At 40.5% G+C, this 70847-nt stretch overlaps 7 protein-coding genes and 1 non-coding gene across 11 annotated transcripts; 5 read left to right on the forward strand and 3 right to left on the reverse strand.

Moving 5' to 3' along the window:
• Positions 1-470: 470 nt before the first annotated feature.
• Positions 471-590, forward strand: LOC112939454 (U5 spliceosomal RNA). Its single transcript, XR_003243168.1, has one exon. It is a non-coding gene; the product is annotated as a U5 spliceosomal RNA (small nuclear RNA).
• Positions 591-1339: 749 nt separating this feature from the next.
• LOC4341835 (patatin-like protein 3) lies at positions 1340-3645 on the reverse strand. Its single transcript, XM_015786981.3, has 3 exons — positions 2642-3645; positions 2486-2548; positions 1340-2161 (listed from the first exon to the last, which is right to left on the reverse strand). The coding sequence occupies exons 1-3, from the start codon at positions 3509-3511 to the stop codon at positions 1880-1882; spliced, it is 1215 nt and encodes a 404-aa protein (XP_015642467.3). The 5' UTR covers positions 3512-3645; the 3' UTR covers positions 1340-1879.
• A 23007-nt stretch (positions 3646-26652) lies between these two features.
• Positions 26653-30889, forward strand: LOC4341836 (uncharacterized). Its single transcript, XM_015788822.3, has 9 exons — positions 26653-26779; positions 27801-28253; positions 28428-28602; positions 28698-28992; positions 29155-29227; positions 29331-29421; positions 29782-29861; positions 29955-30199; positions 30323-30889. Exons 1-8 carry the CDS (start codon positions 26732-26734, stop codon positions 30189-30191), a joined length of 1452 nt encoding a protein of 483 aa, XP_015644308.1. The 5' UTR covers positions 26653-26731; the 3' UTR covers positions 30192-30199; positions 30323-30889.
• Positions 30890-31962: 1073 nt separating this feature from the next.
• Positions 31963-35324, forward strand: LOC9268115 (probable 3-hydroxyisobutyrate dehydrogenase, mitochondrial). 4 transcript variants are annotated; one of them, XM_066311451.1, is made up of 11 exons: positions 31963-32053; positions 32332-32492; positions 32555-32778; positions 32946-33060; positions 33324-33474; positions 33660-33742; positions 33865-33960; positions 34056-34198; positions 34299-34383; positions 34599-34678; positions 34776-35324. In XM_066311451.1, the coding sequence occupies exons 3-11, from the start codon at positions 32717-32719 to the stop codon at positions 34861-34863; spliced, it is 903 nt and encodes a 300-aa protein (XP_066167548.1). In that variant the 5' UTR covers positions 31963-32053; positions 32332-32492; positions 32555-32716; the 3' UTR covers positions 34864-35324. The 4 variants fall into 4 exon arrangements, with proteins under 4 accessions (XP_066167548.1, XP_015641275.1, XP_015641276.1 ...); XM_015785789.3 differs by having other exon boundaries at positions 32690-32778; XM_015785790.3 differs by having other exon boundaries at positions 32697-32778.
• Positions 35325-36695: 1371 nt separating this feature from the next.
• Positions 36696-41120, forward strand: LOC4341838 (geranylgeranyl transferase type-2 subunit alpha 1). The gene is made up of 8 exons (XM_015788696.3): positions 36696-36968; positions 37292-37451; positions 37724-37890; positions 37966-38070; positions 38538-39305; positions 39383-39572; positions 40204-40381; positions 40547-41120. The coding sequence occupies exons 1-8, from the start codon at positions 36853-36855 to the stop codon at positions 40936-40938; spliced, it is 2076 nt and encodes a 691-aa protein (XP_015644182.1). The 5' UTR covers positions 36696-36852; the 3' UTR covers positions 40939-41120.
• A 606-nt stretch (positions 41121-41726) lies between these two features.
• On the reverse strand, positions 41727-42577 carry LOC4341839 (uncharacterized). Its single transcript, NM_001421708.1, has 2 exons — positions 42501-42577; positions 41727-42418 (listed from the first exon to the last, which is right to left on the reverse strand). Exon 2 carries the CDS (start codon positions 42402-42404, stop codon positions 42054-42056), a length of 351 nt encoding a protein of 116 aa, NP_001408637.1. The 5' UTR covers positions 42405-42418; positions 42501-42577; the 3' UTR covers positions 41727-42053.
• A 1546-nt stretch (positions 42578-44123) lies between these two features.
• On the forward strand, positions 44124-49572 carry LOC4341840 (zinc finger CCCH domain-containing protein 45-like). Its single transcript, NM_001421707.1, is given in 7 exon segments — positions 44124-44506; positions 45053-45475; positions 46454-46616; positions 46712-46822; positions 47336-47404; positions 47558-47644; positions 48408-49572. Coding segments are annotated over 7 exon segments (1998 nt in total). The 5' UTR covers positions 44124-44147; the 3' UTR covers positions 49194-49572.
• A 1731-nt stretch (positions 49573-51303) lies between these two features.
• Positions 51304-57345, reverse strand: LOC4341841 (auxin response factor 17-like). The gene is given in 14 exon segments (NM_001421709.1): positions 51304-51774; positions 51855-52045; positions 52348-53540; positions 53647-53794; positions 53975-54050; positions 54137-54259; positions 54327-54491; positions 54610-54700; positions 55021-55105; positions 55186-55341; positions 55433-55489; positions 55579-55677; positions 55822-55940; positions 56586-57345. Coding segments are annotated over 14 exon segments (2754 nt in total). The 5' UTR covers positions 56644-57345; the 3' UTR covers positions 51304-51581.
• Positions 57346-70847: the final 13502 nt, after the last annotated feature.

Below are 70847 nucleotides of genomic sequence, written 5' to 3' on the forward strand. Positions count from 1 at the left end.
AGAAAAAGAGAGAGAATGTGCTGACGTGGCATCCTAACATGTGGGGCCCACGCTGACTCAGCTGCCACGTCGGATAAAACCGGGATCAAAACCATCGAAGGACTTAAAGTGAACGGTTTTATAAGTTGAGAATGTCATATATCTAGTTTTGTGGTTGGGGGATGATTTTGTAACTCGAGGACAAGTTGAGGGACCGAAGTACTTTTTCCTAGTAGCAACCAAAAAAGAAAAGTGATGATGCGGTTCACTTGCGGCCCATTCTAGTTGGGCCATGAACTGAACAGTGCCGGACGTCGTTGCAGGCCGGGCCGGCCGGTTTCTCTTTTCATACATACCAAGGCCCACGCGACGTGAGAAGAGGATGTTGCGAAGCAAACCAGAATGTTTAGTACCATACCGCTTGTTTTGGTGGAGGTGAGCTAGCCATTCGGGTATTTAAAGGGCGGTAGCTGCTCGGTGAAAACTCAAGCAGCTGCGTGGTGAGCACAAAGCGAACTATTCTTTCGCCTTTTACTAAAGAATACCGTGTGCGCGCCACAAATAGCAGCATACTCTTATTTTTGGAGGGTGTTTTCTCTTTTTGAGAAAACGCTCTACAAATCATATTTCAAATATTGTTCATATCAAATTTCAAATATTGTTAAACTGAATGTATATAATACAACAGGGATCGAATTTGAAATAGGGTGTTTTCTCTTTTTGAGAAAATGCTCTACAAATCAAATTTCAAGTATTGTTCAAATCAAATTTAAATATTGTTGAGCTGAATTAATATAATACAACAGGGATCGAATTTGAAATATTGTCGAACTGAATGAATATAATAGAACAGGGATCAAATCGAAGCTCAAGATTTCTCTAAATAGTCATATTTCAAAGCTCAAAAGTTCTTTGCCACCATGGATTTTGGTACACATTCCAGCTGTTCTTTTATCTGGGAAGCCAAATTACCTCTGAAGATTAGAATCTTTTCCTTGGTCCCTGTTCCATAATGTGTTCTTGACTAAAAGATGTGTTGATGAAAAGAAACTGGGATGGAGAATTGGAGATCCTTCATGTTCTTGTTTGGTACATGGCTCATGAACTAGATTCTAGTGACGCATCATGTTCCTTAATTTCCTCCTGTTTTCCAGTGAACCTTCGTCTCTCTTTTCAAAGGCCTGAAAACATACCACTGTCCACTGTTCATTCATCTGGGAAGCCAAATTACCTAGTATTCAGAATCTTGTCCAGGTTCCTGTTCGAATATCACCTTTTACAAGGGAAAAAAAATGACCAGGTTGCTCTGAAATCTAAACTGAAGACAACAACGAGGTCGTTCTGAAATCTGAACTGAAGATGGCCAGATTGTTCTGAAATTTTCTGAAATCTCAACTGATCCCTGGCAAATTTGCACGGACAGTTACAAATTTACATCAGCAAAACGCCCACACTGATCGCATTACATTGCAAGCAACCCACCTACAGTAGCCAGTACAATTGTACATACACACGCTGTAAAGCTTCAGCTGCAGTGGCACACGTCACTCTTGCCACGTCACGCGGCATTCTTCTTCTTCTTCTTTCCTAACTTAGCTAGACAAGCCTCTCCTGACAATCTCACTCGGCCACTCTCCTCTTTCTTCCCGGCCGCCGGCGACGCCCGCGGCGGCGGCGCGGGCCGGGAGCGCGAGCGCCCGGCGGCGCCGGCAGGCAACCAAAACCCGATGTGCCGGCGCCGCTCGCGCTAAAACTAAAAAAGAAAAAGAAAGCAAAGCCAACTACTAGCCAAGCAAACAGATGAACTCAGCATCCAAAAAAAATTTAAATAAAAAATAAATAAAAACCCAAAGCTAGTAGTTAATTTTGGCGCGAAGTTTGATGGTGGTGTAGAGTTCTCTCATGGCGACTCGGACGAGGCGTTGGTGGAGACGGTGATGAGCGTGGACGCCGACGACGACGACGTCCGCGGCGTCGCCGACGGCTTGATGAGCACCACCGGCGCCTTGCTCTCCATCCTCCGGTGGTGCTCCCTCACCAGCTGCTCCGCCACGCCGTCCAGCCGCTCGCCGTTCGTCTGCGCCATCACCTTCTTCCCCCTGAACAGCACCGACTCCACGCTCCTCTCCGTCATCGCCGCCTCCGCCGTCGCCGCCGCCGCTCCGGCCACAATGCCATTGCCCTGAAGATGAAAACGAAGCAGAGAGAGGAGTTAGCCCTTGCAGTTCTTGCCTCGTACTTTACTCTCTAATTACAAGTCGTTTTAATTCTTTTCTTACTACAACCTCTTTTGGTTTAACTGAATTTATAGAAAAATTCAGCAATATCTGTAATACCAAATTAGTTTTATTAAATATAATATTAAATATATTTTTACAATATATTTGTTTTATGTTAAAAATATTGTTATATTTTTCAATAAATTTGGTTAAATTTAGCCCTTGCAGTTCTTGGCTGGTAGTAATAAGTAGGTGTAGAATTGTAAGATTTTTTTTTATGTTTTTACCTGGATACGGATGTAGTTGGTTGCCCTGCACTCGCCGAACGCCATTGATACAGCTTGGTCCACCTGAAAAGGCGCAGACACCGTCGGGTAAGCGACGCGACGCGGGGTACAATTAATTGTCCTTGCAGAGGGAAATGCACGAGAATTATGGCGTACCATGTCGGCCTGGCAAGCTCCGGCGATGCGCAGGAGGCTCGACGACGACGCGCGGGGGCCGGCGGCGGCGTTGTTCCCGCCGAGGGACAGCACGACGAGGTCGCCGGCGCCGGCGGCGAAGGGGAACTCGCGCTTGTTGTGGAGCACGTGGGTGACGGCCACCGCGGCCGGGTTGGACACGGCGCCGCCGCCGCCCGTGGCCGCCGCGGCGCGGAGCCTGGTCCGGCCGTCGAGGGAGGCGACCTCGGCGGGGCCCACGCCGCACGCCGCGGCGCAGACCTGCCACAGCGGGAAGTCGAACGCGTCGGCCTCGACGGCGTCGGCGCGGGAGAAGACGAACGGCGCCGCCGTCGCCATGTCGTAGCAGGGTATCAGCAGCGGCTTGGCGGCGTCCCTCACCGTCAGGTCGCCGAACACCTTCTTGAACACCGACTCCGGCCTCCAGAACAGGCCACCCCCCCGCCCACGGCGGCCGGAGAACACCTTCCGGTTCCTGGCAACGACGTCGCGCGCCGCCTCCGCCGGCATCCGGCATGCGAACAACGCGGCGGCGAGGAACCCGCCGGCGCCGGAGCCGGCCGCCAGGTCAAAGTAGTCGGCGACGCGGGCATCGGGGTTCCCGGAGAGCTCCTTAAGCCGGCGCTCGAGGCGGACCAGCGCGGCCGCGGCGAGCGCGCCGCCGTCGGCGCCGCCATCAATCGAGAGCACGCGGACGCGGCCAACGGAGGAGTAGTAACCTGCAGGCCCCTCCGGCGGCGGCGCGCCGAAGAGGAAGTTGGACTCGAGGATGGAGAAGATCTCCTGGCTGAGGCGGTCGGAGCCGCCGCCGCCGGCGAACAGCGGCAGCGCGAGCGAGGAGGTTGTCGCCATTAGCAAACGCGACGTAGAGCTGAGCCGTTTGGTTCTTGGCTTTTCCGAGATGCTTTTCTGTAGCGAAGCGAAGCTGAAGCTGAGAAGCTGAGGTGGGTGCTCCGGCTTGGTCGTCTTCTTCCTCGCTCGCGGCGCCATATTTATACTGGAGCTCACAGCTCGCCGCGCGCGTGCGCTTTGTCGCTGTCGCGCCGCGTGTCCTGGGGTTGTTTTTGGGGTCGTGGGTTTGTGGCAAAAATAATAATAATAATAAACCGGTTGGTGATGTATATGTTGCCAAAGTATTTTCCAGTGATAAAACTAAGACTCCCTGTGTTAGTTTCTCATCGCTGATATCCTTAGCCCTAGTATGGCCATGTTGTTGTTTGTTACTGTTTCCGTTCCATTTTAAGCATGGCCATGAGTTTCATTTTAAGCGCGGCCACGAGTTTCTGTGTTCAATTTTGATCGTTCGTTTTATTTGTAATTTTATATGTGATCTATGTTTTATTTTTTTTAAAAAAAACAAATAAAATGGACGATTAAAGTTGGATATGAAAACTCATAATTGAGTTTAAAATGGGATGGAGAGAGTAATTCGCTTCTTTCTATTGAGGCTTCGCTTGATAATCTTGCTACCTATTCCTTGCGTCTTAAAATATAAAAGGACTTTAGATTGATGGGATACATCATATTACTACATCTAACTAAATATAATTCGTATTCATATTCGTAGTAGAATATGTTCCATTAACCTAAAATCTCTTTTATTCTGTAACGACGGAAGTATCTTCTAAGGATGTATCACTCTGTTATATGTTGTCTCTTACATTCGTATGCGTGCGTGGTTTGTGTGCATAGTTGGTTGTGTGTGCGCGTTTTTCGTGTGCCTGAAAGAAAATTAAGTGTTGTGCATCAATTACCTAAATGTAATTTTCTTTTACAAATAACTCGATCAGCATTCCATCTATAGACAGAAATTCTTTTTAGAAACGAATTATATATTCATCCACTTTCCTTATCCACTGGAGTGTATATGCTCAATACCTCGCACATTATGTCAACAAAATCAAGGTACAATTAAGAAAAACATCAATAGGCTGTTAATTATTGAATAAAAATATAGATGGCCCTCAACTTTGGCAAGCTTGAATAAAATGCACATGTTAGGGCCAATATAAATATGAATACCATCTGCCTTTTCCATGTTGAAGTACTGCTCTTATCAGCTCACTCGATTAGCTAGGATCATTTGGGTGAAACTTTAAGGAGAAGAATGTGCGCACTTTCCCCTGATCATCCATCGATGTCAATTGATTAATTCCACATCATCCAAAAGTAGCATTGGCCCCTGAAGTATAGTACACACAAAACATCTATCCCCCTAAAGAAAAAGAAGAAAATAAATTCCATGCATCAACTCATTGCATGTCTTAATTAAGCTGAAAGAGCATCATTCTAGCCTTGTTTCTTTTGCAATCACAAAGCCAACCAAAAAAAAAAAAAAGAAGTGAACATCTCCCCAATGATTTCCATCTTTCTAGCAACCAGCAACCTATCTATCTCTGCATCTACCTCCACTCTCTCTGGCCTTAACCCTGTTCATCTGGCTCCACACTGATTCATTTTTCTTTGTTTTTTGTTGTTTCTTTCACCTTAAGCTTCACTCAATCTAAGCTAGCTATTAGCTAACTACCAACCGCTACTACTACGTGTATACGTTGCCATCACTCTGATTATTGCCGTGATGACCGGCCTTGTTGCTAAGCTACAGCCATATCCGCGCGATTTAGTGGCCAATGACCCATGATTCGTGCGTGACCACGCTCAAATCATTTGCAATGGATCAGCCCCACTGTTACTGATGAGAGAAAGAAACCAATGGATGGATGCATGAATTTCAGTTAGGTGCTTGGCATCAGTGGCAGCTAGCTACAGTACTAGTTAATTAATTAGCCAATGCAAGCAAGCAATGGTCCGTGTTTGATTTCTCCGTCAACATTCCAATTGTTTTCTATATGTGTGTGTAGTATCTCAATTGCTCATGATTAAGTTAATAACTAATCATTGCATGTATTAGTTTTATTGGTCTTGTTGCTTGTGCTTTGGCCTGATCACAACCATCTTTCTTGTGAGATTAATAGATAGGGAGTTGAGGGGATTAGTTAAAGAACCCTTCAGTAGTTCAGTGTCCCTTTGTTGTAAGGTAGGCACAAGACAAGGTCAGATTTTTAAACAAGGAACTTAATTGATGCATGCTAACCACAATATTCTTTGTTGCCTTTCATCTTCAATACACTAGTCACACTATCTTTTGGAGATTACTGGACGACAAGGTCTTGGATATATCCTATCTCTTGTCGCCCTAGAGAATGAGTAGTAGCATGCTATTCCTGAAGAATCTACTAGGATTTTCAGTTCAGCAAAAGAAGCTACTAGGATTTTCACCTGCCACTTTCAAACAGATTTCACCTAAAAACTATCAACTTCTATAATCACCAAAAAATACTAGCTACCAGTTGAAATCATCACATTATTTTCAGCTACTTCACTAGAGTACTCCCACGAATTATTCGATTCAAGCATTCAAAGATGTGTTTTCTAAAAAATCTTTTTCTACTGCAGTGTTTATAAAATATTTATTCTAAGTTATTCAGTATGATCATTTTTATAAAATATTTAATTTATCTCTGTAATCAAGTAAATGACTAATATATAAAAAAAATCTAAAAACCAACTGTCAGATGAATAATCCATAAAAAAACAAGAAAAAAGAAACAAGATATTATGTCGAGATGAATCACATACCAACAGAATGCTACAGTCAGATGGACCCCTAACAACTGTCAGACATCTGATTGCAATGTCGATAGAAAAAAAAAAAAAGCACACGCACTGCAGCATGGACAACCAGGACGTTTGGCGTCAGTTGAGCCATCACCCCCGTACGCATTAATAACAAGAAGAAAAAGATAATTAGAAAAAAATCTCCTAATCTAAAACGATTCTTGTCGATTTGCCTGTCTCGTCGTCTGCATCTCATCGGTTGTCTGCTTGCTCTTTCCATGAACCCTCCTGCTGCTTCAGATCACAATTGATAGAAATAATTAAGGAGTAGTACCTGATTACTGAATCCTCCTCTGTTTCTTGGTGCTGATCTCTGTTCCCCTTTACCAAGGTAACGTGCTACATGTGTGCAAATTGCAATTATCAGGTGCTAACTCTGAATGCTTTGCCCTTAAAAAGTGACAATACACGTATACAATGTGCTTTCTGCTTCACATCTGCATGAGTATTTACGCGTTACATGAATATATATTTGAGATTTCATCTCCTGATCTCCATGCGCACGAAGTGTGCATAAAAAACTGCAAATTTCAACTACTGATGAAGTTGTCAAACCTTATTAATTCGACTACTATTCATGATGTCTGCACTCTGCATGCATGGATGGTTCTGAAAGTGTTAAATTTTTCCCCCAAATATATAAATCTGAAGGTTCGCACATTTGCTATGAATATGACATTTTGCACGAAAGGGATATGCACATGACTTGATCATTAGCTAGGAAAATGATGGAAAATGACCCTTGGTGAAACAAATATGTACTTGAACATTCTGCTGGCAAGCTCGAACTACTTTAACAAAATGAACAAAAAAATTATGTTATCATCGTGGCCATATATATTATATTACAAAATATATATTTAATCTGCATCGAACTAACAGGAAAACGACTAGGTGGATGGAGAAGTTTGATAATCGGTGAGGAGCTAGAGCTTTCACGGCATAATCAAAGTCCTATTCACATCAAAATTTTCTAACTCTAGTAGCAAACCAATCTGTCTCCTAGATTATCAGCTTAATTAGCACACTGCACACAATAGATGCTTGCCTTCCTCTTGTGGGTCTCTAGAACATTCTCCTTGTTTGTAAATTCATCTGTAAAACTAATTGGCCAGATTTTGCAAATAATTTAACCAATCAGTAGTATGTTTTCACTTTTCTGTCTTTTCAAATTAAGGACCACTACTACTACTACTACTTCACCTTAAAACAGACGCATCTTAATTAATCATCAATTCGAGAACCATAAAGTCACACACACTTGCCCCTGCAAATGCAAAAGCCATGGCCCCCGGATCACATGTACAACGTGCAGTATAAAATCTCTCTCTCTCGTTGAAATCAATCAATTAGCGTACAGGCATTTGCTGCTTACAACTACAGTACTGCTACTGTCCGACACAAAATAATGGAGTAAATCCTTCGTTTTTTTTCCCCTTAGCCACATCTGTCGGGAATCTTCTTGCATGCTAGTAGTAGTATCCTTTTCTTCTTGGATTTAGGCAGGAACATGTTCGGTTTATAGTTATAGAAGTTAAATTTTTAATGAGACTTGATTTTATTTTGGATGGATGGAGTAGATCGATGGACACATTATTTCTTGTGTTTAACAATGTAGCATGGAAGTTTAACTGACGAAATGATGAGGGGATCTTTGCTGACGGTACACATTTAACTAACTACTGTAACTGTAACGTGTGTGTATATCAGCTGCACTTTCAATTTAAAGGTATAGCTTAACCGGCCTATGTATCCTGAGTACTATTTATTTGGACATTATATATATATATATATATATATATATATATATATATATATATATATATATATATATATATATATATATATATATATATATATATATATATATATATATATATATATATATATATATATGACACTCATATGGGGCACCATGGTGTCCGGGCACCATGGTATCTAATGCACAAAATTACTCAAAATTTTCAAAATTTTCAAATTGTGAGTATATACCTAGTTATAATAATTTGATTCATACCTATACTTATCAACAAAACAACTCAAATTTAACTTTATTTCACAATCCATGATTACATACCTAACTAATTATATGTATGGATGCTATATACCTAGAATCAAAATCTAACAAAAACAAGTTCAAATTCAGTTCAAACTTGCTTTAAACTAGTTAGTAAAGTAGTTAATGTTAATACCTAAGTAATTGAAAAAGTTTCATACTCATTTGAATTGGGTATATACTCAATTTCAACAATGGTGCCCGGGCACCATGGAGCACCAAACAAATTTATATATATATATATATATATATATATATATATATATATATATATATATATATATATATATATATATATATATATATATATATATATATATATATATATATATATATATATATATATATATATATATATTCAAATATTAATTTACGCCATACCATAGTACTCTCTCTGTCAAAAAAAAAGTTTGAATTTTGTCCCACACAAACCATCTTCTATCATTCTACCTACCCTTAATATGTAAAACGATAAATTTTATCTCTTCAATACCCCTTACCTACCTATCACTCTTACTATTTTTTTTAATCATTAAAGGCATTTTAGTCATTCTCCATCTCCACTAATTCCACCTCGAGATGTTAGGAGTTAATTTTTTTGGGACGGAGATGGAGCAGTTGCTATATTTTGAAATGAACTGAGCAACCATGTGTTTACATACGGTAATTAATAATTGATTATGCTGCTGCTGCAGCAGCAGCATTATTATCTGACGCGGCTGCATGGCGACCTACCTGGCTTGCAGGCCACCTGCACACACACGAATGCACCATGCATTGCAAGTGTATACATATGACAAAGAGCTGGAGTATACATGAATCGATCCCTGACACCGTGACACGAGCCATGCTTAATTTGGACGGACACATATTATTCTGCATTTCGGAGAGGAGACAAGCAATGTAAATGGTGACGGATCACGGCCAGGTACGTACTAGCTAGTGATAAGTATGTACGTACGCAGCACAGTAATTACGGGCATCGATCGGTCAGGCTAGCTGGCCTCCGAAGCATCCAAAGACTGATATCGAATTAACTCCATCCATGAATACTCCCTCCTTCTCAAAATATTTGACGCCGTTGACTTTTTTAATTATATTTGACCGTTCGTCTTATTCAAAAAATTTAAGTAATTATTAATTCTTTTCCTATTATTTGATTCATTGCTAAATATGCTTTTATGTATACATATAGTTTTATATATTTCATAAAAGTTTTTAAATAAGACGAATGGTTAAACATATTTTAAAAAATCAACGGCATCAAACATTTTGGGACGGAGGGAGTACATGCATCGCTCGTAGTAAAGGTTAAATCCGTAATCAAAGTCGCCGCGAGAGAATAACTCGTAATTTACAGCACAGAATCCAAGGCGTACGTACTGTACATATACGTTTGCATCAAACCCGCGTCTTGGTCCCAATTGTTTTTCTTAATTTCTTCTTTCTTTTGAGTGGTTTGATTTTGTGAACCCGGCACAGTGCTGCTGTGCGTGCGTGTGCAGTGCAGGGTCGGTGTGGCGATGATGAGCTAGCTGATGATCGAGGTCCCCGTGCGTGCGCTGTTGTTGCGACGTCGGCTGCACAGCCCACGCCCACACAGACAGCTGACGACGCCGACGCCGACGCCGACGCCCCGACGCCGACGCCGACGCGCTCCGATCGCCTCGCTTTCGCACGGCCGCGCCCGGGGCACCACACCTGACGTCGTACGCCGGCCGGCCGGCGTCGGCGCGCGGCAAAGCTAGCTAGCTCTCCTGGAAAGATCGATCCATGAACAAATTAAGGGTTGGTTTGATTTGTGGCCTAAATAGTTCTTACCAAATTTTGATAAGTTTTGGTATGACTAATTTTGGTAAGGGAAAGTTGTGTTTGGATTGAAGCCAAAATAACCTAAGTTCACTATTGAAATGGTATATTTTCTTAGCCAAAATAACCTAAGTTCACTATTGAAATGGTATATTTTCTTAGGCGTACCAAAATTTAGCTTCAAACCAAATAGACACTAAACCCTATTGAAATTACTAAATATTGGTAAACCTAATTTAGACCTCAAATCAAACCAGCCCTAACCGGCCGTCCTCACCGACGGCGACGAACCTTCCAAGCAGCAGCTGATCATAGCTGCAGCTGCTTCTGGAATTCGATCAATCTGGTTGCTGTGCCTGTGCATGCATGTGCAGTTTAATTCAACTAGCATTTGTGTAATGCATATGATATGCTGCTGGTCGGTCGATCGATCGATGGACGAAACTATGCCGTAGTACGATGTTGGTTAGCGCGTGGAAACGCACGCACGCACGGTGAACAGGACAAGGGATTCGATCGATCCATCTCTTTGATCTTCTTCTCATAATCATACATACATGATCAGGATATCACAAGTAGTACTATGGAGTATGGCCCAATCGAATCGGGAGATTGAATGCGGCGGATGGATCGGATATTATGTATGGATCGAAATCGATCGATCGACACAAGGCCGTGATGCCTCATGTACTCGTCCTTGCAATGCAATGCAAATGCAAAACTCGATCGATCCCCCAACCGTCGCCATTGAAAACGGTCGACGCCTATGTACACCGGCCCGTACGTACCATATATTGGAACTGCTACTCCATTGCTTTCAATTGGCCGTACACTTCATCGAGATCGACCTCACTACAGTAGTGCACGTACTCTGCAGCCACTCTAGCTATACATGTACAGTGATCGATGCAGTGCAGGCAATCACTACTGCTACTGTAGCCTGTAGGGGGATCAACCGGATACTACTTCGATATAAGTATAAATTAATTTGCATGCATGGATATGATATAATGGATCATGGATGATGTTGTACTGTTAATTAATTGTACGTATCTAGCTATACAAGTACTACTCTTATCTAACAAATTTGTTCAGGGCCTCTTTAATCTCACCTCAAAATTTTACATCCTATCACATCGAATGTTTGAACATCTGCACGAATTAGTATTAAATATAGGCTAAAAAATAACTAATTGCACAAATTGCGACTACTTTGCGAGACGAATCTTTTAAGCCTAATTACTCTATGATTTGACAATGTGGTGCTATAATAAATATGTAATAATGACGGATTAATTAATCTTAATAAATTCATCTCGCGGTTTACTGATGGATACTTAATTAGTTTTTTTATTAGTGTTAAAACACATCATACGATATCATATATAATACCCGATGCGACACGACAAAACTTTACTCCCCTAGATCTAAACACCCCTCAGTGAAGGGTCAACTCCTTGGAGTATAGGCTTGGCTGGCGTGTTCATTAGTTCGAGAGCAAAGCTGCAATTTGCATGTCATGTCTCGCAAATTCCTGCGAGTTGATCTGCGACGACGGTGCCGGCCTGCTGCCTGCAGCCGTACGTGCAGATGGTTTACTTGGTTAGTCGATCGATCGATCATCAGCTAGTAACCGATCGATCTACACGTACACACAGATTAGCTGATTAATTAGGTGCTGTGATCAATCGACCAATTGATGATCAATGATTAAACGGTGGTTGCAACTTGAAACAACGGGACGGCTGTGTTCTGGCCCCTCTCCCGTGATTGATGCCATATTTTTGAGACTGTTCCAATGGGGTCCTTGGGCCTTTTGATCGACACCGTTTGTTCATCTCCATCAGAATCAGTGTACGACCAGTTCTGTTATAAAGGCTGCAGTTTTTGCTTGCCACTGCACGATCGGGTTGGATTTCTGACCGCCTGCCTACCATACGATTAAAAAACTCAGCTAGCATAAGTAAAGTGAGGTAATTATTCAGACACTGAAATTTTGCCTGCCTGTCCATGCATCATTGCATGGCAAAAAAAAAAACGAAAAAGATGGTCTCTGTTCATCACCTCCTCACCCCTGGGAATTCAGTGATGGATCGATGTTGCCATCAACAATTAAAATAACTGTACATGCGCATCAATCAGCAGCCCAATCACCGGCCATCACCGGCAAGCAAGAAAAAGACACAAGTAGGAGTAAAACAGTATGCAATGCAATGCATCACAGAGCGATTAAGATTGTGTTTAGTTCAGCGCAAAGTTTAGATTTTAGTTGAAATTGGAGATGATGTGACTGAAAAGTTATGTGTGTATGACAGGTTGATGTGATGAAAAAAGACTGAAGTTTAGATTTAAACACAGCCTAAATGCAAGGCTCTCTTTCCTCTGAAAAAAAGGAGAGATGGAATCGATCGAATTGACCATGGCTGTGTTTAGATCCAAAGTTTGGATCCAAACTTCAGTCATTTCCCATCACATCAACCTGTCATACACACACAACTTTTCAGTCACATCATCTCAAATTTTAACCAAAATCTAAACTTTGCGCTGAGCTAAACACAGCCCATATCTGAAAGGAGCTTGTCTATGGACTAGACAGATGTGGCTCCACTATTGCCAGCAAGCTAGGGCCTCTATACCTCTCTACCTCCAGCTAGCTCTGCAGGTGTGCATTGATCGCGCAATTTCGTGGAGAAAAATGGAGTGTCGATCGAACAACTGATGCCCGAGATCCAGCGGCAACAAAAATTCGGAGATCAATTTCATCAGATTCTGCCAGTTTGTGATAGAACGATAGCTAGGACGCACTCCGTTGAAAGCTGCTGCTACTACTACTACTAGCCGGGACCCCGCGCGTTGCCGCGGACATAATAAATATAAATATATATATATATATATTAAAAAAATATGAGGTAAGCGGAAAATGTTCCTCTGATTCATATTAAGCTTCAACCTTTCAAAATATTTGCATCAAACTTTATACTGAATAACATAATTGAATACCATAACAAAGTTTTTGGCCATAGCTAATTTACCAAACTTTTAAACGATTACATCATATGTTGATGGACGGCCGGATGGAACCGAGACGGCGAGATCACACGGTGCATGCATCCGCTGGTACTGTTACCCTGTAGCAAAGGCTAGCTGCCCTGTGGTTCACCGGTAGTGGGTTACGAAAACTAAGGATTTAATATGGTACCCGGTGCTGTACATGGCGGTGGGTGAATGTTGAACCATAGTTTTTAGTGAGTTTCCTTCAAGAATCTAGCTAGGGCCCTGTTTGGTTTATGTACTACTCATGTTTCTTTTTTTCCTTTTTAAGAACTTGTTTATGTACTACTATCTTGTCTCATTTTAAGTGTAGTTGTGGGTTTGTGTATCCAAAATTTGACCTTTCCTTTTATTTTGAAAATTTTATAAAAAAATATTTAAAAAATAGTCACTCATAAAGTACTATTCATATTTTATCATCTAATAACAACAAAAATAGTAATCATACAATCTTTTAAAATAAGACGGACGGTCAAACTTTGGACATAAACCGTGCAAAACTGCGATCTTTTTGGGACGGAGGCAATAAAGCTTGTCAATAGTTACCAGCGTGGCACAACCTTTGCCATATTTTTTTAATTAAATTGGATCAAAGTGTAAGGAAAGGAAATTATCACAAGTATGACAACGAACCAAATTTATCAAACTTGCATGAAGTGTGGCACGAATCAAATTTGTCAAACTTGCTTGAAGTGTGACAAATTAATTTAGGATGGAGAAAACTCAAAGCTTGTGGCTCACATCAGTTTGAACTTGTAGTCATAATGAGTCGAATCGAACTAGCTAGGCTGGTACTTTCTCGGTTCATTTAACTTTCTAATATATACCTCCTCTATTTTAAAATAAGATATCAATATATCTTCGTATACTCCCTCCGTCTCAAAATAAGATCATCTTTATCACATCTTGTTTCTCCCAAAATAGGGACAAACATTGGTACTAGATGTAGAAAATAATTACATTGAGGTTTGATAAAGTGAATGGCATTATAGTCATTTGCTTTTGTATTGGTGTCTGTGGAACGAGTGAAAATAAAATAATTTTGGGCTGAGGTAGTACTTAAATAGTATATTTAAATTGTTTATATGCAACGGGTTGTTTACTGCTTCATCCATCCCAAAATATATCTATATTTAGCTATGATTCATGACAAGTCACTAAATTAGCTATATTTTAGGACAAAGTAAGTATTTACTAGTATTTGTTATTATGTTAGGGCAGCCATAATGTGGCAATAAGGAGGATCATAAGACTTAAAATATTACTTGTGGCTTGCTATATACATTTTTCTCAATAGACCATGAGACAATAAATACAAAGAGTAACCTTAAGCTTATGGCTCAAATATAAGTAATAAAATAATACAGAGAAATAGTTACACATACTGAAAATGGAACAAAATAAGAAGAGAGAAGCAGCCACAGTGATTGTCACAAACTATTTTTTGTATCACCATGGGTACTACCTTAATGGTTGCACTAGCCGTAAGTATTGTGAAATGTTTTAGACCATTTCTTTAAGCAAGTGGGTCCTAGCTTAAGAATGGGCACCTTAGTTTTGTACGCATTGAAAATGCCATTAATATAAAACAAAATGGTAAATTTAAAATTATAAATATGATATAAATTGATAGAGCTTGTTAACGAGTCTAACGAATCAGCGTGTGAGAGCTGAGCCGATGTAGGCTTTTAACTTGTAAAAGGTAACGAGCCAAGCTATCTCATGAAGATAATGAGCTAAAACGCTCGAGACTAGTCTTAACGAGCCGAGCTATGAAATAGAAATCTCTAGCATTTTATAGATGGCACGAGCTATATACTGGTACTTACTACCTCTGTCGAAAATAACTTTTGTTTTTCACATCCCCACACATACTAATAAAAAGCAAAAAGATAACAATACTCATATTTTATCAAATGCCAATACAATTATCTCCTATTTTTCTCTACGTCCAATGTACTTATCTTCTACTTCCAAAAAAGCAATGATCATTAAAGATAGTCTTATTTTAAGACAACCGAAAAAGTCAAAAATAATTTTATTTTAGAATAGGGTGAGTACTTTGCACTCGTGTGGGTGGGGAGGGGAAAACATCGTTGTTGAAACACGTATATATTCTGCGTTGTCTCGAACTCTAGGACAGGACACTATAATTACATATTTCCTTCGTTTTAAAATAAACAAATTTAGTTCGTCCTTGTGGAATGGAGGGAGCATGTTGGATAGTCGGGCCTGGTTTAGATCCTAATTTTTTCTTCAAACTTTCAACTTTTCTATCACATCAAAACTTTACTACACACATACTTTCAACTTTTCCGTCAACATGAACTAAATACACCCTCGGTACGTTTGCTAGCTAGGATGGCAGGCCTAGCTTGGAGATGGCGGTAGGCGAGTTTACCCGCCGAGATGTGAGAGCGCACGTACGGCCGCACCAAGGCAGAAGAAGCAGGACGAGCTCGCTCGTCGGCCGGAATCTCAAGCTAGCGTGGATGTTGTTGTTCATGCGAGCTACTCGATCCACCTCCCGTTCCCATTCAATTCCCCAATAAAATCCACTCATACACGGTCATGGACATGGCCCAGCCGGCCGCGAGATGGGGCCCCACGCTGGCTGTGAAATTGATGCGTGGTAGTACGTGCACGCAGGACGGACGTACGTCGTACGGCCGGCCGGCCGTGGTGGGAGAGAGAGTCTGAGGCTAGCTACATTAATTAGCTGGGCGCCTGGGCCATTGCCATATCCTGCGCCCTCCACCGATGATGATTCAACGCACGCTAAGCTGGCTCCCGGCTCCACCCCCTCCCTCCCAACCGCGTCGGCGCACGCACGCACGGGGGGCGCCGGCCATTCACTCGCGCCCATCTCCACCGCCGCGCGCGACGACCCTCACTCTTCGGCTCGCGCGTCCACCATGTGGTTGTGTTGTGTTGTGTGCATGCGCGGAGACGACGACACGTACACCAGAGGTGGCCCGTACGTCATCCGTGCGTGCATATGCAGATGCATTGCATGCGCGTGTGTTTGTGCTTTGAGAAAAAACGCACGCACGCAGGGCGCGCGATTATGCACGGCGGGGGAGATCTTGGGGGGCAGTAATGGTCGGGGGATCATCCCTCATCCGTGCAACGACGCGTACGCGTACGGCCCCGCTACTACATGCCTTTGCCTTTGCCTTGCCGTCTCGACGTGTCGGTGACGTACTTTCTTATTTTTGGATGATTTTAAATTCACCGTGTAGGGTGTAGTACTGCCAGGATGATTAAAATATCAAATAGTGTAGTACTGATCTTTGGGCACTTAGCTCTGCACAGTGTGCTAGATCAGGGTTGGATGGATCGATCGAGTAGCATATTTTTTTTTCTTGTGGTGGTGTTGGCTGTGTGCTGAAGCTGCTGCTGGTGGTGTACTACTGGATGGATGGATCGATGGAGAAATGATTGGGCTGTGCACAGGAAGGCGTCTCGTCGGTCGTGACGAGCAATGCAGATGTACTACTAGCTTTGCTCCCCTGATTTGGTTCCACCACCCAAACCAAACAGAAACACACACCACCGGGTGTGGGTGTGTGGCTAGCTCATCCATCCATGCATCCGTGTACGTACGATACGATACGACGACACTGTTCGGCGCATCTGAGCCGTCCCTCTCCGACCTCCTGTGCCGCCACGCTGCCACCGCCCGCCCCACATGTTGTCATGCTACGTCGGCATGCAGCCCGCAGACCACACTATTGCCAGTTTTAACCTCACTCAGATGGAAGAATCAAGCTAGTATATACCCCTCCGTGTTACTCCAAATTCATTGTTCTATGATAGATTACATAGTACTTTAGATTGACTTTTTTTTTTTTAGAATGAAGGGAGTAGATGGTGACAATTTTCAGAGTTCCAAGCATGAATGGCCCAACGATCATAAACATTCAGGGCCTAAACTTAACAACTCCCAATATAAAGTGATGCTAAGAAGAAGCTTTTATAGTTTGGCTGTTGACATGATGGAATCTGAAGTGTTGTCTTAACTTGAACGCACCTGAACCTGACGGGGTGATCTCTGAATCTCTGATGCCTGATGGGGATATCGCAGACTGGGAGTTGGCTTGCCTTGCAGATTGGAAAGGGCCGAAATTAAGCGGCTGTGAATAAAATAAAAGCCCAAATATAAGAGGTACTAGGTCCAATTTGGGTCCTGTGCGATTGCCCAGCCCACACATGCCCAGGGACGTCCTTGTTAATGTTGTATCCAATTTCCAGCCAGCATCCGATTACGGGTGGTTCTAATGGGGAATAAGTTCACTTCGTGACCCTCAACTGTGATCGAAATCTAATCCATGACCCTAAACCACAAACCAGATATCTCGACCTCCAAACTCCTAAAACCGGTGCAATTTGACTCCCTGGACGGTTTTGGGAGGCGGTTTTGCAGACGTGGCGCCACGTGGCACCTACGTGGCAATATTGACCAAGTCTTTGTTCCACGTGGCGTTGATGTGGCACCTACGTGGCGGTAGAAATAAAAATATGCATGGGGCCCATTAGTCATTCACACAAAAAAGAAATGTTGGCCCACTGACATGTGGGGTCCACATGTCAGCCCTTCTTCCTCCTCCCTCTCTCCCTTCTCTCTCTTTCTCTTCCATTCTTCCCCTTCAGTAGGCGGCGGGCGGCGAGAACGAGCGGCGGCGGCGCGCAAGTGAGGGCCGGAGCGACGACGACAGGACGGGCGAGGGCAGGAGCGGCGAGCCGTGCAGCCACCGCCGCCGCCGCCGCCGTACTCCTCCTTCCTCCCTCTCTCCCTTCTCTCTCTTTCTCTCCCCTTCTTCCCCTTCGGCCGGTGGCACGCGGGTACAGCGAGAGCGAGCGGCCGGGGGGCGGTGAAGGCGGAGCTTCGGGCGCCGACAGCTAGCAAGGAGAGGACGGTATGGAGGAAGGCCCGCCCGCCGCCGACATCGCCGCCTCCGCTCGGGCCTCCCTGGCGCCCATCGCTATCGCCTCCGTTCGATTCTCCTCTGGCGCCACCGCCGCTCGAGCCGGGCGGCCGCCACCGTTTGGGCTGCCCCGTCACCTGGCGCCGTCGCCTCCGCTCGAGCCGAGCGGCCTCCGCCCATGAGGCGCGTGGCGAGGCTTGGTGTGCGCGGCGTGTTGGCCTCGGAGGGTGGCGCGGACGGCCTGGGGCGCGCGAGGGCGCCAGAGGCCGGCTCGATTTGGACGCCGATCTGGACGTCGCCGCGGAGCAGGTTGGCGTCGAGGTCGAGGCTGTTGCGCGGCGCCTAGAGGCCTCCGTCGTTTGCGCCGCCCCGTCGCCCGACGCCATCGCCTCCGCTCGACCTGCCTCTAGCGCCGCCGCCGCTCTAGCCGGGTGGCCGCCGCCATTTGTCCTCCCCGTCGCCCGGCGCCATCACCCATTGCCGCCTGTGGGAAACGTAGGAGAAGAAGGGGGGAGAGAGAGAAGGGAGAGAGGGAGGAGGAAGAAGGAAGGAGGATGACATGTGGGGTCCACATGTCAGTGGGACCCACATTTTTTTAATGTGTGTGAATGACAAACGGGTCCCACAATGTAATGCCATGTAAGTGCCACGTCAACGCCACGTGGATCGAAGAATCGGTCAATATTGCGACGTAGGCGCCACGTCAGCAAAATCGCCTCCCAAAACCGCGCAGGGAGTCAAATTGCACTGGTTTTAGAAGTTTGGGGGTCGAGATATCTGGTTTTGTGGTTTAGGGTTATGGATTAGATTTTGATCACAGTTGAGGGTCATGAAGTGAACTTATTCCTTCTAATGGGCGATCGATCGCCCTATCGATCTGGTAACGATCGGTAGCCCCCCTCCTCCCCCTCCCTCCCTCCACCTGGTTTCCTTTTTTGGCACCACATTACTTTCCTATTTTAGTAAATTTATACACCTAAAGTTTACACATCTAAAGTTTAGAGACCAAAAGTTTATAAGTCAAAAGTTTATATATCCGATTCAAATTTGAATTTAAATTCAAATATTTTTTTTATATATAGTATTTCTATCATCTAAAGTTTATACACCTAAAGTTTATAGACCTAAAGTTTATAAGTCAAAAGTTTATATATCCGATTCAAATTTGAATTTGAATTATATCCGATTCAAATTTAAATTTGAATTCAAATATCCGATTTAGATTTGAATTTGAATTCAAATTTTTTCATATATAGTATTTCTATACATCACCTAAAGTTTATATACCGATTCAAATTTGAAGCAGGGTATATAAACTTTTGATTTATAAACATTGGGTCTATAAACTTTAGGTGTATAAACTTTAGATGTATAGAAATACTATAAAAAATATTTGAATTCAAATTTAAATTTGAATCGGATATATAAACTTTTGATTTATAAACTTTGGGTCTATAAACTTTAGGTGTATAAATTTACTAAAATAGGAAAGTAATGTGGTGCCAAAAAAGGAAACGTGAAGGGAGGGAGGGGGGAGGGGTGGTGATCGCTACCCCTTCGCGGTAGCGATCGATCGCGCATTAGTGTTTCCGTCCGATTACTTCTCTTTATCAGAATTAAACTTCGGATTTCAGAACTAGAAAATGCTCAGCTTCTCATAGTCTCTTTAGCCTTTAGGCATCTGAACTAGACTATGTTTGGCACGGCCCATATTGCGTTGGACTGGATCATCCATGGATCAATGAGTAGCGTGGGTGGCCCAGGGCCATTGGTGGGCTTCAGGAGTAGAGCGGCCCATAGAACGCAATGTCCCAATCAAGGCGATTCGCCGGCGAGCGGCGGCGGGGAAGATGGATGGCTCACCGGAAACCGCCGCGGCGAATTGGCGTTTGGCAGTTTCCAACCAATCAATGGGGGCCATGGCATTTCTTTCCTCTAGCATATGCAACAACACTAGCTTTGCAAAAAAGTTTTTTTTTCTTCCCTTCTTTTTTTTGAGAGAGAGAACAGAAAAGATGTTGTGCTCACACACGTAAAGGAATGGGGCACTTTGCTGCATGCTGCTGCTGATGATGATAAGGACTTGTGAGGGAGCCATATCCTCACACTGTTGGCAAACGGCAAATATTCTCATCACGTCGAGAAAAGGCATGTCGAATTAATGTACACCTTCTGTCTTCGTCACGTAGGAAGTTGGGGACACGATAAGCACAAGCCCAACCACGAGTCCACGACACTATCTTGGTTGGTTAATTGCAACTGCAATATACTATATTCGTGTCAAAATATAAGTATTTTTAATGTTGATATGTGTATTAATAAAGTAGTTAGGAATAATTAGAGAAAATGCGTGATTGATTGAGAAGAGAAAGCAGATAAAAAAAATGATTGTGATTGATTGAGAGAATGCGATGGACAAAAAAAATACTACCTCTATATTTTAATGTATGACGCCATTAATTTTTTATCCAACGTTTGACCATTCGTCTTATTTAAAAAATTTATGCAATTCTCATTTATTTTATTGTGACTAGATTCATCATCAAATGTTCTTTAAGCATGATATAAATATTTTTATATTCGCACGAAAATTTTGAATAAAATAAATGGTCAAATGTTAGTCGAAAAGTCAACGGTGTTCTATATTAAAATACGAAGAGAGTACTAGTTTTATTTTGGACGGAGGAGTAGCATGTACGGGTGAAAAGTTGATCGAGTGGAGGCTAGCGACATGCAGCATCTTGCTTGCCACAATTGCTAGCTACATGCTTGCACGTGGAGCGGAAAAATCCACGACGCAAATGGACCGTGATAAAAAAGAATAACTCAATATATATATATATATATATAAACAGGTGAGGTGCCAACTTCAATTCTTCAAATGAATCTCGAATAAACCACTCGAAATGCGTCTTGAGATCTCATTTAATTTCGTGCGGTGTTTGAGACGCTGGAAATTTATTTGCGAGAATCATGCGGGATCTCGCGAAACTGCCCAGGGTCATATTCAAATGAAACTGTTACTATTTTAAACTGGAATTTTAAATTGACCATATGCGCAAAGGGGGAATTAGTTGTCCCTTGCACACGTAAAGTATCGATCGATCAGTTCACTCACTATGATAATCCCTACTATGTTTCTTATATGATTTTGGTTAGATGTGACATATCATAATATAAGCATGTTCAGATTTGTTGTACTAGAATGTGTCACATCTAACTAAAATCTCTTATATTTAAAGACAGAGGGAGTATTACGTTTCTCGCTTTAATTTGGCTCCGAGTGAAAAGACTAGATTTTGTCGCTTAATTGATGATCAACAAAAAAAAATTGCCATAGAATAAGAAAAGGTGAGCGTGACATTTTTTAAGCTACCTACTGCCTCCATCCCAAAATAATTATAGTTCTATAATATTTAGTATATATTAAGGTTTAAAAAGAAAGACTATGATATCTCTTATTAAATGGTGTATAGGTAAGAGTGTAAGGGTGGTTAAGTGTAAAATAGGAAATTTTGAATGAGAAATAATTAATAAGACCATTAGTATTTTATTGTGACATTCTATAAGAAATACAAATAAAAAATATTATTATTATGTGACAGAGATAATACTTGCGTGCGGTGGCTCCAGAGTCAGAAAACGAAAAGAAACCAATCTGATCACATGCTTGATTCTATCTCATAATGCTTAAAGCTCTCTCATCATGCAAGTGTCCAGTTCTGTAGTTCCACTGGATAATATAAGCGTTCATTAATTGAGCCAAAAGACGATCAATTAGAGCACCCGCAATGGTAAAGTAAGGTGCTATCTATAAAACATGTACATCTCAGCAATAGACTAGATTAATAGTAAACCATCTCAATAGTATGTCTACATGGGTATCTATAGCTCTCTAATGCATTGCCTTGTTTTTCTCTATAGACTATCTCCAGGTTAGTAGATAGCTTTGCTCTCTTTCTTCATTTAATCTCTTCCAAGTGGAAAAATATGTTGACATATATTTCTTATAAAGAGCCTATAAATAACCATTGCGGGTGCCCTTAGCCAAAGCGACAAAAGCATTGCAAGTTTGCAACGCATTCTCCGAAGGAACTGGTCATGAATCATGATGGCGTGCAGGCCCCAGCCGAACAATAAATTAATAATGGATCTGATTCTGAAGATAACCAGTTTTGTTGCTTAATTATACATTTTGTTATGAGAAATATCTTCAGAAAAGGTAGCTAGTACGTACTACTACGGTACTAGTTCAATTAATCAGATGGTTCCACATGTGTGGAACCTGTTAAATCGAGGCGCATTTGCATGCTCCAGCAATCCAGCGTCAGTGCGTCACATTCCACAGAATTAAAGGTTGGTTTTAAATTTATTAATCGATCGATCGATCGAACTAGCTATACCTGCATAAGCCAAGTGTCACGCGTGATATTTTTAGAGGGGTTTTACAGTGCTTGGGAGGTACCTGGGGTACCTCCTAAACCAATTAATACCGACCGTCGATTCTGAAAAGATAATTTAGGAATAAGAAATATTGTTAACTAGGGTAGATTAGTAATTCCTCAGCCCCCGTACCCATCCGCTGGCCAGCGGCATCCTGTGCCAGTGCATAGGGCGTATGGTAGTTGATCTGATTGTTGTTGAATGTTGCGTAATGTTGCTGTTGCTGCTGGACTCTGGCCATTGCTGATGATTACAGAACGCTGAAGCATTGATTCATTGTTGTGAAGCTGTTAAATGGAATTGAAAAGTTTAGAGTAATTGATTCCTTGCGAAATCGATGCGCTTTATTTCTAAGCTGCTAGCATATGATCAAAGAAGATATTTCGTGGCTAATTGTTGAGCATTTAATTAAGCAGATCAGCCACGTTGAGAAACTAATTAAGCACCATGCCGGTGCATGCTAATCTCATCCGATTAATCGAGTGGTGATTAATCAGTTGCAGCCTCTAGTAAACTCAACCCGAGATCGAAGGATCAGGAAACGGACGTGAACAGTTAGGTAAAAGTTGTTTGTACGTATTTGCCCTTAATTGTACAAATAAACCATGAAAGTCAATTACTATTTTAACCTTCCACCTTCTATACCTGGTCCATCTTTTAAGTACCTTTTCTATCGTACCTTTTATCCTGATGCGTTGGATTAGAGACGATCAACGGTCGTAATCAATTCCAAGCACAAAAGAACCTCCCTTATTTTATCCCGGCTTCAGTACGTGTCTCCGAGACTTTGTTTTTAGCAGATGATAGATGAGGAGTGAAACTGAGGCTCCTATCGGTAACCCATATTTTTCAATAAATCAATACGATTATTAGGAAATAAAAATTAATAAGTTATATATATATATATATATATATATATATGTTCTTTGATACTTAAAAGCTAATACTGAAAAAGAAACTATATTGAAAATATCTTAAAATCTTCTTCAAAATTGAGTTTCAAAATCTAAATTTTAGCTTATTAGAGCAACAATGAGGCCCCGAGTATTCGAGAACATGAACGAATGAATTGAATATTAAAAAGCTAAGAACTTAATTTATTTTTTTAAAAAAGCCAATGATAAATTAAAGTCTAAAAAACACATGTAATGAACGAAACAGAGATCTAAGTACTAGTTATGGACTTGCCAGTTTTCACCATTAACTTGCAGGGAGAACGACATGAGATAGCTTGCGTCCCTCACATCATCTTCTCCTGTCACCTTCTCTCATCCGTTACACTTACCTGTCTGTGCACTTTTAATTAAGCACGCATCTCACTGTACGTACAGAATTAAGGCACCTAGCTAAAATGAGTGGATTAGTCAAGACACTTTCAGCATCATAATTAAGTCAGGCAGGCACGAGAAGGGAGAGTCCTCCGGGTGAAAAGGCACGAGGGAAAACAGCCGCCTTTTCTGAACTTATCTCCTGTTTCTGCTGCTGATCTTCTCTTTGCTTTGTCAAACCTAACTCGAGCCTAACACCTGTGCAGCGCAGGGATTAAGTTCAGAAAAGTTCAGAGTAACTGAATGGCAGGACTTATTTAGATTCCAACTTTTTTTCTTTAAACTTTTAACTTTTTCGTCGCATCGAACTTTTCTACACACATAAACTTTTAACTTTTCCATCACATCGTTTTAATTTCTTCAAACTTTCAATTTTAGCGTGAAAATAAACACAGCCAGCTCCCATATGCTGGCCATCTGCCCACATGCTGACATCATGACATTAATGTGTAGAATTAATTTTTTTTCCTAACTAGTAATCTGCTTATCCACCGTTCCATATATAAATATTTTTAAGGTTTCTATCATAATATAAATATATTTACATAGCACTGATCCTAATACATTAAAATCCATACATTTTTAGCCAACCAGATGTTTGGAAGGGAAATCTAAGCAATTCAAAATTTAAAGTTTAACCACTATAGTAGCTGAAAGATAATTTTTTTTAACCTTAGCATTTGCCAAACAACTTACAGATACACTTATGATTATGCCTCCTATTTGGGCATATTTCATTTCCAAGCGGCAGGTATGAGGGTCATTTTTCAGAATACACTAGTGTGCCTTTAGCTTTCGATTTCTGCCATCCTTTTTTCAGTTAGTCCAGTGGCTCTGATGAAACTTGGCAAAGATAGACCAAGCTTGCAAGAAAGAAAGAAAAGTCCAGGGTACTTTACCGATTTGGACTTCTGCTTGACTGCCACTAGGGCCATATGGTTTATTTTCTTGCTAGAGATTAATACCAACAAGTATTTAATATAGTGCACATTCTATGTCTATTTGGATTGATGTCAATTCTTACCCTATCAATTATTTAGTAGTCTTAAACAGTACTCCACTCCACTTGCTAGCTACTTGGGCTGTGTTTAGATTCAAAGTTTGGATCCAAACTTCAGTACTTTTCCATCACATCAACCTGTCATAAACACATAACTTTTCAGTCACATCATCTCCAATTTCAACCAAAATCTAAACTTTGCGCTGAACTAAACACAGCCTTGGAATGAAGCCAAATCTTACCAATTCAATAAAGTTAAAAGAATACTACCCTACTAAAAGTTTGATAGGGTTAAAACTTACCCAAGATTTCGGTGTAGAGATTTGAAACATGCAACGATATAAACAACAAAACCGTCCACTAACATGAGAAGAAAAAAAAAGGAATGAGAAAAATAAGAGAAAGTGGCACGAAACATAATAATTCACATCTCTCGATGACAAATTTCAAAAGACATGCGATTTGGATGTTAAATGTTATGAGACGTGCAAATTGTATGTCAAATACTACATCCATTCTCGTTTACTTGTTAGGAGTATTTATTTTTACCATAAAAGTTATTTGTAAATACTTGTCACCACACGGATCTCAATGAAAAAAATATTTTACCCGTACAATTAATATTACACCCACTTAACTATGTTGATTGTTTAATTCTAGAGAGTTCTTTAGCAATAGTACTTTCTCCGGACGGAAATACTTGTTGTCTCAGAACATGCAAATGACTCACATATCTGGTACTTTTTTTTTAAAAAAAACAAATGATAATTTTGAACAAAGAGGGTATTTAAACAACCATACTAACGGACCCATCGTTTCGCTTATTCATGGAATAAGCCAAACGGTATATTTATATTTGCAAACGAATAGTAATTTGTGAATAAAACTTTTATATACGTGTTTTTAGTGATCTAAAAGCAAATGCTGAAAAATAAACTTTGATGAAAAAAACCCAAAATCAGCTCCAAATTTAATGTTGAAAATTAAAATTTTGGTAGATAAACATAAGAATAAGCGAAAAGATGAGACCCTAGGGTAAAATTAGCATATTTTATAAACGTTATGAATGCCTACATACAGAGTTAAAGGTGACAAATAAATACCTCCTCTATCTAGAATAAGTCCATTTTCACCTATCTCATATGTATTTATCTCTAATTTTTATAAACTCTGATTTAATTATTTCTGAAGTAAACTTATTTTGGATAAACAGATGGACGAAAATGAACTCATTCTGTGACGGAGGGGTAGAAATATAGGAAGCACTAAAATCTTATTACTGTATCTAGTATTAAGATGAGCAAACAGTATAAACTGTGGTGCGTGCGGCGGCGTGGTTTGAGCAAGTTTAATAGTATAGCCAACTAATAGCTCCAAATTATCTATAGCCAATGTAATAGCTAATTCATACAATAGTTGCTTACTATATTATTAATACCTTGTCCTACCTATCATAAACACATTACGTCTTAGAGTCCGTGCTACACCTGATCACTACAAATCTGTAGTCCGTTGCTTTTCTCTTTTCCTTTATCTCTTTAAAATATGTTTATAGCTGGCTTATAGCCTGCTAGTACTTGCTCTTTTATGATTAGGCCATAGAATATAAACAGTAATTCCGGCTTCTGAGGGGTTAGATGGAAAAAAAAAAGAACCATTTGCAAATTGCAAAAACGTCCTTTCTCCAGTTCTCCTCCCCTGAGCTTCTCCCAACAAGAACACCCACTTGCTCTCTTCCCCTCTCTCTCTCGCCCCTCGAATTCTGGCGGCGAAGCGTACATGGACAAAGCGGAGGAGGGCCAGTCTTCGGAGCCCGCCGATTCCGCGGTGAGGTTCTCCCACCCCAAGCAGCTCGACTCGCGTTTCTTTCCCCCGACTTTCCATGTTCTTTCTAGGATAGTTTTCGAGTAGTTCAACTTCTGATGGTTTCTTGGTTCCGTATGGGGGATGGCGAGACAATCTGTTCAGACCTGTTATCGCTGGGTGTTGCAGTTTAAATCCGTCTCTTAATTTCGTTGATCAGAGGCGAAAGTTGCGAAGCTTTGAGGGTGAATTGTGGCGGAGTTGGTGGAATGTTTGTGGATGCTCTTTTGCCGCATCTTTTTTTTATTCTCTTTTTTGGAAGATTTGATTTTTTAGGGAAGATCGAATGATTTGTTTCTTGCTTTTTCCCTTTATTAGGGCAGGTTTCCTCGATTGTAGTGAAAAGCTCGTGTTTGCCTACCCTGGTTTTCCTTGTACTTTGTCACATGAGCTAAAATTATACTAGATTCTACAGTAGTAGGTTTGCTGGCCTTTCTGACGAAATTGCATCACTGAAGTGTATTGCTATAAGTGTGATTATGTGGGTGCTAATCTTGATTTCTTCTTGTGAAAATGCGTTTTAAGTTTGTTGAATACATAGTCTTAGGATCGGGAGACCAGTTGTTTGTAATTCCATCACACAAATTATCTAGGTTACAGCTAATCCAAGCAAGGTAAGATTGGTAATGATATGTTCAGTTAGGTAGGTAGAGAATGAAGTAGGATGGACAGTAGAGATCATAGCTATGTTTTCGTCAAATTCTTAATGTGCGAATTTGAAGTTTTGGACTCAATGGAATAAATAAAGCCCTAAACAATTGACCCATAAGGCCATAAGGTACATGTCTGCTGGTGCTACTCCATGTGTGCTCGGTAGCTCAGATGATTGCCATGAGCTTCATTAAATTGTATCGGCTCAAGAATCACTATTTATCCCTGATGATTGATGCCTTTACCTTGTTCATATTCCATTAGTCTTGCAAGTTTAATTTAATGGAATTTATGTAGCATAGCTTGCTGATAATACTGTTTGCTGACTTTGTAGGCACCAGCCCAGGATGACAGTGTGCAAACTGCATCTGGGCATAATTCGCGAAGGCCAAACCTTTCTTTGCAAATACCAGCTAGGACCCTGGATAACCAAATAGGCACTTCAGCGAGAATTAATATATCCCCTAGCCCCAGCTCAACGAGAGCAGGATTGCCCCCGAGGCCTAATTCAACTAGAACAAAATCTTCTCTGAAGAGCATCATTCCGCAACAGAGTTTCAGGGCGAGAAGTTCAGCACAGGAAGGTGATCGGGCGATCCTTCTGGTTCCTGGGACACCATCAGAAGGGCAGCAGGATAATACATCAACGTTGAGATCATTTTCTTTTAGAAAAGTCATAAACTCATTATCCGCAAAACGTACACATTCTTTGCCAGTCACACCTATAGCAACTTCAGACAAAACTTCTTCTCCGGCAAATCAGATCAACAACCTACCAACCACAGATGTAAGTATATACATTTTTGTTCTGCATTTTTTATAAGAATTCCAGATAGATGGTACAGCTAGATAGTAGTATTTTCATGCTACCAGTCGGAAATGGGCTTACTGCCTTACAGTATGTTGCGCAAATATTTGTAGTTTTACTAAGTTTTCTTTAAATGGTTTTTGATGTTTGCAGGATCAAGATGTTCAAGCAAGAATTAGGCGCTCACTTTCAGTACCAGGAAATCGTAAAAACAGGAGTTTGAGGAGGGCGGATTCATTAGGTGTCATCCGTGTGATTCCAACAACTCCCCGACCTATCCCAGTTAATACAACTGCATCAAGTGATGGGATTGAGGAGACAGTGGATGGTATCTTCACTTCTAAGACTTTACTGCATCATTTTAATAGGACAAATTGTTTGCTTCTGAAACAGAATTGGTTCACTTTACTGAATTCTTGACAGTTCCTGGAGATGGAGGCAAAGATATCCCTGAAGAAGAGGCAGTCTGCAGAATTTGTCTAGTTGAACTAAATGAAGGAGGGGAAACACTTAAAATGGAGTGCAGCTGCAAAGGGGAACTTGCTCTTGCACACCAAGACTGCGCTGTCAAATGGTTTAGCATCAAGGGAAACAAGATATGTGATGTTTGTAAGCAAGAAGTTCAAAATTTGCCTGTCACTTTGTTGAGAATACCAACTCAAACTGCTAATAGGCGAGTAACAAATGGTGCTCATCAAAGAGCCTCTCAACAATACAGGTAAACGTGCTTTAGCTGTCTTGATTTATGAATTGTTGAAAAAGGAAGTACTGTTTTCAAATTATTTTTTTTCGTGGTAGATTCACTCTTGAAAAAAATAAATAAATAAGCATTCTGTGATCATTTTGCACGGTTGTGAAATTTAACTTTCAGTTATAACAGATTTTGGCAGGACATTCCAATTTTGGTCATGGTTAGCATGCTTGCATACTTCTGCTTCTTGGAACAACTTCTGGTTAGGGTCTCATTCTTATTTATATGCATGCAGAATGTCCCACTCTGCTTTTTCTTAGCTTGTGAAACCTCTCTAAATGGTGTTGATTCTTTAACTGAAACAGGTTACAGATTTGCTGTCACACGCACTGGCAATTTCGTTGCCTTTCTCATGCGTGTTGGGCCTCCTTTCTTCCATGATAGCATCCACCATGGGTAATGCACTGTCATCTTTACCGTTCAAAATTATTGTAGTTCGCACTTACAATGCCATAAGAGTAGTTAATGTATAGAGAAACTAAGGGCATTTCAAGCTTTCAGTATTTAATAAGTGGTAGAAGACCTAAACTGTAGTAATCACCCACTGTTCAGGTCTGTAGTCTGTACTCCAAATTTTTATCTAGTTTGTTAACTTGTGTAGTGAGTTCAAAACTTGTAATAGGAAAATAATGGTAGTTTAAACGATTTCAGTATTTCTGCAGAAGTAAATTATACCTACAAACTTAGGGTTCATTATTTGTTGCCTTTGGACTCCTTGCAACCATGACAATCCGATATTTCTTTTTGTCCGTACAGTAACCAAGAGTTATCTATGGGCCTATGCTTCGTTCCAGTTTGCTATTGTGATACTGTTTGCTCATATCTTCTACAATGTGGTAAGAAATTATTTCCCATGATTACATTTGATGCAGCTAATGTATTTCATCACTCTGCTCATTATCAATTTATCATCATCTTAAAACTTGCAGTTAAAAGTAAATCCAGTCCTTGCGGTCCTACTATCCTCATTCACTGGGTTTGGGATTGCTATCAGTGCGAACTCAATGCTAGTGGAATACTTGAGGTGGAGATCTAGGAGGAATCAACAGCTAGCTCAAACTGTCGATGATGGTCAGCGACAAGAACCTGGAAGTAATGCTGTAAATGAAAACAATGGTGATAGACAGCAAGCGCAGCATCGAGAATCTGGAGATAACATTGTATGACAATTCAGGTTTGTTATTTAAGACATTTATCAAGAATCTAAGACATATTTATCACATTTTTAACAAGAGACGAAAACTTCCACTGATATTTATGCATATCCTCACTGGGCTTTCGCTGTTGAATTGTGCAGATTAAGAAGCGCAATGAATGTGAATAGCTAGCTTTGATATGTTCAGTAGGTTTAGCTCGTCGAACTTCAGAATCACCTATGCAAGAATAGGAAACATGGAGCAAATTTCCAATGGCGACAGCATAAGATGATAAGAGGCTATGTGACAAGTGAGAACATGGAGAATGCGGCGGATATAGTTAGGCAACACAGAGAGCTGAACCAAACTATCCATTGTACACGGTATTAATTTAGCAGTTTGACATCATAAGGTGTGGTTTGTTCAGTGTAAGTTTAGTAGTTCTGGTCGTCTGGTATTACAAAATTACATCACGAAAGTGAGTGCAGCTAGTGGCTAGCCATACAGATATATATACAGGTATAGGTATGTGAAATACAGTTATACCAGCTTTTACAGTTCTGTAGTCTGTGTGAGGAGAAATGTGAAGGCAGAGAATTTTAGATAATGACATATTTCAGAGTTCTGAACTTAGAAATTATTCGGGTAAAAAAATAGAGAAGAACTGTATGCAGTGCGTGGGGATTGAATTGAAATGAAATATGGAAATGATGTTCGCTTCAAAGTAAGATTTGTGATTCTTTGTTCCGGTGGTTCTGCTCTGCATCGCTCGTGCTCAACAATTCAATAGTAGTTATTAATGTCATAATTCTTTTTAGCTGAGCATAGCTAAATTGTATTAAGAGGAAGAGGGTTGAGAAAAGTTACCATATCGACACTGATTTTATTTAGTTATAATTCGATTCTCCATTGAGTGTCTGCTGATAGATGCCTGTTCAGCAAAGATAAAATCGGTTAGGTGGGCTTGGAATATAATACAACTATTATCTCCGAGGCTCCAATCACAGATATAAGAAATATGCCATTTTTATTAAAAATTTATGAAAATAGTAAAATATTACAAAATGTGATAGTGGAAGATAAATCAGTATAAATTATAGTAGACGGAGAATTAACTAGTACAAAAGTTGATAGATGTAAAATAAACTAGTACAAAAGCTATGTCTAAAGATCACAAACAAATCACTTATATTTATGGACAAACCGTATAGCATAATCTTTTTTTAGGTGATATTTGGATACCAGGGATTAAACTTTAGTCACTGTCACATCAGATTTTTGACACTAATTTAAAGTATTAAATATATACTAATTACATATAAATGGAAATTAATTTGCGAGACGAATTTATTAAGCCTAATTAGACCATGATTTGATAATGCAGTGCGACAGTAAATATGTGCTAGTCATGTATTAATTAGGCTTAATAGATTCGTCTTGCGAATTAGCCTTTATCTATGTAATTAATTTTGTAAGTGGTCTACGTTAATACTCCAAATTAGTTCCAAAAATCTGATGTGATAGAGACTAAAGTTTAGCCATAGTATCCAAACACCATCTTAGAACTAGCATAATCTCTTATACTCCTATTTATGATGAGTATATATTTGAATGCGGTTAGGACTCCTTTTAAGCACAGATAACTTCACGCGAATCAGTTCAAGTTCCTGTAAAATTCACGCGAAAATTGCTCCATTCCAGAGGTGGAAGGATGCTGCTTTAAGATTGGCGTTATGCCACGTGGCACGATCTGAGTTAGGGGGACGGCCTCTAAAATGAGAAAGGAGAAAATTGAAGGGATATGGACGTGTGACACGGCGCTGTAATCCCATTCCCAACTCTTCGGCGGCTCACTCGATCAGCCTCTCCTCCTCTCTACCTGCCCCGCATCTGTAAGCCTCTCCTCGATTTTGATTCTTGTGCTGAATTTGATTTCCTCGTCGAATCCGCAGTTGCCATGACCATGATTCGATTCGGCCCGAGCAATTTTGCTCGCATGGCCAAAAAAGGAAAAATTCCTCCTTTCCCCCTAGTTCCCTGGAAAATGCGTTTTCTTGATTTGACCACCCCTCGGAATTAGTGGCGAATCAAATATGTTGGATAGCCCTGGAATTTTAACGGGCTTAGCATAGTGTAGACTGTAGAGTGAGTTGGTTGTTGGTTTTTGCAGCGAATATTTGGCCAGTAAAGCGAAAGTGAAGGGTTTGCAAATCGGCTAGCAGTTCAGAGAAAATGGGGGTTGTTGGATGGAGGGTTCGTTCGATGGTCCAACATTTGGGTTGGAACTGTCGCCGGGGCCTCTCGTCCGCTGCGGTTCAATCTCAGTTGGAGGTATCCTTTCTATCTTCTGTTCTTCGTTGCGGTATCGAAATGCTAAGATATCATTTTTACAGCTGTGCTTGTACTGTACCAGCTTGAATTTGACCAGAGCATGGTTAAAAGGGAGGAGGGCAAAATATTTGTTCTTCTTTTTTTTTTGACGCGTCACTGTATTGGTTTTCATGTGAGTTGTTGATACTTCTTCTCAGAATGTAGGATTCATAGGACTGGGAAATATGGGTGCCCATATGGCGAGGAACCTGGTAATGGCTGGATATAAAGTGACTGTTCATGATGTGTAAGTCCTTGCATATTTTCATTTTGGCAATTTTTTTTGTAGTCAAAGGTTTTTATTCTCCAAGTTTAGTTTGTTTATCAAGGAACTTATAAATATAAGCCTTCTGTCCCAGTATAATACAATGTTCTATGTTTGCCATCCAATGACCATTGAATATGTGATATCAGCAATGAGAATACCATGAAGAAATTCTCGGATGATGGAATTCCCACAAAACTGTCTCCACTTGAAGTGTCCAAGTCTAGTGATGTCGTAATTACGATGCTGCCTTCGTCTGCCCATGTAAGCTGGTTGAACCATGATATCCCCTTCTTTTCAATTCCTTTTACACTCTTAGTCTCTTACTACCTAGTTAGATCATGATATCAGAGAGTAATACCCTCGCATGTCCCGCATGTAGAAATCTGTATACCGTAGCTTGTTGCTGCATCGAACTTTTGCTCTAGAATTCTTAAAGAGATGGTGATGTATGAGTATTGTAGGTCAAAACTTTAAAAAACCCCTTTAGAATATTAAAATCTTACGTGTTCACAGATGTTTTTCAGGTATTAGATGTATACAATGGACGGAATGGTTTGCTTGCTAATGGGGGCTGCCTTGGACCTTGGTTGTATATAGATTCATCCACAGTTGATCCACAAACATCAAGGAAAATATCCATGGACATCTCAAGATGCACTTTGAAAGAAAAGAAAGGTTATATATTATAATAGCATATTAACCATGATTTGCTATTAGAAGTTCAAAACTTGGATAGTTGAATATATTGTATGTGGGAAAGATGGAGCAAAAGCTTCTTCATCTTTTAGCCCCGACAACAATTAAAACTGAAGTATATCTGAATATTTAAGGTGGTAATGTCACCTTTTGTGTATTTCCAGCCTATGCTGAAAAACCGATGATGCTGGATGCTCCTGTTTCCGGAGGTGTTCCTGCTGCAGAAGCTGGGAAACTCACTTTCATGGTATTCAATCCTTGCTTTTTCGTAACTTTGGTGTTATCACCAGGAATATACTTTGGTCGGACAGTTGCTACATTAGATGGAAGGATTTCTGTCTTATTTTGGTGCAAAGGAATGATATATAGGTAGGTGGTTCAGAAGAAGCATATCTAGCAGCAAAACCCTTACTTCTCTCAATGGGCAAAAAAACAATATATTGTGGCGGGGCTGGAAATGGCTCGGTAAGTTTTAGTAACTCTAGCTCTTCATTAAGATCTCTTCAAAACTGTTTGTGTACAGATGATTCAAGCTCACTTTTGATGCTCTATTTTTCAAGGTTGCAAAGATTTGTAACAACATGGCAATGGCCATCAGCATGCTTGGAGTCTCCGAAGCTTTTGCTCTTGGTCAGAATCTCGGCATCAAAGCTAGCGTTCTTACAGACATATTCAACTGCTCAAGTGCCCGCTGCTGGAGCAGGTATTGTGTGCTCTTCACCTGTCCTTTGTGGTTTGGGTTGCAGTTGACTTACAGGTTGAATAATCTGAAGTTTGCGTGCCCTTTCTATTGACTTAAACAGTGACACATATAACCCAGTTCCTGGAGTAATGATGGATGTGCCATCATCGAGGAACTATGATGGTGGTTTCACCTCCAAACTAATGGTATGATGCCAAGATACAGTACTCTCTGCTACATCAAATTAGTCATTGATTGTCAAAGACTGAGTTGTTGTGTCCTAAAAATTATAATTTTCTTCTCAACTGATTGGTAACCGATTAACCATTACTTTTATTCTTGAAGATATATAAAGAACAGAATTAGAACTATCTACACATTATCAGATCAAAGTAATTTAATCTTTTATGTTCTTTTGCAGACCAAAGATTTGGATTTGGCCATGGCCTCTGCATCTGGAGTTGGCTTCAATTGTCCCTTTGGTTCTCAGGCACTTGAAATGTAATTTTTTTTGCCCGTTTTCTAAACCAAAACTTCTCCAGAACCATACTATATTTTCTCTGCTCAATCGTTGCACAACTAACATTAGTTTTTGCAGTTACCGAAAGCTATGTGCTGATGGCTGTGAACTCAAGGACTTCTCATGTGCATTTCGCCACAACTATGCTGGCAAAGATGAAAATTGATCTTGTAGCTCTGCCACCTAACTTGCCACCTGTTAAAATAAATAAAGCAATAAAAAGTTGTGTGATTGAAGTGTACTCAGGCAAAGTTGGACTATCCTTTGTAAAGTGAATTATCTTAATTGACGCCTTTCAGCCTGTAAAATCAAATCCATTGGCTCAAAGCAAAGCTTTCTCTGACATTTGTACTAAATTGATTTTACTGAGGTATTGTCCCTCTTGTATTTTCAGGGCTGTGTCAACATAAAGTGTACTCTTGCTGCATTCGGACCAAGTATTCCATACTATGTGTAACAATGTAATTAGACATAGGCATCAAGTTCTGTATGTATGATCAGAAAATGTACACCAAGGAGAGCCCTGTGCTGTTGTGCACATATTGACATATTGTACAAAGAAATGTAGCAATCGCATTGCCAAGCAAATGACTTGATGAATAAGAACATCAGATTTGGCAGAATAAATGTAGGTTTCATTTTCAAATGTTATGTTAGTATATGTTTGGTAGAGTTATATAAGGATATACTCCGGACATCTTAAAAACAGTAACAAATATTGGCACCTCCTTTATGTATGTTTTATATTTTTATAATCTCACCGGTTTTAAATATACTACATCATTGACTTTTGAAACTATCCATCTTATCGGCAACACCGGTTTAATGTGATATAGTGTTCTATGAACAAGTTAGTATGTTACACAGTTTTAATGTTATAAAGTGTTCTATGGATCTGGAATTTGATTTGTGTTATGTGTGCATCTAACTTGTATTTAAAAAACTTGCATTATTACGAGTAAGGGAGTGTTTGGATAAGGGACTAAAATTTTAGGCCATGTCATATCGGATGTTTGGATACTAATTAGAAGTATTAAACATAGACTAGTGACAAAACCCATTCCATAACACTGGACTAATTCACGAGACGAATCTATTGAGCCTAATTAATTCACGATTAGCCTATGTGATGCTACAGGAAACATGTGCTAATTATGGATTAATTAGGCTTAAAAATTCTGTCTCGCGAATTAGCTCTCATTTATACAATTATTTTTATTATTAGTCTACGTTTAATACTTCTAATTAGTGTCCAAACATTTGATATGACAAAGACTAAAATTTAGTTCCTGGATCCAAATACCACCTAAGAAACACCAAATTCTTGCATATGAGTATTCTTGCAAATTATCTCCACTATAAAACAACCGGAGAATAGTTCAGCTACTTTTAAAGGTTAATGAATAAATAGTAAAATTTATTTGTGCCACCCTCTTTTATCAAAGTTTCAATTTGGATCATTATCTATTTTTTTCACTTTAGAGCACTTAGTTATATTTATTACAATTTGGACCACCCTAGGCCACATCTTCATACTATCAATGAGATCGATCACATTGGCATAGTTACAGCAACAAACTCATCCACCTTTGCGCAGGGGGTGTACCTTTATCTGGAAAGGACATCGTTGAAAAAAAAACGTGGAGGTGGAGTAAGGCCCTATTTGGGAGAGTTTAAGATTCTGAGAAGCAGCTGGTGAGAATCTGGAGAAACGCTTTTCATTTCTAGTTTATTTTTTGAATTCTACCGCTACAGCTTGGAGGAGTTCTAGAAGAATCTCTAACTATTAGCAATTCCCCCAAACAGATACTAAAATGTATTGTAACATGTAAAGTTAACTAGCCTAAAATAAAAATATTACATCAAGGTAGTCCAAAATAAAACTTGAAAAATATGGTCGATAGTGTATTCCACTCCTCATAAATAAAAGTAAAAAAAAATAGTATAGTTTGCCAGCAAAATGGTGTAGAAGTAGATTTCTCTTGAGGAAACCACAGTGAAGGTACTACTACTGCTTATCTCCAAGAACCAAGATCGAACTAGGCGGTGGACTTGGGGATTCTAAGTTCCAACAATCCAATCTCCTCCTCTTCCTCCTCTCCTTGAGATCCGATCCAATCCAACCCTGCGGCAGCCGCCTCGCCGGAGGAGGAGGATGCACGGCCGGCCTCGCCGCCCGGACAAGCCGGAGGACGCGGCGGCGGCGGAGGCCAAGGCCGCCAAGCTCCGCGTCCTCCAGGCACAGGTCCTGCACAACCACCACTCCCGCACGTAAGCATCCATCCATCCATCCATCCATCCTCCTTCTCCTCCCTTAGGGCCGCGCCTCCTCCAATGGCTCGTAAGATCGAATTCGATGGGTCTTTATGGCTCAGAAATTGGTATCCGTGGAGGATTTCAGGCCGAAAGATTCGATCTTGTTCTTCTTCTTCTGTTCAATTCTTCTTGTTTGATTCTAGTGCCTACTAAAGCTCTCACATTTTTGGCTTTCTTCTGTTCCAAAAGGTCTTAAGATTAGATTCAGGTTATCACGTTCGTAATTCAGTGACAGAATGATTGAATGAACTTGTTGTTTGGATCAATGGGACCTGCAGCTACACCAAGGAGGCACTCGGGCTGAGCTTCAAGCTGCTAGAGATTAATCCTGAGGCGTACACAGCATGGAACTACCGGAAGCTCGCGTTTCAGCACAACATTGGGGAGCTTTCCGAGCCGGAGGCCATCAAATCTGCCATTGATGATGAGCTCAGAGTGGTGAGCTTTGAACTTGTGATTAATTGTATAGAACATGCCACCATGGATCAGATTGTCCTGTGCTCTTCATTAGAGGCTATGCTTTCTCAAGAAACTAAATTAGTCATCTTTGTTGGGATCAAAACTCGGTCACAGAGACAGGAATAGCAATTACAGTTAGAAAATGCAAATGGTAGTGTCTAATAAGTATTGTGTTTCTATCATGATTTACCTGTTTCAAGTGTCAATGCAGTTGATTTGCTTATATGACCCTCAGCTATGAATTTTTGAAGGTAGAGGTTGCATTGAGGCAGAACCCAAAATCCTACGGGGCTTGGTATCACCGGAAGTGGTTGCTAAATCAAAAGCTCGCCCCAGTGGATTTCAAGTGTGAATTTGGCCTCTTGGATAAACTACTGAAGGTGGACGCAAGGAATTTCCATGGATGGAATTACCGCAGGTAAATTTACTTTATATTGGAAATTCAGACCCAGACTATCTGTTTGGAACCTTGGATTGATTTCCCCCTGGGCAGGTTCCTTGCCAGATTCATGGGGGTTCCAGAAGAGGAAGAGCTTAAGTACACTATGGATAAGATAAGTGACAACTTCAGTAATTACTCAGCATGGCATAATCGCAGGTATGCCGTAGTTAATATACATTTTTTCTAAATGCTCTTAGCACATGTCCATCTGGTGATGTTTGAACTTTTAATTGGAGTCAGTATATGGATCAAAACATATGCAACTAATAACAGTAGGTCAAGTGAACCCTTAACTACTAAAGTCCTGTGTCTTATGTTCTGTCTGTAGTAAAAGATTGCTCAAATCTGGTGAACAACTGAACTGACATTGATTTATAAATAATCAAGTGCTTATCATGTAAAACAACAGATTAACTTGAGGACTTGGCGTCTTAGATTAGCACTTAATTTTGGTACCCTGGCTTACTATCCTTAATTAGACTTAATTTGTTTTGAGAATTTGTATTATCCTTGTTGTTAGTGGTTTCCACAGTTGGTATTATGTTTACTCATCAGATCTTGGTAGTTACTTTTGTACGATATGTTAAGCTATATGCTTCAGTGTCTCACTCCATGTATTGCAGTATACTTCTGTCCAATCTGCTAATCAAACAGAGCAAGGGTTTCGAGTCAAAGCAGAAGATCTTTTCAGAGGAGTTTGAACTTGTAACTCAGGCCCTTTTTACAGACCCAAGTGATCAAAGTGGATGGTTCTATCACCTTTGGCTTTTAGCTCAGACATCTAGTCCAGAGAATCCACAGCTGATTGCTTCGTGGCCTTCTAATGGTTCAAACCTCAGTTTATCTTCCTTGAGCTCCATTTGTTGTTACTCACTGAAGGAAGGGATTCTACCAATTGTTCTTTATTTTAATGAGCCTGTGAAAGGGTTAAGTTCATCGAGTGTGAGCTTGAATTCTGATTTGGTGGTTAGTAAGAACATTCAGTGGAGGCCCCTTTCAGTAACAGATTCTGGACATTCTAACTGTTGGGTCACTTATCTTGAAGTATCAAACTTGGAATGTAACAGTTTGCAGCAATTTTCAGTTGAAGTAAGCATAACCAATTCAGATGAAATTGTGTCCAGAAGCGGCTCTAATTATAACTGTCCCGTGCATTTCTCATTTACCTTTGAACTCAGCAACAATGATAGTACAGCCAAGGATATTGATCCAATTCATGAACTAATCTCCTGGGATTTCTCAGAGCCACTCCTGTCTCATGTAAACCCCAGTTGTATCTGTTTTGAGCAGTTAAAGATCACTAATTCATTGGTTCACAAGGAGTCAAATTGGCATTTGGAGAGACTATCTGATGAAATAGACCTATTTAGAGAATTGCACGATGACAATAGGTTAGGCCATTTCACTCTTTTGCATCTTTTGCTTAATTTGTTTGGCTTCCCTTTTCACATTATGCCCTATTTCTCAGCAAGTTTGCAAAGTTGACATTAGCACGCTTATTGCTTGCCTGTGCTGCAATAAAGTCCCGTGGAAGTTCTCTTGTTGAAAGGAAGGGATACTGTGAAGAGTCGCTCGGGCTCTTTAATGACTTGATCGACCTGGATCCATCTCATAAAAGGTACTACGAGGATGAGCGGAGCCTAGTCTTAATGGATCAGGTAACATCAACTCATATGAAAAACTATGAATTTCCCAGTTACCACTAATCTGACTGGTTTATTTTGGCCAAAGGGATCATTATGATTTATGGAAACCATCAACTAAAATTTTGTGAATCAATATCTCACCATTTTATCATCTTTCATGCATGAACAGATTATTTGCAAGAAATATCTTGTATCGGAGATAGATGATGCCTTTCTCTTTGGCTTTTCTTTTTTAAAAAAATATTGTGTGCTTGTATTTGTGAGGATGACGTAAAGTGAAATTACAACAGGCTGGCCTTTTACATATTCTAATTCGCTGCAAGTTTGTTGTATTATGTTTGTATAAATATAAATACATTGTTCTAAGTCAATGAGTAGACTAATCATCTACATGCCCCTTGAAACCATGTAGTTATGCCGGTAAAATAATTCTCTTAACGCTTCGAACTTTTCTGGTTTACAGTTTTTGCAGATTACGACCAGTCATGTTTGAAAGTTAGAACTGTAACAGCGTTAATGCATAGATGAATTATGCCTAGTTCTTTTTTTTTAACATAAAAAGTGACCCGTTTCTATTAACTGTCATTCAAATCTTATTTAGAGCATACAATACGCTGCTATCTAACAGAACATTTCCTTGCAGTTAACATGTGACATGGAGGCTTTCAAGAAATACTGTTCAGTCAAAGCTCTACCAAAGTTAGCTCCATTAAACCATGTTCAGCTTTGCAGATTATCTTTAACGCGTATTGGATTTGCTGAACGCTTGTTGTGGGTCCAAATGCTGGACCTAAGCCACAACAACCTCAGATCGATTGAAGGTGAGACCTTTTCATACCTTGTAATAACTCATTTTCTCTACTTCAGAAGCATTAATGTCAGTATAACAGGTTCTGTAAATTAGCTTATCAAATGCGAGTGCCAAGCTAACAGATGTATCAAACCAACTTCCATCTTTAAAGAGACTAATTTGTTGGTGATTTCAGGTTTGGAGGCTTTGCAGCAGCTTGTATGCTTGAACCTCGGCAACAACCAGATCAGTAGTTTCACAGCACTTGAACCACTCACGAAGATAATTTCTTTGAAAGTACTGGATTTATCTTGCAACGAGATTGGAACTCACCCAATCGACACAACCCGGTACATCTGCCCATCTCCATTCTCACATAGAGTTGAAGCATGTGAAGCTTTTGAAGAATGCCGGAAGAAAAATATTAACGTGGAGGAATTCTGGGATGCCATACTGTTCTTCAAACATGTGAATTTGGTACAGCTTTGCCTTGAAGGAAATGCAGTTACCAACAAGGAGAACTTAAGAACTCTTGTGGTGACACTCAATCCATCTCTAAAATGGCTTGATGGCAAATTTGTTCATTAGCTGTCTGTCTTATACAAACTTTGGATAGGATGGTCATGTTGTATACTGTTTCATTATCGGTTTTTAGGAACATTAGGTGGCAATTTTTGTATGGCCCATTTCACCATTTGTACTGGAATACTGGGTTTCAAAGCAAATTTGAGACACGATCATGGTAATTGCAGAGTTCTTTCTGCTTTGAACGAGTGAATTGTTAAAAATGATGGTATTGCAGAGTAGAAGAAATTCATCGTCTTTCACGATGCGCGATCAGTTTGGAGTCTGGGTATGGACTTACATGATGAACTTCCCTGCTAATATGGACAATCAATTCTGTGCTATCATCTAAAAATATGCTACTATCAAAGAACAAAAATCCACATGGACTAAGCCTGGTTATAATAGCTCACCAATTGCAATTACTAACAAAAAAGAAAGTGATCTTGCCACTCTGTGAGACATCCCAAACAGGAGTTTTGCAAACATGCTTAATACACTTTGACCTTTGATGACTTCTTGAATAAACAGGTAGTACTAGCAGATGTACTCTACACAGCATCAGTTAAAATCCTACTCCAAATTTAACATAAACCATCAAGTTGACCGAAGAACTGCTGGGCAGTAAACAGGCTGAAGTGAAATGCATCCAGTAGCATTTCTGATCTGTTCTGTTGTACAGGAGTGAAATGCTATCCAAAAACAAAAATCCACATGAACTAAGCCTGATTATAATAGCTCACCAAATTGCAGTTACTAACAAAAAGAAGTGATCTTGCCACTTTGCAAGCCTGTTGATACACTTTGTTTATGGCTTTTTATAAATAAATAAACAGGAAACAAATATACTTTACACAGCATCAGTTAAAATCCCACTGAAGAACTCTCGGCCAGTAAACTGACCGTAGTGAGATGCAACCAGTAGCAGTATATCACTGATCTGTTCTGTTCTACAGACTACAGGAGTGAAAGATGAACAGCAACCCATATGACAGAAATGATAGCAAATTAATCCACAGCAAAAATATTTTCATACATAAGTTCATCCAAGGCTGAAAAGCTAGTTTATTAGCTATTGCAATCAGAAAAAAAGAGTAAAAAAAAAAAGCTAGAGAAGCATATGTATATCTCATTCATCTTCACCTGTCGAGAGAGAGGAGCGACATGCTCTCCTCGACGGCGCAGTCGACATGGCAGGAGGAGCGGCAGGCGGCCGGGATGAGGATGAGGCCGAGGCCGCGCTGCTCCGCGGGTGAAGACGACGGCGAAGACGGCGACCGCCGCCGCGCGCTGGTCCTGTACTCCACGGCGTCCTGGAGGAGGATGTTCCCCTGCTTGTCGACGCAGTGGAACAGCCCGAGGAAGTAGCGCCCGTCGTTCACCCCCACCAGCATCCTCCGGAACAGCATCTTCCTCAGCTTCTCCACGTGCGGCGACGAGCCGCCGCCGCCGGTGGTTTCAGCATCGGGGGCGGAGATGACGTCGGGCATGGGGGATGCCAGATCTAGAAGAGAAGCTGAGGGTTGAGGCGGATTCGAGAGAGAGGTGGTGCGTACGTACGGATGGATGGATGGATGCTCGCTCACCTGCGGCGAGGATTAGGCGGCGGCGCTCGGCGGCGGCGGCGGCGGCGACGAGGAGACGGGCGTCAGGGGAGGCCGACGATGGAGCAAAGGAGTGAGAGGCCAATTAAGATGGTGGGCTTTGCGGAATCCGGCCCAACCAGCTCTCGATTCAATTGAGGTCAATACGCGTTAGGAATAAGTTCATTTTAGGTCCCCTCAATTTGTCGCTGAGTCTGAAATTCGTCCCTACACCAAAATACCGGGTATAGTCCATCCTCTAACTCACAATACCGTGTCAACTTTGGTCTCTAGACAGTATAGTGGCTGGTTTTGGCTGACATGGCAAGTTGGACCCACGCGGATCCCACTTATCAGCAACCAGCTCGTCTCCCTCTTCTCTCTTCCTCCTCCTCCTCCTCTCTCCTTGCTAGCTAAGTGACGCCTGACTCTGGACGTGTATGCTCAGGTGCTCCACCCTCGGAGGATGAGTGGCGCGACGAAGAGCACGACGGAGCGGCACATGTGGTGGCGGCGGGGACGAGGCAAACTAGAGCGAGTGGAATAGTAGGAACGCCCAGTGCGCAAGGTCCGCACAACGAGACCGCACGAGGAGGCGACCACCTTGCGGGGCTCAACCTCTTGCTCGACGTCAACGCGCCTCCGCCCGCCTACCGCTCCGCGACGCCCTCGCTGACACTACCACAGGCGGCCATGCTTCCCACTCGCACACTGGTGGCAGCAATTATGCGGTAGATCTTGTAGTTCAAGATGTCATGCTCGCCGGATTTGTACGTGATGAGGCCGAGGGAGCCTCATGATAGAACCCTCCAAAGTTTGTGTTAAACATGTCATTTTCATGAAAATTGCAATGAAATTCTAGAGTCCAATCCTCTGTTTCAAAGGGTTTAATAGGAATTTTCTCACACGCAATTCAAATCCTTTCAAAATCTCAAACTTATGCATAAAATATTTTCCTTGTCTCCTCAATCTTCTCTTTTGATGAATACGAGCTAACTCCAACTACTCATTCTTGCCCTTTAGAAATCCAGCAATCACCCAATGTGCTCGAGCTCTATCGTCGATCATAATATATCTAAGATAAGAAATTATATAATTATCCGTTTTATATTATAAGACGTTTTGACTTTTTTTTTTCCTATTTAAACCTTTTAGTTTAATTAAATTTATAGAAAGATAAAGCAATATTTTCAACACAAAAGAAACATATTATCAAAATTTATTAAATATTAGTTTTAATGAATCTAATTTTATATTGTAGATTTTAATTTTTTTCATAAACTTGATCAAATTTAAAAAGTTTGAAAAAAATCAAAGCGAATTATAATATAAATCGGAGCTAATAATACCGAACAATATGAGATGGTGGGCACTTTTTTTTGTCACAAAATAAACTGTTAACGAAATTTTAGAAGCCATCTTAAGTTAGGAACAGTTTCTTTTTTTAGAACTAGTTAGGAACACTTATTGTCCAAACTCTACATCGAACCAGCCCGCCATTCCGATTCCAGGATTCACGATTCCCGGGTTCCCGATTCCCATTCCGAACTCCCAATTCCGATTCGGTTCTAAAATGAAACCTTCCACATGAGTCCCAAGTCCCAACTCCCAACCGGGGCAAAAAACCCTAAAAATTCTCTCTCCCCCACCATGGACGACGGCGACCTCAGCTTCGACTTCGAGGGCGGCCTCGACCAGCCCCCCGCCGGCGGCGGCGGCGGCCCCGCGCCGCACTCGTCCGACCCCGGGGGCGTGGGCGGGGGCGGCGGCGGCGGCGGCCCCGGGGATGGCGGCGGGCACGGCCGCGGCCGCGGCCGCGGCAGCTACCGGCCGACGGTGTGCCGGCACTGGCTCCGCGGCCTGTGCATGAAGGGGGAGGCCTGCGGGTTCCTGCACCAGTTCGACAAGGCCCGGATGCCCGTGTGCCGCTTCTTCCGCGACTTCGGCGAGTGCCGCGAGCCCGACTGCGCATACAAGCACTCCTACGACGATGTCAAGGAGTGCAACATGTGAGATCCTCGATCCCCCAGATTTCGTTTTGCTATGTTATAAGTTTTTAGCGTATCTTTGATCCAGGGGTAAGATATTCATCACTGTGAATGATTCGTTTGTTAGCTCTTGGGTTGGAGGTCTTGTGTAGTTGACGAAATTTTTGGGTGGAATTTAGCAAGTGCGATCTCTTAACTTGGCCGCGATTGAGTCTGCGTGTCTTTGTGGTTGTCAACCTGGCTGTCAATGGGTATAATCACCTATTGATTCTCTGTTGTTTGATTCCATTTGGTAGAGTTTAGTGAACTCTGTTTGTTTTCTCATTGTTGCTCATAGAAGCTTACTTTCAAGATACTATGGAAATGCCATGTAGTTGACATTTTGTTGCAATGTTAATAACCATATCATTTATGGAACATGGTAGAGTGATAGATGATGGAACTGTCATACAGATGCACCATCACAGAAAAGGAGTTTGTTTATTGTGGTAGTCATGTGTTTAAATGAATATGATGTTACTGAAAAATATATCTGACACTTATATGTTAACCTGTGCTGCTTTGCAGGTACAAGATGGGCTTTTGCCCTAATGGTCCTAATTGCCGGTACAAGCATGTTAAGCTACCAGGGCCACCACCTCCTGTTGAGGAAGTTCTGCAGAAGATTTTGCAGATTCGCTCTTTCAATAAATTCAATCAGCATAGGCACAATAACTATAATCAGCAAGGGGAGAGACCTCAACATCCACAGGGTTCAGGTTTACCTAACCAAAATAGTATAGATAATACTACAACCACAACCGCTCAGCCTGCTGTTGGACAGCAAGCACAAACTACAAATCAACAGCCACCACAGCAGCAGCAGCAGCAACAACAACAACAACAACAACAACAGAAGCCAAATACAAATGACCAAGTCCAATCTGTTCCAAATGGCTCGTCGAATCAAGCCACTAGAATTGCAACGCCCCTTCCACAAGGGCCATCTAGGTGTGTGTGGAGTTTCTAGTAAATATTGTAAAGCTTCTAGCATACTCTGAAAATGATACACGTAGTCTCAGACTCTCAGTTACGATAGAACATAGTATTAAACAGCAAATATGTTATCTCTTCTGACATTTGGTAATAAAATGTACTTATTTGTGAAATCTCTTTTTGCATTCTCCTAGACAGACTGATAGCAAAATGTTGTGATCATCTTTTTGCTAATTACACAAGTTGCTAGTTATTATTATTTCTTTTTCTCGGTACTGTTAACTAGTTGTAGCTACCTCAAGGTTGGTTCCACATTGTTTAGCACTTTAGAAGAAGTGTGCTTCCTATCAATCTATCATTGTTGCCAAGTTTAAACTTTGTATAGTAGGATTTCATGATGGGAAGTTTGAGTAAGGATACCACATGAAAGTTTCATAAACAGTTAGTTTTGAAAAAATATGATCTGGTAAGCCATAGCATGCCGTGTCCATGGTAGTAGCAAGCCTCGGCAATTTCTGGAGGGAATATACATTTTACTTTGACCTATGGAATTTAAATGTTGTATGCTTTAGTTCAAATTAGTGCTTGTGTTGTTCTCAGATTGAACCAACTATGTAGTTATTTGGTTATTAGCTATTACACTGATGCTGGTGTAGATTTTGGCAGCCTATATTTATAGTCTTTCTGAGTCTCTCAACGATGTGCTTTAGTACTTAGAAATCCAACATCTCATGCAATGTCTAAATTGTCAATATTGCAAAACCAACAGCTTTCACTTGCTACTATCCTTGTGGCCAAATAATTGTTAGTATTTTATTACCTAATGTTTTGTATAGTTAAAGGTAGCATTCACCCTTATCTTGGTACTCCCATCGGGAATAACTTAATGCTTTTCCAGCTAGAAGTTCTGCTTGATTGTTTCATGGTGTCAAGTGTCTTCTGGTACTATAATAGTTCTCTAATCAAGTCTTTGGTTGGTAATGTAAAAATCAGGTACTTCATTGTCAAGAGTTGCAATAGGGAGAATCTGGAGATATCAGTTCAGCAGGGCATTTGGGCTACCCAAAGGAGTAATGAGGCTAAACTTAATGAAGCCTTTGAATCCATTGAGAATGTTATTTTGATATTCTCAATCAATAGAACTCGTAATTTCCAGGTAAAGTGGAGGTTTCATTTTCCCTATGAATATTGAATGTGTATTGGGAATGACAGTTTGAAGTCATACTACTTAACCATGTTATGTTTTTCAAGGGTTGTGCAAAGATGACTTCTAGGATTGGTGGCTACATTGGTGGTGGAAATTGGAAATCTGCTCATGGAACGGCACATTATGGTCGGAACTTCTCCATACAATGGCTTAAGGTACACCTTTCTTTGTACTACTGTTTTTAATTGTAGCTCATGGAACATAGGGCCTTAGTTATGATAAAGCAAATTATATGGTCGTGAATTGTTATCACACTACATAGAAATATGGTCCTCATAATTTTGATAACGCTAGCTGGTACTGCTAAAGATACAATACTAGCTTAACTAAATTTCCCTCCCGGATATTTTAAACTGCTGAGACAAGATTATGAAGATGTTATTACTGAGCAAATATCAAATATCTACGGTCTTCATTAGCTTGCTATGAAATTCTTTAGGTTCAGATTATCTATTCATAATGGATATTCTGTCCGTTCATTTGACAGATAAATAGCTAGATCTTTTGTTGGCTTTAGCCCTTTCAAAGTTTCTAGCATGTTGATGAATCTTATATTAAACTGTTGATTGCAATGGTGTCTATTGATTTATCTTGTATCTTTTATACGTGAACATATTATGTTTTCTATCATCATTGTGCATCTGTTTACAACAGTTTTTGCACTGCAGCTCTGTGAACTGTCATTTCAGAAAACACATCATCTGCGCAATCCATACAATGACAATCTCCCCGTTAAGGTATGGCGCATCACTAACTAAATGCTACTTCTGTATATGATTATGGAAGAAAGTTATGCAATGGTGTGCTCCTTAGGTTTCAGCATGTAATTCTTCATCCAAATCCTTGAGAGTTCATGACTGAACTGCTTAATTCACTTTTGGCTTATGCAGATCAGCCGAGATTGCCAGGAATTAGAACCCTTCATTGGTGAGCAATTGGCTTCACTGCTTTATCTAGAACCAGACAGCGAGCTGACGGTATGCCATGCATTTCTTAATTTTTATTAAATCAGAATTTCATACTAAATTATTATGGCGAACATCTCTATATGCATTAGCTTCCTTTTTTCTTGTGGGCATTCCTCCAGCTTACACCATTGCAGTTAACACCACAATTGGGTTACACATGACTTTGCTTTGGGCTAATATCCTGCAATAATGATCATGGTTCTAAATTGCAGATATGTAGAAAAAATCCATACTGTAGTATCGTTTGCTGTTGTCAAGTCAATGCCTGTTGATGTGTTGTCACACTTGTGATGTACTTCTTAGACTAATCCAATCATGATGAAGGAACCATAATTCAAAAAACACCACCATATTTAAGTTGTCAGAATTGTTTTGGAAAGAAATAGAGGGCAAAGACACAGCAATTATTATCTTGCAGTGTTAAGGAAAGATAACAACTGCATCCTCTAGGTTGACTAAAATTTAAAGGACGATTTGCTTGCATTTAGTCAGATAGGAATTACCTTTGGGTTCAGAACACACTCTCTTATAAAGATAAACTGCAATAGCAAGTTTTATGGTTGCCGTACTGTTTTACTGGAAGAAAGATATTGTGGTAAAGTGAATAATTGTTATTATGATCTATCTTGAGCTGACTGATTCCTTGTCTAAGGCGTAAATGATTTATCTACTTGCTTTTAAAAACATTTTTCCATGTACTGCTTTTTCTTATTTTGACCTATTGAGGTGATGTAATGCCCACCGCTGGCTGATATTTTTTATCTTGGTTTAGGCTATACTAATTGCAGCGGAGGCCAAGAAAGAAGAAGAAAAGGCTAAAGGAGTTAGTGCTGATGAGGCAGCTGACAATCAAGATATTGTGCTGTTTGATGACAATGAAGAAGAGGAGGAAGAGGAAAGCGAGGAGGAAGAAGAGGGCAATGGCCAAGAATCTCAAGGAAGGGGAAGAGGAAGAGGGATGATGTGGCCACCTCAAATGCCAATGCTGCGTGGTGTTGGGCCAATGATGGGAGGGCGTGGCTTCCCTCCCAACATGATCGGCGACGGTTTTGGTTTTGGTGGTGGTTTTGGTATGCCTGATCCTTTTGGTGTGCCTCGTGGTTTTCCTCCATTTGGCCCAAGATTCCCTGGTGACTTCGCTAGAGGAGGTCCTATGCCTGGTATGGTCTTCCCCGGCAGGCCCCCACAACCTGGGGGCATGTTTCCTATGGGGCTAGAAATGATGATGGGTCCTGGTCGTGGACCGCTAATGGGAGGCTTGGGAATGGGTGGGCCTGGACGGCCAAATCGACCCGTTGGTATGGCTCCCTTCATGCCCCCACCACCTCCACCAAATAACCGTGGCACGAAGCGGGAGCAAAGAAGGCCAGGTGGTGAGAGGGGTGACAGGTATGAGACAACTTCAGATCAGGGAAGCAGGGGTCATGACGCCACTGGGAATTCTGGAGCAGAAGGAGCCAGGTCGCAGTCTGGGGACAGATACGGTAGAAGCGCCCTCCGAGACGATGACAGTGAGAGTGACGAGGAAGCAGCGCCCAGGAGGTCGCGGAAACGATAAGGCGAGATTGAGCACCTTTGATCCATGAAGATAGATTGTGTGCTCTCTGTTGAGAGCGCATTGAAACCTGAGCAGTTGAAACGTTTAGAAAGTTCTCTGTTTATTATCAACACACTCAGATTAGAACAAAAATGGCCAAATTACTGAATCTGTATTACTGGGCACTGAGTGTGGTCATGTTTGCCAATGGAGTTTTTTACTCGGGCAACAGGTAGATGAGCTCGTTCTGTAACAGACTGATCTTAAGCCGTTTGTTTTGATTTTTAGAATGTAGTACACAACATGATGAGAGGATGATATATTGGTTTGTGCATACTGTGATGATGATTTGTTAAAGGGCCCCCATGGCCAAAATTCAATTCATTTATCTTTACTTCCATGTCATTTTTCTGCCTGGGTAGAATCTGCGAGATTTTGAACATGGACAGGTAGATTCTTGGTGTTCATTTCACCTGTGACTGTGACCATGACCAACCAGCAGACGACAAAATGTTTTTTTGGAGTTTTGACGCCATGCTGTCGCCGACGGCGAGGTACCCAATCTATCTATCCATCGATCTGTCTTATCTACCTGTCTGTCTATCTGCATTGAACCACTTGTCTAGTTGCGTGTTCTAACCTCCAAAGCTTCCATTGCTGTGGATGGAGGAAAGGGCAGTGAGAGAGTAGTGAGGATGAGGCCAAGATCTGAGGAGGAGCAAAGGCAGATAGATGGGCCCAGGGCAAGAGATCTGAGTGAGATGGAGGAATCATCAAGAGATTGTTGTGGGGAGAGCAAGATGCCCAAATCCTTCAAAAATAAAAAGAGTGGGTGGTGTGTGTTATTGCACTCCACATGCTCTTCCACCTTTAAACTTGTCACAATCACACAACCAAAACCAAAGCTAATTCACCACCCACTATAGTCAAAGTCCTACACTATACACATCCCTTGGGAGCACCATTGAGCCAAGAACTATGTGCTTATGTAGACATGTAAGTATGTTTCTGAGGGCTGTGTGTACACCATGCAGAGGTTGGAGATGTAAACCGTTTTTCATTATCTTTAAAAATACAAAGGTCGATCTAAGTACATGTCAATCGATGCTAGTTTATTAATTTTCCCATCGTTTGTCTTAGCCGCTGCCATAATTTAGACACTTTGAGAGTTTTACTTCATCGTGGTTTATTTTTCAGTATTAGCTTTTTTAAGTTGCTAAGAACGTAAATATACAAGTTTAACGCATAGATTATTTTTTGGTTGTTGAAAAGCCGTTTTACCCACAAATGTACTTCTAGAGAAATTGGGTGGACCAATGGGTAACCATGTGTGAGGAAACTTGCATCCCCAAGCACAAGAGGGGTAGGGTATATCAATCATTCAGCACATGAGACAGATGGATGCATAGATGGGCATTAAGGCCTGAAGAAATGGATGTGTGAAAGACCGATGGATGGATTGATGGTGGAGGTGAGAGGGGTATCACATTCACATTCACATCCACACATACACACACACACACAACTGGCTGACCTTGAGGAAAGGGAGGCCATCTTCTATTTCCTTTTCACAGCATTGCAATTGATGATTCAGTGTGAGTTGAGTGAGGGTCAATCAGCTAGATGGGGACCCAAACCTCACATGGGGTGGGGCCTGCTGGTCCAGCTCTCTTGCAAAGCCATTTGCCTCCAAGAAATGACGCCTAATTCCTCCAAGTAGAGTAAGCCAGATGACTTATTTCTTTGGGTCTATCCATGATCCTCACAGCATTACAATGAACTAGTACTTTTTATGGCAGCAGCAGTGACCACACTGGTAACAGTAGAAGTAAGTAACCTGGTACTTGTATTTGCAAGCAGGTAAGATTGTTCATCCATCATAAGGCTTATAAATGGAATTCAATGAGATTGACTTGCCAGCAAAGCCATTGAAACAGCTACAACTGGACAATTCCATTGTGCAAAGCATCTGGTCTGAGATTGAATTCTGTCCAGGATGGTCCTACCTGGTAATGGAGCATGTTTTACCTGTTTTGCCAAGGACCACCATAATGTTTTGGTTGCTGCCACCAGTGCCACATGTGGAACCAAAATGCCATGATTATGCAGAATATGAACAAGATATGCAACATGTGCTAAACTTCGCGGTGAGCCTGATAATTTAGATGGCCTACATTCACAGGATTAGTGTTTCATGGAACAAAGTTTTGGTATATATATATATACCAAAAGTTGATAGTTTCTACTTGGAATTTGATATCATATAGCATAATTATTAGATGGTACATAACTTAGCTAAGCATGGATCTATGTTCTTTCAGTTCCAGGTCTCAAAACTAGGGGAAGAAAAACTGCAGAAACATAGGTAACAGGCTAGATTTGATTGAAGGGCTCGTTAGCGCCCTTGCTTCAGAATTCAACTGAGCCGACAGATGCAATTCCTGTGCTCAGGCTTCTTGATTCCTGCCTGCTCACATAGTCATCACAGCTGCTACCTAGCCTCTTTCCGGGAGCCGAGCTCAAAAGCTCAAAGGGCTTGCCCATCTGCTGCACCTCCTGTGGTGAAAGTATCTTTATGCAGGAGACGCTATTCACGAATTCCCTGAAATTGTCGAAGTTTCATGTTGTAAGAAGAGCATGAAATATCTCAAATTATCATCAGAATAGTTTACAAAAACTTACTGCCAAGGGTCGTCGCCAACGAGGAGGACATCATCCTCTCGGTCGACGAATACAAGCTGCCAGCCTGATCTCAAAGGGTTTTCCAACTGGCCCTCAAGGCCAAATAGGCGCCCTAGTTCTCTACGAAGTTCATGATAGCTACTAAATCTAGTGATATCAAGTGACCTTCCATAGGTTCCCGATTTGTAAACCTGTTTTTCACATTGAAACAATTTGCAGATTAGCAGTGATCCAAGAAGTACTAATCAATAAGTTAACAAGATACTGAGCATTTCAGAGACTGCACTGCAGTTTATTACATCTAATGGCAAAAGTTATCATGCATATGTATAGCACACAACTTACATATATTCTAAAGGAAAGAGCAATACACAGTTAGTGATAAAGTCATATAATGAGCAAAACAGTGGATAGCTGACAATCTCATAAGCACAAATTAGAGAGAGCGAGAGAGAGACAGATTCAGGGAAGTATGACATAGGAAAGCACTCACCTTCACAAAGGTCGCAGGTGGTCGATTAATCACTTGATCAGAATTCTGTGAACACGGCACATATCCTGATTCATCTAAGCAGTCTGCACTACTTAGTGTTTGATCCAAGGGGAAATCATTCTGCGACGGGCTCAGGAAATTGGAGGTGGAATAAGGAATTGCCGTCGAATCATTCTCACCCTGGAGGCTTGGGATGCCACCTTGCATTAGAAGTGACTGTGAATCTATGTTAACGCCAAATAACAGATGGTTTTGAGGATCAGAGTTCCCATCTTGATCCACCAAGCATCCTCTTCCAGGAAGCGGCGCCAACGCAGAGCTTTGTGGTATACTAGGTGCTGTTGAGTCCAACTGCTCCATCTGCGATGTAACCTGAGGACGAGAGGGAAGCAAAGACTCCACTGCAACTCGCTTCGATGACCATGGGTCAGGGACAGGTACTGCAGTCGGTCTTGGCATGCTTAGGTGCGAAGGTGCTTCCGATGAAAATGGCCTCAATGCATTATGCATGGTGGATGTGTTGGATGGTGACAATGAGCTCATACTCGTGTCTGGATAGCTCTGTGGCTGGGAGAATGGTAATACTGTTTGCAGTGTCATAGGTGAAGACTGAGAAGGAGAGGAGAGTTGAGAAAACGGTGACAATGCATTAGGTACAGACTGATAGTTGGTCATGTTCTTCTGCTGTTGCATTTGCTGATGTTGTGGGACTTGCATACACTGCGATTGCTGCTGCTGTTGTTGCTGTGATTCTTGCTGTTGTTGCTGGGTTTGCAGCTGTGGCTTCTGCTCAGTAAACGACTGGCAGCGTTGGAGCTGCTGCTGAAGGAACTCAGACTGAGCATGCCCTTGGATTGTGGTCTCGTTGATGTTTTGGAGGTATTGCTGCTGCTGAAACTGAGGCTGCACTTGCTGCAAAATCTGACTTGGCAGAAGTGTATTAGCTCTGCCACCTATGTTCTGCGGCTGCTGGAACTGCAATATCGTGGGAGAGACCTGCTTTGTTGGGTCCTGGAAAGCAGTCGCAGCTATCGTTTGATACATGTCAGGTTGCAGACCAAGTAAGGAAGCATCAAACCTTGGCTGCATCCAAGGATTCATACCGAGACCCCCGAAATTCAATGATTGGAAACCAGGATTTGCGCTGTCTCGGAGCCACATGAGAGAAGAAGTCAAGTCGTCATCCTTACCACCTACAGGTAGTCATCATTGAAAGATGATTCACAGTTTAAAAGAGTAATACACATCAATTATGCAGCTATCTGAAAATGTGAAGTAAACATCAACTGCCCCTCCTACCATGTAATGAAGGCAAGCCTGTTGGCCATGGACGCTTCAGTCTGAGTGGAAAAGGAGATGGGTACATTGGGAAAGTTGTCAAGGGCTCAATCTCCCAAAGCGACACCCTTGGCTGCCTCTCTCCGGCAGTTGATTCATCCCAGCCAACCTGCATTATCCAAGAAAAACACTATCAACATGCTGAACCATAATGTTGGTACCAGGACGATGAGACCAACACGCAATCCAAAGAGGAAATTTCATCCTGCCTAACAGAAAACTTGTATGGTCAAATGTGTAAAGAACAGGATTGAAGGCAATAAGAAAAAATGCTAGCCTGGAAATGTACCTTTACAGAACGCCAATGTGAGTTTGGCCAACGAGCAGCATCAAGATCACTAATTCCTGTTATCGTGCCCATGTATCTGCAAATAAGAATATTTGATCCTGTCAGGCAGTTATGTACTTTTGAGTCTATGAAAATTTACCAGGCAAACACAATTCATCATACCTCCGTACACTTGACTCTTCTGTCTCAAAAAGCATCCTGAAACGCATGCCCACAGATATACGGGTATGATATACAGCCTTAACATATTTAGAAAGTGGGATAACAAACTCTGAAGGGCTTGCTCTGCATTAAACGGAAGGGAATAGTTAGGAGGAATTCTGAGTAAATAAATGTTATACAAAAATATTACCTTGGGTTATAAAAAATTGTAAACCGGCTATTTGTTGAAGCAGCATGAGCAGCCGCAGCAAGAAGACCAATATGCATGCTATCACTAGATAGGACTGAAGATGGCATAACAGTTTGTGGGCGGTTAGCTCGACGAATTCCCAGAAGAAGCTGGTTGTTGTCATTCCTGACAATGCAAGGAAATACATATATAAAACCACAAACAATCTCTCCACTGAAACGTAAATGGCTAAGCACAGGACAGTGTCAAGTGATCATTCTGCATCTTTGATAAATAAATGTACCAGATAAATAGGACAGAATCCCCGGCGACAAGTCTCTTTGCACTTACAAAGACGCTCCAGCCTGTAGTTAGAAGGTGTCGCTTTGGCTGACCTGCACCACAAATTAGAATATATGAGCAAGCTTTGTTCTCACCTTAAGCTACTCGTTTTTGTTAAGCAAATAATCCAGCCCCAATGAAAAAAAATCACCTCCATGGCTCCATGTTTGATCCATTTTATCATGAAAAACATTAATTTAATTTTCCTTATTTCCATTACATATTTAAGGATTTTTGTTCCTTTCATTTACAAAGATAAATTGACCTCAATGGCTACCAGAGTTTAATGGATAGTATTTATCACAACTGTAAAAGGTAATACATAGTTTATTATCAGAGGACTTAGAAATGACAATAGGAAAAAACTGCTCACCACGAAAGATATGACGAAACTTCCACTCATTGCCATGAAGATCTTTTGCAATTAACTCCTGTGCTGGAGGCTGCTGAGTAAAATCCTACAAAATTAAAGACAATTAGAACAGATGATGAACCAATTAAAAGAATAACTGGAAAACGGGAGAAAAACAGCACAAACCAGCGGAGGGAACACTTTCTCAGCTGCTCGACGGGGAACAGAGAATCCGCCATGCGTACTTGTGTCACTTGCCGTTAATGTTTTGCAAAAATAATTCGTTGGCTGTTTGTTGGCAGAACCTAATTCAGCTGGTAGATATGGGTCCTTGAGCTCTTGCTGAAAAGAAAAGAAAGCCCAAAAATTATTCTCTTGGAGACTACTTAGAAATTTGCACATAGCACAAGTGGTTATAAAAATTATGAATTACCGGGCTAAGTGGTTGTAGCGTCATCTGAGCGTAAACCTCATCTGTTTCTGCATCTGCCTGAAGGAAATAAGCAGACGATGCAACACAAGGTCAGCAGTGAGATTACTTGGCTCTGGAAACGAAAAAAAGATGTTCTCTAAACTTACATGCATCGTCACATTGTGAAGTTGGCAAATAAGTTGTGGAGGCAAGTTAGGATAATTGGGGATCTGAGACTCCATTTCTTTATTTGTTGATGCAGCTACCTGCGGCAGCAATTGACCCGATGAATTTACACAGAAATGGAAGCAACTGATTTCTGATAGAATCAAATCGGATTTCAATTTGGCAGTGAAACCATCACATGATACTCTCAAGCATTACTTGTAGTGGAGTGAAAAAATTCTAACCTGTTCGCTGTGACCCTGTGGGAAATAAACCACTCGGCTACCCACTGCAGGCAACGAAACAAGGGGACCGGCACACGCATGCCAGAGCTCCGAATTCAGGCATTTTTGTTCTTCTACAGCTGTAATGGCAAAAGCAGTTGGTCAGAAGACCAAGTTTTAACAAACAATGCTAGGGAGCATAAAGTGTAACATTTCTGATTTCATATGCTCAGCATTGTTAGAGGAGGTGGATATGGTACTAAATGAACTTCTCAGTGGCCTAACATTGGGCAAGGGCCTTTTTTCTCTTTGCATATTCCTAGAAAATAGACTATTATGGAGGTGATAAGCACAAAAAAAAGTCTCAGGAAAGAACAGTCCAAAGGAATCAAGGCATAAGTAAGAATTGGATCGAAAATAGACAGCATATACATGATTACAGAACTGAAATTTCATGGGAACAGAAGGCCAAAATCCAAAGGGGGAGGGAAAGAAATTCACATGCCAATTAGTACATCCTTTCCAAAATAAATCATCAGAATAAATCCAAATAACAGAGAGAGCTCAAATTTGCCGCATTCTGTAGCTTCCTGATCACAAAGAACACAGTCCAAAATACGAGCTCTGAAACTTTCAAGCAAGGCATACGAACAAACAGCAACCAAATACATACTAGTCCTATGAACTTCATAATACACTCTGAATAAATGAACAAAGATGGCATTAATGAGCAAGCCACGGAGCACAGAAAACTCTGAATTTTAAAAAAAAACAAGAAGTAGTACCTTCCGGCGACGCCGCCTGAGCCGGGAGGACGCTGCCGGACGACGACGAAAGCCTCATTTTTCTTCTCTCTCTCTCTCTCTCTCCAAAAGACCAATCACAAGACCGATCTGAAATGCAATATAAGAGCGTGCACGAAGCTGGGGAAGGAAGGAGAGAACGAAGGAAAGATTCCTCCTTTTTAGGCCAAATCACAGCGCCTTCCCAAAAACCATCGCTTTCTCAGTTTCGCCAACTCACCAACACTTCTTCTTTCGCTGTTTCGCAATTACGCTTCCCCCGGAAGAAGAAGAAAAAGAAAAATCAAATCTACCGAGCAAGCGTCGTAAGCTTCTCCATCGACGAGGTGATGAGAATTTTTTTTCCCCACTTCCAAGACCAGCAAGAACCAGTGGAAAAAAAGGCTGTGATCTTCGGGGGGGGGGGGGGGGGGGGAAATGCGGCGGCGGGAGGCGACACCGCTTGATCCGAGGAGTCGCGTGGTCAGATCTCGCGGCCGCGAGGTCTGCACGGTTAGCTCTCAGCTCTGGGCTCCCCGGCCGCCGCTCTCCGGCAGATCCGACCGCCGCCGCCGCCGCCGCAGCCGGAGAGGGAGGCTAGGAGCATGCTTCCTGCCTAGCTAGCTGAGATGCTTCCCTTCTCCCTCCTTCTTCTGTTGCAACTTCTTCTGAGCTCAAGAGTTGCAACTGAGATTTGCTTCTTGGTTTGGTTTGGTTTGGTTTGCTTTCTTGCTTCCTTCCTCAGTTCCTCTTGCAGCTTCCTGCTACTTCTAACTTGTTCTTGGGGTTTTAACCCCACGAGTGCTGCTCTCTCTCTCTCTCTCTCTCTCTCTCTCTCTCTCAGTAGCCTTTCTCTCTCTTCCTCTCTCTCCTCTAAAAAAACAATTGTAGGTGTTTTGGGTGATTTTCTTTCAGTGGCGCCCTTCAGTTGCTACACTTAAGTGTCTGTTCATTTTTGATGTAAAAAAAACCTTACTAAATTTTAGCAAATGCTAAAATTTTAGCATAGTTGTCAAAATTTAAGTAACTATATAAGAAATCCTACCAAAATTTGATAAGTTATCAAAATTTGGCAGCAAATTAAATGTAACTTTTTTTTTTGACAACTTTATCAAAATTTGATAAGATTAAAAATGTCATCAAAATGAAATGAACATGCCTTAAGTATTGGATGGAGTATATACTACTGGAGTGGTACTAATTTATAGCTGTACACGGGTGAACATCGTACAGTGTACCCTTTCTATACATGCTCCTTTTTTAGCACACGGTACGCTGAAGGAGAATACATTACTACTGTAGCAACTTTCTCTTTCTTCTATTTTTGGTGACGGTGTTCACTAATCAAGGGGCATTTGGATAATATATATGGCTGTGAAGGCTAGCAAGGATCAAGGGGAAAAATAGAAATGAGGGGAGAAAAATAGACGGCTAATTATGACCTGAGTGTTAAAGATACTATTTTCTTCTTCAGCACATAATATATCAAGTTTTAACTTTTATCATGGTTATTAAGGAGAGGTATAGGCCCGGACTATAATAAATATAATGGATAATAACAGGGGTAGTATGACTGTATGAGTAGTTTATTGTTGCTATATTTCGAAGAAGAAAAGTTTAATTCTAAAAGTTATCATGATTTAGGACGAAGGAGTATCACATATATCATGGGAAAAACATGTCATTTGTTACTATGGGTTCAAATTATAATAGTGTAGTTAACATATAAATTCGATTGTATTTAATTACATTAATAAAAGCATGATTTTTATGTCAAATATAATTCTACATTTAGATAAATTTTAGTTTAGTTTTTTGTAAATATGTGTGAAATCAACTTTTAAAATAATAAATTGAGGTTTATTTTTTGTAAATATGCAGGAAATCTACTTTCAAAATAACTTTGTTTTTTGCTGGGTCATTAAAATAACAAAATCGATGAGGGGATGATTTTTTGGATGCGCACATCATTTTTTTTGTTAGTAAATACTAAAGAGGTAGGAATGAACTGCTTTGGAGGAGGCATGTTTGTTTAATTTCCTTTGTGGATTATAATTTAGAACGACTTAATATTTTTAAAATTAGTTTTTTAAGAATAATTACAGGTAGATTTTTTATTTTGTCTTATTAGCAATTATGTTACTACTACCAGCAAGGTCAACTATGAGGTTGCATCGCATCTGCTCTGCCTTTAATCTTTAACCCGACATGATTTTATCGGAGTTGTTAGAAGCTCCAACTGTCCAACAGTAGTCAAACTAGCTACACGACCGATCGTGCAGTAGCAGACTATCAGCAGTGTGCACAAAGTTAATGCACCCTAAAAAAATGAAAAACCAAAAAAAAAACAACAAACTGAATATTGCCGGAGCCAAAATTTAATACTCCCAGTGTCAAATATTATTGACCAGAGGGAGTTCATTGTTTATCCAATCTAGAGTAAGCTTTAGATCCTGTTTAGATGGGACTAAAACTTTTAAAATTTTTAAGTTCCCATCACATCAGATGTTTGACACTAATTATAAATATTAAACGTAGACTATTAATAAACCCATCCATAATATTGGACTAATTCACGAGACGAATCTATTGAACATAATTAATCCATGATTAGCCTATGTGATGCTACAGTAAACATTATCTAATTATGGATTAGGATTAAAAAATTTGTCTTGCAAATTAGTTTTCATTTATGTAGTTAGTTTTGTAAGTAGTCCATATTTAATACTCTAAATTTGTGTCTAAATACAGAGACTAAAGTTAAGTCTCTGGATCCAAACACCACCTTAGATAGCTAGTATTCAGTACTGCTACTTTTTTTTTCATCAGCACATTATCCGAACTGCTAAATATTTTATGTAAATTTTTTTCATAAGGTTCTTTATTAAGAAAATAAATTAAATTTATGTTTTAAATTTATAATAATCAATACTAATTGTGCAATGCAGTAATGTCTTGATCTTTTCATTTGCCGTAAAAAGTTTTAGCCAAACAGCTTATCCGAACAAGCATAAGCTAAGGCTGCGTTCTTTGACCGGAGATGAGAACTAATCTCTTAGCACTAAAACAGAATGATTCACTAGCATATGGCTAATTAAGTATTAGTTTATTTTTTTAAAAAAATGAATTAATATGTTTTTTAAAGTATTTTTTTAGAAAAATTTAATGAAAATATCGTTTAGTAGTTTATGAAGTATGCAAGTGAAAGATGAGAGATGTGGGTTAGAAAAACCAACAAAACTAACTCAGCTTAAAGGAGGCCCTGATTTACACAATAGTACTACCTCCGTCCCAAAATAAATGTCCAGCCATGAGCTTCCATATCCAACTTTAGCCGTCCGTCTTATTTAAAATTTTTTCAAAAATCTAAAAAACATTAGTACATATAAAGTACTATCCATGCTTTATAATAATAATAATAATAATAATAATAATAATAATAATAATAATAATAATAAGTTTTAAATAAGATGGATGGTTAAAATTGAATACGGAAACTCATGGCTGAGGTTATTTTGGGACGGATGGAGCAGGACACAGTTCCTTTCGACACGACAAATTGATCTAAGATCGAGGCATCAAGCCATCAGATGCCCATGTCTCTATCACATACGTATACGTGGCCATACATATACATACGTAGTAGTAATACGTATGTATACCAAACTAACTGCCAAATACCATACGGATCGAGACAACGATGCCTATTCTCCTATACTCTCTTTTTTCCAACGTCGACAGAAACGGCTTGGCTAGTAGAAAGCCTCTGGCCTCCACACGATTTTATTTCTCGTGCTCGATTGCTGTGGCCACCACGACAGAGACCCGCACACACTGCACGTCTAGTAGAGCTAGTGGAATAGTACGTACTCGTAGTAGTACTCGCACGAAAACGCCGTCGACTAGGATGTTTTCACATTAACGTGTCATCATCGAAATAATGGCGATGCATGCATTTGGACATCAATTTGTTTTAGCCCAAAATTCAACCCCAAGTAGAACGTACAGCGATTAATTTCTCTGTTTTTAAGTAACAGTCAACATGGAGCTGTTTTAAATCTGAAAGTCAATACTACTACCTCCATATTTTAATGTATGACGCCGTTGATTTTTTATCAAACGTTTGACCATTCGTCTTATTCAAAAAATTTATACAATTATCATTTATTTTATTTTGACTCGATTCATCATCAAATGTTCTTTAAGTATGATATAAATACTTTCATATTTGCACGGAAATTTTGAATAAAACGAATGGTCAAACGTTGGTCGAAAAGTCAACAACGTCATACATTAAAATACGGAGGGGGTATATGTTAGATGGATAGATTATGATGAACTTTTTGATAGCATGGTATGCTTTGAGTATCTGTATTTTTTTCTAGAGAAGTATAAAAGTTTAAAAGTAAATAGTATTTGTACAATGATAGTTATTTACTCTGGTCATAAATATTTACTATCTCCGTTCTAAAATATATCGGCTGTTCAGATTATAGTCAAAAATAAACTTTACCAAATTTTAAGAATGTGAAAATTTTGATAAGTTAGCGATATTGCCAAGTTTTGGCATGATTCCTTATATATTTACTAAAATTTGATAAAAACCATACATCTTTGGTAACTTACCCAAAAAATAATATGGTTTGAAATAACATCAATCTGAACAACCACATAGTACATAGTAACTTCTAATTTGTATAAAAAATGTAGTTAGAGGTTGCTATATTTTAGATCAAACTTTTAAAATGAATTCTGATCAGCAATAATATTTGTGAAATGTTTAGTTTAGAAAAAAAACGAAATGGTGTACACAAATTTAGCTAAAAAGTTGTATCATAATTGATAGTGTCGTAGAATTTATTCTAGCATAAAATCGATGATCAGAATTTCAAGAGCATTAATTACGGAATATTGGTCTATCTATATTCGTGGTATTAAGATATGTTTCGTTCAATCATAAATTTCTATATTTTACTCCTTTTATTTCATATTATAAGTCATTTAAATTTTTTTTCTAACTTATTTAAGTTGTCCGAGTTTATAAAAAAATATACTGGCATTTTCAATACAAAACAAACATATCATCAAAATATATTCAATGCTAGATTTAATTAATAAAACTAATTTGGTGTTTTCATATGCTAAAATTTTCTATAAATTTAATCAAACTTAAAAGAGTTTAGCTAGAAGAAAATCAAAACGACTTAAGGCTGTGTTTAGTTCACGCTAAAATTAGAAGTTTGGTTGAAATTGGAACGATGTGACGGAAAAATTGGAAGTTTATGTGTGTAGGAAAGTTTTAATGTGATGGAAAAGTTGGAAGTTTGAAGAATAACTTTGGAACTAAACACGTCGTTAATAATAACATATGAGAAACGGAGAGAGAGTAGGAAAGAGGGAGTATCTTAAAAACGGTAGGAGCGCAGTATCAGCCGTTTCGTCGCTCCTGCCCGCCGCACGCATCTGTGGCTGTGGCCTCCTGCCGTCGTGCAGTCGTGCGTGGTGGGAGAAGCAACTCCGTGCGCACGGCCGCGCTCACGCGTTCCACACCTCGCGTTCGTTCGTTCCGTCGGCAGATCGATCGGCTCGGCCGGCGCACACACGGGAGGCGTACGTACGTATGTGCACGCCGCGGCATGGCATGTGTTTAGTTCATGTTAAAATTGAAAGTTTAGTTGAAATTGTAACGATGTGACGAAAAAGTTGAAAGTTTATGTGTGTAAGAAAGTTTCGATGTGATGGAAAAGTTGGAAGTTTAAAGAAATAGTTTGAAACTAAACAAGTCCAAATATACGTACGTACACACATCAATATCCCGGCACGCGCGACGTGCAATAATGCAACCGATCGATCGCGAGACATACGAGACTTATTTTTGGCTATCCCTTCTGCCGATCGATATCGAGCGAGACGTACGTACGTTTTTGCCGTTTTGCTGCCACGGACCGACCGATCATATCACGCTACGTGACGCGAGAAACCCGGTGGCGATTTTGTACGACCTTCAGCTGCTAGCTGCACAGTGCACACATCGCTACGATCTGGCTAGGATCAGTGTGTACTGTGCCGGGGTCTTCGCCCCGGTGAACTAGTGGGGTATGGTACCAACAAATGGTACATGCCATTTCCTCCGCTGCTGCTACTATTGTTTAGGAGAGCTTCTGACAATTAAAACTTTTTTCGGAACTAGAATCTCTCCAAGCAACTAAACTTTTTATCCAAATTCTGAGAAACTATAATGCGTAGAATATATATAAAAGCTAAATTAGAAAGCAGGAGCTAAAAAATTTAGCTATTTTAGATTCTCAAAAGTTGTCTATCAATGAATTGATCCGCGCTTCTTCTTAAAATCTTAAGGCTGTGTTTAGTTCAGCGTAAAGTTTGGATTTTTATTGAAATTGGAGATGATGTGACTGAAAAGTTATGTGTGTATGACCGGTTGATGTTATGGAAAAAGACTGAAGTTTGAATCCAAACTTTGTATCTAAACACAGCCCAAGCTTGCCAAACAGAGTTTCGACTCTAGGTCTCCAGTAGCCTAGTACTACTACCACATGTAGACCGGGCTAGCCGGCCGGCCGGCCGGGCCGGCGGTGGCGACGGCGCAATCAATCGAATCGTATCCAATCTGACGCAAAAAAAGGCTAAAGCGTGGCTACAGTGCTCACACAGCACAAGCACAGTGACTGTCGCAGTTACCACTTACCACTCTCCATATATATAGGTACTCACACCGTTGACAGTACTACGTACTACTATTAATTACCACGTACGTTGTGCGATCGATCAATTTTAATCTAGAGCTAAACGCGATCAGTTAAGTGATCTGATGGCAACTGATTGATCGAGGGGCGATCGAATTAAAGCTCGTGCGGAAATCACGGGTTTTTTTTTACTTGAAGGAGACGGCGTTGTACGGTACGGCGCCGTACGGCGGGACGATCCGGACGGAGCCGGCCGGCGTTTCGCATGGATCGTCGATAGATAGGCGGGGTGGGGCGGGATCGGATACTCTTCAGGCCAAGTCACATGGCTCTGTTACTGACACGTGAAACTCAATCCATATATCAGTCGAGACCTTTTACGGTGTTCGCGGGGTACTTAGCGATACTTAAAGGTGGAATAATCTCCACCGTTGATGAAGAGAATGACAAGGTAGAGAATAAAGTTATTGTAATATGGTGGCAATTGAGTTAACTAGTAAAACATGAGTTTTTTCTATGTGAATTGAATACCTCCAACCATTGATCGGTAATCGGTATATCATAGTAAATCAGGCTACTTCGTTGATTTAGCGATTGATTAGAACGTAAAACTCGAGTCTCCTTTCTTCTCTCACTTTGCTTCGTGTGTGTTCTAGGGTTTGAACTTGTTCACCGGAGGGAGACAGAGGGAGAAGCGCGGGTATGGTTGAGGGTTGAAGAGGAGACGAGATCGGTCGATCGACGGCTAGGCAAGTGTATTCGTAGGTTACCCTTTGCTTATTTACACAGTTGATTAATTATTTATGTAGTTCACAAATTCCTTGCATAAGGGACTAAAACAAGATCTACTCCTATGTTGTTCTTCTAGAGTCTGAACGGGTTCCTATGTTGTTCTTCCAGAGTCTGAACATGTGTAACCACGAGGAGGCACGGTTGAAGAAGAAGCTTTTGGTATGGTCAAGCGTTTGAATAGGAGACAATATTTTATTGATCTTAGTGCTGGTAAACGACTTAACTCGAACACAACGTAAATATATAAGAAACCACGCAAAAGAGAAAAATGGCGCAAATAAAAACACATAACGATGATACCATGTAGATGTTAACGCCTACGGTTGTACCTGTGCGGTACCTATTATAATTTGAGGGACAATTCTATCATTTTCATTCTACTAGCAAAATTATATTGAGAACCGTTGGATCTTTATCCTTTTTAGAATGCAAGAATACCGTATACTGATAAAAGTTGTCGTATCAGTGATAAAAGACACTATATGTATTTTAACTTGGGAGGATCTCAAACCGATAGGGTGTGGCTGATGGTACGACGGCAGCGTGGCGGGCGCGAGAGGCAGGGCGGGGCAGAGGGCGGCGTGTAGGTGTACCGTGTACTAGGAGGATTAGGTGGTGGACCGCGCGGCGCGTGCGTAGGCAGGTCCAAGCTGCAGTGGCTATAGCTTAGCTAGCAACATGCATTGTGCGTACTACAAGGAGTAGGATGGACGAGCTGATCGATCGATCCACACCGGTTTCGGCGATATTCTTCGCCGGTTGGTTTATTTTGCCGCTGGTGGTATGGTATGCATATGCTGATGCTTTTTGCAGGTCGTCTCGTCTCGTCTCCATCCATCTCTCTGCATGCGGCCTGGGTACCGTACGTGGTGTCGTGGACGCCACAGCCTGATTGCTCTCGATTCAGATCCATCCGCGCCCGCGCGGCGGCTTCGATCGGATCGATCGACCAGATCGAGTTCAGATTGCTGTAATGCTCTACTCCCTCCATCGAAAAAATAACTTCATTTCTCACACGTGTCAATATAAAATCAAAGGTATCAGAATATCTTAACTTTATCAAATTTCAATATAATTATTTTTTACTTTATTTTTCTTTTATTATAATTATTCACTGCTTTCACAAATTCCAATGCAGTGATTACTCTAAAATAATTAATTTATTTTCGGACAAATGAAAGGAACTAAAAAATAAATTTAATATGAGTATGTAGGAAGTTCCGTTTATACTCTATATCTCGTTTATACTCTATATCTCCGTTCTACTTATTCAGATATGTAGCTAAAAAATGTGAATATTAGTGAATGACCTAATATGAAATAAATAGATATGTAGCTAAATATTATTATATATTTTCAGTAATACAATTTGTTTCGGTTTTTGTTTTAGAAAAAGTTACAGCCGAGTTTCCATACACGTTAGTACCAAGAAACAACGTCAAAAATCTCGCTTTTGGATCCACATTTTCTTCATGAGCCTTTTTTTCGATCTACAGAGACTAAATCCACGTTGTCGTAATGGCCAGGAGAAGTCCTGCAAGAGTTGTCGGTCACGTACGTACGGCCTTGAGGCCCTGCTTTACCGACGTTTTCAGTCTGAGAAGCCGTCACCTACAAAAAAAACTGGTCTAGCTATTAAATGAGTGATTTCATAGTCTCCTTAACCAAATATCAAAAATTTAAATTTGATATCTCCATTACTAAAGGTAGGAAAATTTAATTAGTAATTGTTGGCACCTCTCAAAAAACTGCAATTTTTTTTCATTAAGCATGTAATACCTCCGTCCCCTAATATAAGGGATTGTGACATTTTGCTTGTACTTTTTGACCACTCGTCTTATTCAAAAAATTTGTGCAAATATAAAAAACGAAAAGTTGTGCTTAAAATACTTTGGATAATAAAGTAAGTTTACAAATAAAATAAGTAATAATCCAAAAAAAAATTAAATAAAACGAATGGTCAAACAATACGAGCAAAATGTTAAAATCCCGGGACGGAGGGAGTACCATTACAGGAATAACCGGGGTCCCACCTGTCGGCGAAAGAGAGCAAATATCTCTTCTCCTCCCGTCCTCCGTGTCCATATGCCATGCCATTGCTGCGTGCTCCTGTACGCGCGTGTCGTAGTAGCTAACTCGGCTCGCCCCCACGCGGAACTCCGCGCTGCATCCAGGACCATCTCTCTCATCATCGATCGTGCTTGCTTGGACCCCTCACAGCCATGGCCCCCATCTCTACCACCCTTCCTCTCTCTCTCTCTACAATGGTGAAGGTGAAGGTGCGTGTGTGTGTACGACGACAATGGCGGAAAGGACTGGCTCTTTGTGGGGAGGGTCAAACACGCAAACGCTTAAGCTTCTTCTTTTTCTTCTCTCTTTCCATGCTGCTACTGCATTGGCACGTACTAGTGGATGGAGTGGGGGAGTGGATGGAGAAGAAAGCTATGCTTTGGAATTGGAATTGGGGTGTGATAAGCTGTACTAGCAATGTTAGTTAGTTGCCCTAGGAGAAGGAGAGAGGCTCTTGGGATTGGGTCTAGAGTAGTACAGTAAGCAGGAAATATCAGAAATGGTGCTAGGTTTTCTGGGTACTGCAAATGAAATGAGCATCTCTTTCTTTGCATGGTGTAAATCGGGTAAATAAATCTATATGCCAGAGTAGTTCATCACTGCTGAACTTTGTGCAGTAGCCTTAGATACGGTAATATATATATAAGCAAACAAACAGTGGGCTAACTATATGTGGCACGTCTAACTTGAAGCGCGGCAAGAGGAGGCCATCCAAACAGGCCCTAAGTCCCAATTTCCAAAGAGTACTCAGAGTTACGCCTTGTAATTTAGTGGGGTAATTAATTTGGACCGATATATATAATAGTTTAGAAAGTAATTCGAACTTTTTCCTATCCTGATCATGAATATACTTGTTTTTTTTTGGTAAGTAACTGATCAAAATGTTTAGTACCAATATCATCATCTTAACTTTTAGATTGACTATATGAAAATCATACATGTTGATCATTTTCTTGAAAAATCCTTTTGTAAATTGTGATTTTAGTGAGTTTTATAAGTATTTTACTTGAGAAAGTAGTGGTCAAAATTATAGAGAGCATTTCTCAAACGACATGTATATATTTGTCGTCTGAGGGGCTGTTTGGTTTCTAGGGACTTATTCCAAGTCCCTATCACATCGGATGTTTGGACACTAATTTAGAGTATTAAACATACACTAATTACAAAACCCATTTCATAACATTGGACTAATTCGCGAGACGAATCTTTTGAGTCTAATTACGCCATAATTTTGACAATGTGATGCTACAGTAAACTTTTGATAATTATGGATTAATTAGGCTTAAAAAATTCGTCTCGCGGATTAGCTCTCATTTATGAAATTAGTTTTTTTATTAGTCTATGTTTAATACTCTAAATTAGCGTCTAAACATCTGATGTGACATGGGATAAAAAATTTTAGCCCCATCTAAACACCCCCTGAGTGAGTACTTACTCCTACCTAGGAAGAAGCTTTTGTCTACTCTAGCTATATGTGCATGCATCAGCTTCCTAGCACAAAGAATGATGACCCATCAATCTAACTAGATAACCCCATCCATAATGTTGGTCTGAAATGAAATAAATCCATTGGGGGCAGCTCTAAAGTTGCTTTTGGCTTTATTCTAAGCCAAAGCATGTGCCAAAGAGGGGCTACTGATGAGTGATCAACACACAAATAAAGGCATTTAGGGTGGGGAAAGCGGTGCAAACCGAGCCTAGAAATCCCAAAAGAATATATATCAAGTACCAAAGCAAAGAGTTTGTTTATTTTTTTTGCTCCCTTGTTCCCAAGCTATCTCTTTGAAGTTTGAATTTCTCCTTTTCTTTTTCTACTACAGTGTTCTTCTAAGCTGGTCTGTTCTTTTGTGCCTAGCTTTCTTGGGAGCTTGTGATGAAAAAGATACTACTGAATATGAAAGATTGAGATTTTTCAATTCATCAGGTATGAGGCCCACCTCCTTCTTGGAAGAAATCATGATGGCAATTTGCTATTGCTAGGGGCTAGGGTTCAGATCACTAGAGCCATAGTGGTGGTAGTGATGGCTGTCAAGTCTATCAAATGAAAAGCCCCCCTTAAGGATTCTTGCTTATCTAGTTTATTTACATATCTTCTGATTTCTTCCTTATAGTTGAAGCTAAAACTCCCCCGTCTTAAAATATAAAGATTCCATAGTTTTCGTAGAGATTAAGGAAGTATGTAGTGATTGATTGATAGTAGATGAAGAAATTAATAAGATGGTCGTGATTGGTTGAGATGAGAGAGTAAGCGAAGAAGTTGCTATATTATAAGATAAATTATATGAACACTAGAAGTTGTTATATATTGATACAGATGGAATATATATCTGTGACTATTATTTGGTTTCTTTCTCCTATACTCTTACTTTTTAGTGTAGTAACATCAAGTGTTTTGTTTATCACTGACTCAATTTTACAACTAAAGGATCTTAGTGCACTCTTTCTTGTACCTAAAGGTGTGTAAAAAAAAAGAGGTTGAATTCACATATGAATTGGTAAAACGCAAACCTCCAAAATGATTCTAAAATGATGCATTTATTATTAGCATTTTCAGTTTTTTTTTTGTGCTGATAGCCTGTAGGAGTTTTAGCATTTGGAAGCACTATTTTTTAAACATAATGTGGAGCACTAGTAGTAATATAAATAGGGATTCGTCTCAAGGACAATTCCATGGCTTTTTGCAACGCTAGATCCTAGAGCTTTCTTATTGAGGGTTTGTCCAATTGTACCATTCTCAGCTTTAATTCTCATCGCTCAATGTACTGTGTGTGTGTGTGTGATGGCCCCCTTTCTCTTTCTTCTCCTTTCTCTCTCTCCCTCCCATCCTTTGTCCATGTCAAAGAACAGTATGATTGTGCTTGATGTGACTAGGTGACCCTAGGTGCTGTACAATTGTCACCAATTGAATCCAGGGAAATAAATTGACATCAACTAATCGCCCAAAACTGGCACTATTCACACATATACCTACCACCTACACACATGCTATTCTACTCCAGTGACACTAGTCCAATTGGTCAGTGTACTACACTACACTACACTACTTGAACCAACATTCAGTTCTTCAGTGTTCCACGTCAAAATTAAAAGTTTGAAAAAATTAGAACGATGTGATGGAAAAGTTGGAAGTTTGTGTGTGTAGAAAAATTCGATGTGATGGAAAAGTTGGAAGTTTGAAGAAAAAAGTTAGAATCTAAACAGGGTCTTATAGAGAAAAAAAATGTCATTCAAGTTTTTCAGGTTTCGATAAACAAATGAAATGTAAAGAGACATACTGTAACACACAAGGGAAAGAAAGAAAGGAGGAAGAAAAAAAGAAGGAAAGAAAAAGAGCTCATATCTCTTCTTGCAATCTATGATTGGGCACTGGTGCTGCATCATGGGGTAAGTCTTCTTTTGATCCTCCTAGGAATCTCCAGAAATGATGTGCCTCAATGTGCAAGCAATGTGGCGGTGTACTCCGGTTTGCAGAAGCTTTTATACTTGCAACTGTTCTGCTTTCTTCAGAGCTCGATCTCTCTCATCAGGCAACAGCCTCCTTGCAGTAAATAGACTGCAACAACTGTGAAAAGGGATACTCTACTTCAGTCCCTCCTGGATTTACATGAAGAAGAAGCTTGTTACTATTACAGCTATTAACTGTTCTTCCTCTTGAGATCTTTGATCACCATAAGTGCTAGCCGAGCTGGACGGAATGGTCCAGGAGATGCCACGTGGACATTCTCTTCCTCTCACTCTGCCGACTGCATATCTGCATTTGGAGATGCACAGCCTTGTAGTTACTACAGCTCTAACTTTTCAGGACAAGGTTAAGTTAATCCCTGTTACTAATAAGGACACTGAAATGAAGTTCAAGATGGTTTAATCTACCTGGTTTGTCAGCTATGTACTGGAATATTGTCTGCAGATGAAGGTTGAAGAGATATTATTAACGCTGTTTCAGAGACGGGGTTGATGCATGCTACTACTACAAACACATAGGAGTATGCAAGTTATGCCACGGCAACAAAAACAGTGTTCTTGAAGGAAACCCCTCACCCACAACTGTCCTCTTAATTCAAGGGTGGGCCCCATGGAGCAAAGGACTGTGGGCCCCACTAACAATGTCCTTGATGCAATCAAATCTTTAGATGTGAGAGCAGTGATAGAATTGCATTTGCATGTGGTGGCAAAAGCATGACATGACAATTTTCATCAAGGGAGGAGGAAAAAAAACTGAGCAAAAAAAGTGATGAACAATGTCCAAAGTAGTCAAGAAAAGCATCCAATGATCCCAAGATATAGCCTATTCTTTCCCCATGTTATAACACAGAATACTTTGCCTTTTGCACTGAGAATGAACCAAAATGAAAAAAAAGACTATGAGATTAGGTATGATGAGGGTGCTATGTAAAGAATGAACCAGATGAGCAATGGCCTGAAAACAGCTATCCTATTGCAATTTTGTTAATTATGCCTAGATGACCTTAATGGCACTTGCATCCATCATCACTGAATTCAGCATGAGATGCCACCTTTATGTCAGTGTAATCAGCTACATTCATTGATCTAGGTGTTTACTGAAACAGGAACAGTAAAGTACTCTCTTCTCACTCATAATGAAACCATTTTCTGAGTAAAGTACTAGTACATGTTTTACAGTTTCAGATAGACAGAGCAAAATAATAGCTGCAGGTTTTCACTCTTCTTGGTTGTATGG

The sequence above is a fragment of the Oryza sativa genome, chromosome 6, assembly GCF_034140825.1.
Source record: "Oryza sativa Japonica Group chromosome 6, ASM3414082v1".
NCBI lineage: Eukaryota > Viridiplantae > Streptophyta > Magnoliopsida > Poales > Poaceae > Oryza > Oryza sativa.

Coding starts and splice junctions, on each gene's coding strand:
- LOC4341835 (XM_015786981.3), bottom strand. CDS start 3,511: ATGGCGACAACCTCCTCGCTCGCGCTGCCGCTGTTCGCCGGCGGCGGC. Junction 2,549..2,641: donor GAGCTTGCCAGGCCGACATG/GTACGCCATAAT, acceptor GCGCCTTTTCAG/GTGGACCAAGCTGTATCAAT. Junction 2,162..2,485: donor CCAACTACATCCGTATCCAG/GTAAAAACATAA, acceptor TTTCATCTTCAG/GGCAATGGCATTGTGGCCGG.
- LOC4341836 (XM_015788822.3), top strand. CDS start 26,732: ATGGACAAAGCGGAGGAGGGCCAGTCTTCGGAGCCCGCCGATTCCGCG. Junction 26,780..27,800: donor CGGAGCCCGCCGATTCCGCG/GTGAGGTTCTCC, acceptor CTGACTTTGTAG/GCACCAGCCCAGGATGACAG. Junction 29,422..29,781: donor CATGATAGCATCCACCATGG/GTAATGCACTGT, acceptor TTGTCCGTACAG/TAACCAAGAGTTATCTATGG.
- LOC4341839 (NM_001421708.1), bottom strand. CDS start 42,404: ATGCCCGACGTCATCTCCGCCCCCGATGCTGAAACCACCGGCGGCGGC.
- LOC9268115 (XM_015785789.3), top strand. CDS start 32,394: ATGGGGGTTGTTGGATGGAGGGTTCGTTCGATGGTCCAACATTTGGGT. Junction 32,493..32,689: donor CGGTTCAATCTCAGTTGGAG/GTATCCTTTCTA, acceptor ACTTCTTCTCAG/AATGTAGGATTCATAGGACT. Junction 34,199..34,298: donor AGTGCCCGCTGCTGGAGCAG/GTATTGTGTGCT, acceptor TGACTTAAACAG/TGACACATATAACCCAGTTC.
- LOC4341838 (XM_015788696.3), top strand. CDS start 36,853: ATGCACGGCCGGCCTCGCCGCCCGGACAAGCCGGAGGACGCGGCGGCG. Junction 37,891..37,965: donor CATGGATGGAATTACCGCAG/GTAAATTTACTT, acceptor CCCCCTGGGCAG/GTTCCTTGCCAGATTCATGG. Junction 40,382..40,546: donor CAACCTCAGATCGATTGAAG/GTGAGACCTTTT, acceptor TGGTGATTTCAG/GTTTGGAGGCTTTGCAGCAG.